This window comes from Salvelinus fontinalis, chromosome 3 (assembly GCF_029448725.1).
Source record: "Salvelinus fontinalis isolate EN_2023a chromosome 3, ASM2944872v1, whole genome shotgun sequence".
In the NCBI taxonomy this organism is placed as follows: domain Eukaryota; kingdom Metazoa; phylum Chordata; class Actinopteri; order Salmoniformes; family Salmonidae; genus Salvelinus; species Salvelinus fontinalis.
Genome location: NC_074667.1, coordinates 43,981,952 through 44,054,040, shown reverse-complemented (window position 1 = coordinate 44,054,040; position 72,089 = coordinate 43,981,952). Strand labels below are relative to the sequence as shown.

General features: G+C 41.4%; 3 protein-coding genes and 1 long non-coding RNA gene across 17 annotated transcripts in view; 1 reads left to right on the top strand and 3 right to left on the bottom strand.

The window, feature by feature from the left end:
* LOC129849912 (chromodomain-helicase-DNA-binding protein 5-like) overlaps window positions 1–6,416 on the bottom strand; it is a 196,710-nt gene extending 190,294 nt beyond the window's left edge. For 3 of the 12 annotated variants that reach the window (XM_055916600.1, XM_055916601.1, XM_055916624.1), the window contains exon 1: window positions 4,313–5,207. In XM_055916600.1, coding sequence (XP_055772575.1) covers window positions 4,313–4,379 — 67 coding nt within the window. In that variant the 5' untranslated portion in view covers window positions 4,380–5,207. Of the gene's footprint in view, window positions 1–3,765; window positions 3,814–4,312; window positions 5,209–6,213 lie in introns of those variants that run through there. The other 9 variants (XM_055916634.1, XM_055916614.1, XM_055916647.1 and 6 more) reach the window with 6 other exon arrangements.
* Window positions 6,417–7,194: 778 nt separating this feature from the next.
* LOC129849895 (60S ribosomal protein L22) lies at window positions 7,195–18,792 on the bottom strand. Its single transcript, XM_055916599.1, has 4 exons — window positions 18,719–18,792; window positions 16,391–16,507; window positions 13,931–14,055; window positions 7,195–7,384 (listed from the first exon to the last, which is right to left on the bottom strand). The coding sequence occupies exons 1-4, from the start codon at window positions 18,728–18,730 to the stop codon at window positions 7,240–7,242; spliced, it is 399 nt and encodes a 132-aa protein (XP_055772574.1). The 5' UTR covers window positions 18,731–18,792; the 3' UTR covers window positions 7,195–7,239.
* Window positions 18,793–36,282: 17,490 nt separating this feature from the next.
* Window positions 36,283–50,980, top strand: LOC129849879 (uncharacterized). Of its 2 annotated transcripts, XR_008758705.1 has the most exons (5): window positions 36,283–41,543; window positions 41,735–41,791; window positions 41,889–41,951; window positions 42,119–42,225; window positions 47,666–50,980. It is a non-coding gene; the product is annotated as an uncharacterized LOC129849879 (long non-coding RNA). The 2 variants fall into 2 exon arrangements; XR_008758704.1 differs by having other exon boundaries at window positions 36,289–41,791.
* A 13,547-nt stretch (window positions 50,981–64,527) lies between these two features.
* agtrap (angiotensin II receptor-associated protein) lies at window positions 64,528–70,682 on the bottom strand. 2 transcript variants are annotated; one of them, XM_055916598.1, is made up of 5 exons: window positions 70,515–70,682; window positions 70,048–70,082; window positions 69,571–69,679; window positions 69,120–69,330; window positions 64,528–66,075 (listed from the first exon to the last, which is right to left on the bottom strand). In XM_055916598.1, the coding sequence occupies exons 1-5, from the start codon at window positions 70,539–70,541 to the stop codon at window positions 65,948–65,950; spliced, it is 510 nt and encodes a 169-aa protein (XP_055772573.1). In that variant the 5' UTR covers window positions 70,542–70,682; the 3' UTR covers window positions 64,528–65,947. The 2 variants fall into 2 exon arrangements, with proteins under 2 accessions (XP_055772573.1, XP_055772572.1); XM_055916597.1 differs by having other exon boundaries at window positions 64,528–66,078; window positions 70,515–70,678.
* Window positions 70,683–72,089: the final 1,407 nt, after the last annotated feature.

Genomic DNA, 72,089 nt, shown 5'->3' with positions numbered 1-72,089 from the left:
ACACACACCAAAGCACGCAACAGGCTGACCAATACAAGGGTTGAAAAATTGGTGGCCATCCGGACAAATTTGAGGCTTTTTGAGCCTAACAACGAGCCATCCTCAACAAGGTTGGAAAGTGACAGTGAAGATGAGGTCTCAGAGTTTGATGTTCAAGAGGTGGACATTAAGGAGGTTCATGGAGAAGACATGGAAGCCTGAGAGGAAGACAACCAAAGCTTTAGTTTGTAGACTATCATTTTACAGATGTATGTTGAAAAGATGCGATGGATCATTGGGGATCATTCCCTTTCTTTTGTTGTTCAGTGAAGTCATCCCATGTGAAGGGTCAACTCATTTAATTAGTTCAATTCATAACTAAAATTGTTTTCTTTTTATTGGAAGGATTTCATAATTTTCAATTATGTCTACTTATGATAAGGTAAAAGGTTTATGTTTCTGTCTCCATATGATATGGTAAATATATCTAATGTAAAAAAACATCTACATTTAAATTGTATTCATATTAATTTGCATATATTTCCATTAATTCCCATATATTCCTGTTAATTCCCACAGAAAGTTTCCACCTCTGAATATTCCCCAAAATGTGCAACCCTAGCCCTGGCTGCTAATCCAGTAGTAAATCATCTGGGGCCTGGAGCTAGCTGGAGGAGAAAAACTATGAATGTAATGATTGTATTGAGTGAACTGACATGGTGGTATAAAAAGGCAGGCTCCTGGTCTGGGCCCTTCCTGTAGGGTACTTCATCACATCACCCCTGGCCTGACACTGGCTCAGCCACTGGCTCCCCAGATATTTAGGACCTGGTTGACTGCCATGGATGGAGATTGATAAACCAGGCTCAGGGGGCACCCTATTTAACTAGCAGTGTAAATAAGAGATGAGTTGATGGTTTTAAAGATGTGATCTACCATGCTCTCACCATTTTAAGGTTTGGAGGGTTCACATGGTGCGCGTTCAGTAGGACGCAACATTTTTGAACGTTCAAATAGAAATTGGCTATGTAGAACAAGCATGCCTCTCTTACATGAAGAATAAGGAATCACATCGGCTTTATTCATGGCATTTCTATCTGCAACATTCTAAAACATTTGGCAACTGAACATGGCCATGGCCTTGAGTGCTTTCAAAAGTGTCGTTTTACAGACCATCCAACCTGACAGAGCTTGAGAGGATCTGCAGAGAAGAATGGGAGAAACTACCCAAATACAGGTGTGCCAAGCTTGTAGCGTCATACCCAAGAAGACTCGAGGCTGTAATCACTGGCAAAGGTGCTTCAACAATGTTCTGAGTAAATGGTCTGAATGCTTAAGTAAATGTGATATTTCAGCTTTTTATTTTGAATAACTTTGCAAAATTGTCATTATGGGGTATTGTGTGAAGATCGATGAGAATATATATTTTTTATCCATTTTAGAATAAGGCTGTAACATAACAAAATGTGGAAAAAGTCAAGGGGTCTGAATGCTTTACAAATGCACTGTATATTTATTATTTTTATATCATTTTCATTCTTGGACATAAGACTGTAAAATCACCAGGAAATGAGCTCATAATGATTTTAATTTAGGAAATCTGTTCAAGTATTCCAACACATTAATAGAGAAGCATCCCAGTGTAATCAAGGTTTGAAATTATTGTTTTTTTTTCAAATACTACAGTGCCTTCAAAAAGTATTCCCACCTCTTGACTTTTTCCCACATTTTTGTTGTATTACAGCTGAATTTAAAATTTATCAAATGGAGTTTGTCACTGGCCTACACACAATACCCCATAATGCCAAAGTGGAATTATGTTTTTTTTCTCTAAATGTTTACAAATTAATAAAAAATGATAAACTGAAATGTCTTGAGTCAATACCTATTCAACCCCGTTATGACAAGCCTAAATAAGTTCTCAAGTAAACATTTGCTTAACAAGTCAAATAATAAGTTGCATGGACTCACATTATTTTTTAAATACCTACATAATTTCTGTAGCCCACACATACAATTATCTGTGAGGTCCCTCAGCAGTGAATTTCAAAGACAGATTCAACCACAAAGACCAGACAGGTTTTCCAATGCCTTACAAAGAAGGGGGCACCTATTGGTGTATGGGTAAAAATAAAAAAGCAGACATTGAATATCCATTTGAGCATGGTGAAGTTATTAATTACACTTTGGATGGTGTATTGGGCTCCCGGGTGGCTCAGTGGTATAAGGCACTGTATCTCAGTGCTTGAGGTGTCACTACAGACACCCTGGTTCGATTCCAGGCTGTATCACAACCAGCCATGATTGGGGGTCCCATTAGGGCGCCACACAATTGGCTAAGCGTCGTCCGGGTTTTGCGGGTATAAGCCGTCATTGTAAATTAGAATTTGTTCTTAACTGACTTGCCTAGTTAAATAAAGGTTACACATCAAAGTCATTAGAAAGATACAGGCTTCCTTCTTAACTCAGTTGCCGAAGAGGAAGGAAATCACTCAGGGATTTCACCATGAGGCCAATGGTGAAGTTAAAACATTTAGAAAATAATGGCTGTCATAGGAGAAAACTGAGGATGGATCAACGACATTATAGTTACTCTACAATACTAACCTAATTGACAGAGTGAAAAGAAGCAAGCCTGTACAGAATAAAAAATATTCCAAAACATGCATCCTGTTTGCAACAAGGCACTAAAGTAATACTGCAAAACAATGTGGCAAAGCATTTAACTTTTTGTCCTGAATACAAAGTGTTAAGTTTGGGGCAAATCAAATATCACACATTCCCGAATAACACTCTCCATATTTTCAAGCATAGTGGTGGCTGCATCATGTTATGGGTATGTTTGTAATCGTTAACGTCTGTGGAGTTTTTCAGAATTGAAAACAAATTGCTGAATTGAGCTAAGCACAGGCAAAATTCTAGAGGAAAACCTGGTTCAGTCTGCTCTCCACCAGACACTGGAAGATGATTTCACCTTTCAGCAGGACAATAACCTTAAACACAAGGCCAAATCTACACTGGAGTTGCACACCAAGAAGACATGAATAATCCTGAGTGGCCGAGTTCCAGTTTTGACATAAATCTACTTGAAAATCTATGGCTGAAAATGGTTGTCTAGCAATGATCAACAACCACTTTGACAGCCCTTGAAGAATTTTGAAAAGAATAATGGGCAAACAATCCAGGTGTGGAAAGCTCAGAGACTTACGCAGAAAGACTCACAACTGTAATCGCTGCAAAAGGTGCTTCTACAAAGTGTTAACTCAGTGGTGTGAATACTTATGTAAATTAGATATTTCTGTATTTAATTTTCAATAAATTAGCAAGCATTTATAAAAACATGTTTTCACTTTGTCATTGTGTGGGGGTATTGTGTGTAGATGGGTTAGAAAAATATATATATATTTAATCCACTTTGAATTCAGCCCTTAAAAACAAAATGTGGAATAAATCATGGGGTATGAATACTTTCTTTCGGCACTGTTTGGGATTATTGCGGTCAATTAGCAGTGTACAAATTATTTACAACTATATTCTGGTCCCCTGACCATCCACTCAAGGAAAAATCTGCCCATGGCTGAATGTAATTGGGGACCCCTGCTCTAAACTATTGTTTTCCTGTTACACGTGTTTTCATAGTCACAGCCCAGCACCTCTGCAGCCACTGCTGACTTTGGACAAGAGCCTCAAAACAATTGGGACACAGCTGCACAATTTAGATAACGGGGCAGTAGCACCTGGGTGAGATGGGACGTTTATTGACATTCATTTATAGATAACGAATACCTTTTATTCAGCTGTCACAGCATGTGATCGATCGGTGCAACTTCTGACCTCAAAAAGAAACAATAAAAAAACATTATATGGTAAGAGCATAAAACGGTGCACCCTCAAAACTGCACCAACAAAATTGTCCATGTGCCTAAATCTAATAACAAAAATCAAGTAGGCTATCTATGCTGATCGCAGTCAAAGTAAAATGGAGTTCGGTGGCCTAACATAGGAGGTTTTCATATTTTTTTTCACACGAACGCACTGATGCCTGCGGCTGTCCTTTTCTCGGACCGGGTCATTTCAGTAGGCTACCACAGATGGCGGCTTTTCATTCGGCCATATCATATTTGAAGATGACACAGTGGCGACACCTGCAAACCTGTGCCCGAGGAAAACGGGTTGTACTAAAATAATAAATTGGAACGCTTACTGCACCCCACCCGTCCTCTTTTCTCCTAGAACGTAGGGCAAGCCCTTTCCCCCACATTCAACTAGGCGTATAGCAGCGCAAAATATATTCAGGGCAGAAACTCCCCCTCCCCTTACTTCATTCCCTCACCTGGTATCTCGTCTTCAAAATCCATGTCGTCTTGTCCCTCGTCTTCATTGCTTAACGACCCAGGCATCTTTATCGCATACAAAAAAAACCTCTCTGAAAGTTAACCCTGAAAATGCCACTGTTCACCTCTTCGTGCCTCCCGGAAAATAATTGTATGATAGTTGTGTAAATACAATTTATTTTCAAGAAAGATGGCTTCCTTCTTTTTGTAGGAAAAAATCTGTTTCCTTTTCCACTCTTCACTATCTAAGTCCTCCAGTCTGAAAATAAGAAAGACAAAAATGGAACACATGCCCAAATTGTGACGTCTGGTCTGTTGCCATGACAATCCATCCCATAATTTTCACCACAACTAGTTAGGCATGCTCCCCTAGTTACCACTTTTACTAGTCGTGAGCAGTGCTGCAAGTAGCAATGCCACTGTGTGCACCACCAGCCTGTCGCTTTGCCCATTTTCCCAAGCAAGTCCAAAGAAATTGAGGTTACACCAGGGTATGGGGGGTGGGGGGATTCAATCCCCTCGCGAGTCCCCACTTTGCATGTCGTTTCAAATGGATTCAATGCAACGTAATCATGTATCCAGTAAGACAATCGATCTAAGTCAAACTGGGTTTGAATAACCGCCAAAATTACGTCGTTTAACGATAATGATATCGATTTTAGGTAGCGGTCATTTTGGCTATATTGTATCTTGATTGATGTAGGCTACGCGTGCCGAAGTGCGAATATTACAAAGTAAACAATCAGCTAGCCTACATTAGTGAGAGGGCATTCGTTCGTGACATTGTAGCCTACAGTAGATTTGGTTGAATTGCAATTTCAAGTATAGTAGTCCATTTCCTTTAGGTTTTAGAAAGTATTTAGCAAAGGCATGCATGCATTCAACTAACTTCCTTTCACTGACAAGAAATCCAGTTTATTGGCAAGTGCGCAGCCTGTGCAGTCGCTTGCTTGAATAGTTGTCAAGGTTACCACCGCGGGAACAAGACGCTCGTGTCATCAGACCAGAGTTTCTAAACCCATAGGTCCAACATCGCGATACTTCCGGGAAAGCTTGTGAAGCAGTCGGCAGAACAGACCGGGGTTTGAGAAGTCAATGAGAAGTGACACATTCTTCCTTAGTTTATTTTCTTGAAATCTAAAAGTCACATTGATTCAAGACAATGTTTTAAGTACCTGAACATGTTATTACTCCAACCTCGTGAAAGTAGGAAGCTCTCTCATCCATTTATATGCAGATAGTCTTATACTCAGCTAGCCCCTCCCAGGAATTTGTGGTTAAACTCTCTACAACAAAGCGTTCTTAGTCTAACAAGCTTTCTCTGCCCGCAACCTTGTTCTGAACACCTCCAAAACAAAGGTCATGCGGTTTGGTAAGAAGAATGCCCCTCTCCCCCCGGTGTGATTAATACTTCTTGAGGGTTTTTAGAGCTTGAGGTAGTCAATTAATACAAGTACTTGGGAGTATGGCTAGACAGTACACTGTCCTTCTCTCAGCACATATCAAAGCTGCAGGCTAAGGTTAAATCTAGACTTGGTTTCCTCTATCGTAATCGCTCCTCTTTCACCCCAGCTGCCAAACTAACCCTGATTCAGATGACCATCCTACCCTTAATAGATGATGGATACGTCATGTATAGATAGGCAGGTAAGGGTGCAGCTAGATGTTCTTTACCATTCGGCCATCAGATTTGCCACCAATGCTCCTTATAGGACACATCACTGCACTCTATAATCCTCTGTAAAGTGGTCTTCTCTGTATATACGTCACAAGACCCACTGGTTGATGCTTATTCATAAAACCCTCTTAGGCCTCACTCTCCCCTTCTTGAGATACCTACTGCAACCCTCATCCTCCACCCTTTCTGCCAGTCACATTCTGGTCCCCAAAGCACACATACCTGGGTCGCTCCTCTTTTCAGTTTGCTGCAGCTAGCGACTGGAACGAGCTGCAAAAAAACCCCAATCAAACTGGAGTTTTATCTCCATCTCTTCATTCAGACTCAATCATTGACACTCTTACTGACAGTTGTGGCTGCTTCACGTGATGTATTGTCTCTACCTTCTTGCCCTTTGTGCTGTTGTCTTTGCCCAATAATGTTTGTACCATGTTTTGTGCTGCCACGCTATGTTACGTCTCTTTTTTATGTAGTGTTTTGTCCTATATTTTTATTTAATACCCCGTCCCCACAGGAAGCCTTTTGCTAGGCCGTCATTGTAAATAAGAATTGGTTCTTAACTGACTTGCCTGGTTAAATAAAATAGACTGATACGTTTTCATTTTCTTCGGAGTGACTGACAGTTCGTTGCGAAAAGACCATTAGACCCAATGACGTGTTTCTGCGCATGTGCTTAGCCAGCCAACGTCACCATGACATCGTCTGCAAGCGTGATCAGCGATTTCTTTTGGAGAAAGAAACTGAGTTTTTGGAGTTTCTACATAACTTCATTTAAACTGTCTTTGCCCATACACTATCGATGGACCACATAAATTGAAGGAAGCGTCATTCTTAGAGTCCGCCATTTATCTAAAAGCAGATTCAAGAAGTAATTTCAGCCAACACACTATTTGAAGCATTAATTGATAAATGGAATCATTATTATTATTTGTATGTACAAACTTATCACACAACTAAATCTGAATGCAATCAACTGTCAGTTTCAAGGTTGAGTGGTCAAAGTAGAAAGCCCTTGGTAACAAATACATTTTCATTGCTTGCAATATTTCCCCAGACAACTCATGTAAGCACAGAGCACAAATATCTTTGCGTTATAAAGAATATGGGTTTTCAAGTCTAACCAGCTCATTGCAAGAGTAGGTACACTTTTTTTCAAACATGCAGGTTTAGTCTCAAATCAGCAAATAAAACCATGTGAGAAGCTTTCGTTCTTTTGAAATTTTATTGACAAAAGACAGTGGCATGGATTTAATCTTCATCCTCCTCCTCCTCCTCGTCCTGGTTGATCTGGAAGTAGCGCAGTTCGTAACTCTCCTTGGTGTTGGCCACCACACGCAGCCAGTCCCTCAGGTTGTTCTTCTTCAGGTACTTCTTGGTCAGATATTTCAAATACCTGTCAGAAAGGAAAGACCAGCAGTGTCAGCAATGTAAATCCCATTGAAAATTACATTGTGACAAAGGTGTACTGTAAATTTGTTAGATTTATATTTTGAGAACATATCAGGCAAGGCCTGGGGTTTATTCAGGAGGGTGCAACATTACAGAAAGTTCCATTAGAACAGACAAAATGACATGCAGAACATTGAATCAACTCCATGTTTAACCTTTCTAACTGCAATTTTCTAAACAATTTGCACCCCCATAACAAATCAGGGCTACCTCGTCACAATTGAAACATCAACGTGAGACCCCCCCCCCCCCCCAATAATTATCAAAGATGGACGTCGGGCACCCCCAGAACACGTCGGTGCTAGCCAATATTCTATGTACACTGCTCAAAAAAATAAAGGGAACACTTAAACAGCACAATGTAACTCCAAGTCAATCACACTTCTGTGAAATCAAACTGTCCACTTAGGAAGCAACACTGATTGACAATAAATTTCACATGCTGTTGTGCAAATGGAATAGACAAAAGGTGGAAATTATAGGCAATTAGCAAGACACCCCCAAAAAAGGAGTGATTCTGCAGATGGTGACCACAGACCACTTCTCAGTTCCTATGCTTCCTGGCTGATGTTTTGGTCACTTTTGAATGCTGGCGGTGCTCTCACTCTAGTGGTAGCATGAGACGGAGTCTACAACCCGCACAAGTGGCTCAGGTAGTGCAGTTCATCCAGGATGGCACATCAATGCGAGCTGTGGCAAAAAGGTTTGCTGTGTCTGTCAGCGTAGTGTCCAGAGCATGGCGGCGCTACCAGGAGACAGGCCAGTACATCAGGAGACGTGGAGGAGGCCGTAGGAGGGCAACAACCCAGCAGCAGGACCGCTACCTCCGCCTTTGTGCCAGGAGGTGCACTGCCAGAGCCCTGCAAAATGACCTCCAACAGGCCACAAATGTGCATGTGTCTGCTCAAACGGTCAGAAACAGACTCCATGAGGGTGGTATGAGGGCCCGACGTCCACAGGTGGGGGTTGTGCTTACAGCCCAACACCGTGCAGGACGTTTGGCATTTGCCAGAGAACACCAAGATTGGCAAATTTGCCACTGGCGCCCTGTGCTCTTCACAGATGAAAGCAGGTTCACAATGAGCACATGTGACAGACGTGACAGAGTCTGGAGACGCCGTGGAGAACGTTCTGCTGCCTGCAACATCCTCCAGCATGACCGGTTTGGCGATGGGTCAGTCATGGTGTGGGGTGGCATTTCTTTGTGGGGCCGCACAGCCCTCCATGTGCTCGCCAGAGGTAGCCTGACTGCCATTAGGTACCGAGATGAGATCCTCAGGCCCCTTGTGAGACCATATGCTGACACATGCACATTTGTGGCCTGCTGGAGGTCATTTTGCAGGGCTCTGGCAGTGCACCTCCTTGCACAAAGGTGGAGGTAGCGGTCCTGCTGCTGGGTTGTTGCCCTCCTACGGCCTCCTCCACGTCTCCTGATGTACTGGCCTGTCTCCTGGTAGCGCCTCCATGCTCTGGACACTACGCTGACAGACACAGCAAACCTTTTTGCCACAGCTCGCATTGATGTGCCATCCTGGATGAACTGCACTACCTGAGCCACTTGTGTGGGTTGTAGACTCCGTCTCATGCTACCACTAGAGTGAGAGCACCGCCAGCATTCAAAAGTGACCAAAACATCAGCCAGGAAGCATAGGAACTGAGAAGTGGTCTGTGGTCACCACCTGCAGAATCACTCCTTTTTTGGGGGTGTCTTGCTAATTGCCTATAATTTCCACCTTTTGTCTATTCCATTTGCACAACAGCATGTGAAATGTATTGTCAATCAGTGTTGCTTCCTAAGTGGACAGTTTGATTTCACAGAAGTGTGATTGACTTGGAGTTACATTGTGTTGTTTAAGTGTTCCCTTTATTTTTTTGAGCAGTGTATAATTTGAACCCTGACCCCCATTAAATTAGGCCCATATGTACCGAGTCACCTTGCATTAATGCTAGCCACAAATGGCATTCACGTCTCACAACTGTAGAAAACCTGGGCCCGAGCTGACAAACAATCTGTTAGTCAAAAGTACTGACCCTATCCATATCAGAGACTGTACAAACACATATCTATATAGAGCAGGGATGGGCCCATGGATCAATTTCCAAAAACAAAAAAATAAATATGTACACACAAAATCTCAATATTTAATTTCCAAAAGCAAGTGCCATGATCCCACAGAGAATATGGGAATTCTTTGGGGTTTTTTATGCTCCGGAGTTGAGAATATTAGTAGCATATTCAAAGACCAAAAGCACTTGGGAAGTGGACTGCGGTGAGAGCATGCAGAGGCTTGCCTCGTATGGGATCTGTATCAGATTATTACCGAGGTGTGGTGGTCTTATTGGCGCTTTTAGAGTTGCCGATGCATCACCTAGGTGGGTGCCTCACTTCAGTAGTGGACGATTGACCCTACCAAAGGAGGAGGAGCTGTGAACGTCGGCGACAACCAGGTCCCCACGCTCAGGATACAGTTGAAGTGGGAAGTTTACATACACCTTAACCAAATACATTTAAACTCATCACAATTCCTGACATTTAATCCTTGTAAAAAATCCCTGTCTCATGTCAGTTAGGATCACCACTTTGTTTTAAGAATGTTTAATGTCTGAATAATAGTAGAGAGAATGATTTATTTCAGCTTGTATTTAGTTCATCACATTCCCAGTGGGTCATTAGTTTACATACACTCAATTAGTATTTGGTAGCATTGTCTTTAAATTGTTTAACTTGGGTCAAACGTTTTAGGTTGCCTTCCACAAGCTTCTCACAATAAGTTGGGTGAATTTTGGCCCATTCCTCCTGACAGAGCTGGTGTAACTGAGTCAGGTTTGCAGGCCTCCTTGCTCACACAAGCTTCTTTCAGTTCTGCCCACAAATGTTCTATAGGATTGAGGTCAGGGCCTCGTGATAGCCACTCCAATACCTTGACTTTGTTGTCCTTAAGCCATTATGCCACAACTTTGGAATTATGCTTGGGGTCATTGTCCATTTGGAAGACCCATTTGCAACCAAGCTTTAACTTCCTAACTAATGTCTTGAGATGTTGCTTCAATATATCAACAATTTTCCTACCTCATGATGCCATCTATTTTGGGAAGTGCACCAGTCCCTCCTACAGCAAAGGACCCGCACAACATGCTGCTGCCACCCCCGTTCTTCACGGTTGGGAAGGTGATCTTCGGCTTGCAAGCCTCCCCCTTTTTCCTCCGAACATAACAATGGTCATTATGGTCAAACAGTTCTATTTTAGTTTCATCAGTCCAGAGGACATTTCTCCAAAAAGTATAATCTTTGTCCCCATGTGTAGTTGCAAACCGTAGTCTGGCTTTTTTATGGCAGTTTTGGAGCAGTGGCTTCTTCCTTGCTGAGCGGCCTTTCAGGTTATGTGGATATAGAACTCGTTTTACTGTGGATATAGATACCTTTGTACTAGAGGTCGACCGATTAATCGGAATGGCCGATTAAATCGGGGCCGATTTCAAGTTTTCATAACAAATCGGAAATCGGTATTTTTGGGAGCTTTTTTTTTTTTACACCTTTATTTAATCTTTATTTAACTAGGCAAGTCAGTTAAGAACACATTCTTGTTTTCAATGACGGCCTAGGAACAGATTTTTAACCTTGTCAGCTCGGGGGATCCAATCTTGCAACCTTACAGTTAACTAGTCCAATGCTCTAACACCTGATTACATTGCACTCCTCGAGGAGCCTGCCTGTTAGCGAATGCAGTAAGCTAAGGTAAGTTGCTAGCTAGCATTAAACTTATCTTATAAAAAACAATCAATCAATGACTGTCATTGCTCCAATGTGTACTTAACCATAAACATCAATGCCTTTCTTAAAATCAATACACAAGTATATATTTTTAAACCTGCATATTTAGCTAAAAGAAATCCAGGTTAGTAGGCAATATTAACCAGGTGAAAATGTGTCATTTCTCTTGCGTTCATTGCACGCAGAGTCAGGGTATATGCAACAGTTTGGGCCGCCTGGCTCTTTGCGAACTAATTTGCCAGAATTTGACGTAATTATGACAACATTGAAGGTTGTGCAATGTAACAGGAATATTTAGACTCATGGATGCCGCCCGTTAGATAAAATACGGAACGGAATAAACGTTTTGTTTTCGAGGTGATAGTTTCCGGATTAGTCAAAGGTATATGGTTTAGAGAAAGTCGACGCGTTATAATTCCTGTAATAACTTGCGGCTGAATTTGAAAGGGGTTCCTTCGTTATTTTACCGTTCATGTCTTCCATAGAGAATGTCTTGATCTACTTCAAATAAGGTCTGTGTTTCGTGCAGGCTTAAACCGCCTCAACGTTTTGATACTCGTGTAAATCTCACTAGGATAAGGTAACGTTTGTCAACATATTTTCATAAATCCACTATACAAAAAAATGTATCTTCGCTTATATTTAGCCAATATTGATCAGAGTTACCTTGTCCTATGGATATCTACATAGTTATAAATTTGGCATGGTGATGTAAGCCTACACGAAACACAGACCTTATTTTAAGTTAATCTAAAAATATCCTATGGAATAAATGAAGGAATCGCTTTTCAGATTTTGCTAAAAGGTGTCATGGGAATTATGACTCGCACTTTGGTTGTCAATTCTTAACATGCCCATTATTAAAATAGGATTTCCTGCATATAGAAATTAAAGTTTTTGTTTTCAACAGTCATCACAGGTAACTTAACTCTATTTTTATTCAAACAGTTGAGACTATTTGTCTCCTAAGCAGACTTCAGTATCATTGTCACTTCAGATCTGTGTGCGTGTGTGTGTATCTATGTATTATATTAAGTTAAAATAAAAGTGTTCATTGTTCATTCAGTATTGTCGCAATTGTCATTATTACAAAAATGTGTGTGTGTGTGTGTGTGTGTATGATATATATATATCTATTTAAAAATGTATTTATTTTTAAATAAATCGGCATCGGCTTTTTTTGTCCTCCAATAATCGGTATCGGTATTGAAAATTCATAAATCGGTCGACCTCTACTTTGTACCCGTTTCCTCCAAGGTCCTTTGCTGTTGTTCTGGGATTTATTTGCACTTTTCGCACCAAAGCACATTCATCTCTAGGAGACAGAAGGTGTCTCCTTCCTGAGCGGTATGACGGCTGCGTGGTCCCATGGTGTTTGTACTTGCATACTATAGTTTGTACCGATGAACGTGGTACCTTCAGGCGTTTGGAAATTGCTCCCAAGGATGAACCAGACTTGTGGAGGTCTACAATTTTTTTTCTGAGGTCTTGGCTGATTTCTTTTGATTTTCCCATGATATCAAGCAAAGAGGCAGTGAGTTTGAAGGTAGGCCTTGAAATACATGCAAAGGTACACCTATTGACTCAAATAATGTCAATTGGCTTTAGAAGCTTCTGATAGGCTATGTCATAATTTTCTGGAATTTTCCAAGCTGTTTAAAGGCACAGTCAACTTAGTGTATGTAAACTTCTGACATACTGGAATTGTGATACAGTGAATTATAAGTGAAATAATCTGTCTGTAAACAATTGTTGGAAAATTGCTTGTGTCATGCACAAAGTAGATGTCCTCACCGACTTACAAAAACTATAGTTTGTTAACAAGACATTTATGGAGTGGTTGAAAAACAAGTTAATGACTCCAACCTAAGTGTATGTAAACTTCTGACTTCAACTGTACCTTTCTGAACTGTCGTTGGAGGATGTGGAAGACAATCACCCAAGAACTACCAGATTCCCAATTTTGTTTTTAAAGCAACTGAGATTGCTTTTCATAACAAGAACACAATATAAAATAAATCCATTATTATAAATGATACATTTCCAATTATTTACCAGGTGGGGGGTGTTGCTAGTGTTCTATAATTTCATGCCATATAGGGCTAAATATAGCTTCAGAAGGAGCTTAAGAATCAAGGAATGTCTGAGGATACATGGTGGCATGGAAACATTTTTTATTATAGAACTGAAAAAAAATCATGTTCACTGCTGGAGTCATTGATCAGATCACAGCATCTCCAATTGTGGAAATAAAACTGACTGAAGTCCAAAAATAACATGCGTTCTATCCATGTCTCTTAATGTTTTCTATTCATGTACATCTCAATCCGCCTAATGATAGTATTTTATGATCCTCAGACCTTATTTCAAACGCTAATCACTTTAAGAGCACTTCAAATAATGAATTATACATGCATTTGCTCCAGACTGTCCATCAGGCAAAACAATAAAACCAATAAAGGCCTAACATCGATTACAAAACAGTGCCATGACCCCATAACAGAAAGCAACATGGAAAACATCACATATAGCAAAAGACAGCTCCAACTTCCTAATTGAAAAGGTGAAAATGCAATAACCCTTACATGCATAACTGTGGAGACAAACCAAGTCCCTCCATCAGACAACACAACATAAAATGGCAAGTGATGTTGCTCGGCACATCACATTGCAAGCAGGGCAATTCAAAAGATAAATCAAGATTTGATTCAAACATACCTTTTGGAGAAGGGCACTTCAGAATTCACAGCGATTTTGCTCTTGCTCCTCTCAATGGACACCACACCACCACCCAGGTTCCCAGCTTTACCGTTGACCTTGATGCGCTCCTGCAGGAATTGCTCCTAACCAACAAGACCAAAGGTGTATTTTAGGACAATCTTTCTCCCAAATATGGATACTAGCTGTAATGACTGCTACATACTGCTGCAAATATTCTGTCAATATAATTTACATGTTAAACATTTAGTAGACGCTCTAATTCAGAGGAATTTACAGTTAACGCATTTAACTTTAGTTAGGTACGACAACCACGTATCACAGTCATACGAACTGAAAGTTCCTCAAAGCAGCTAACAGCAAAATTAGTGCTAGTAAGAGAAGACAAGTACAAGTGTCATTGCAACTATCAGGACACGTCGGGCACCTCCAGAACACTTCGGGGGCTAGCCAAGAGTCAATGTATAATTTGAACACTACCCCCCATTAAATAAAGCCCAGATGTAGAAACCTAAAAACGCGATTATTTGTTTATAATCCAGCCGAAACCAACCTCAAAAACCCCTAATCGCTCCGCACTAATCTGAATCCTAAATGTCTGCGGTGTAACACACCAACTGCAAAATATCATACCCCACTACCCATTACAGTTGTAGCGTTACTACTTTGAAGAGAGGCCAGTATCAGCATAACATGGATAAACCAGGAGTATCTGGATTATGAATAATTTGTGCCATGCAATGTGTACATTGAAATAAGTAATAGGGCTCTTCTCTAGTAACAAAGACATACTTAATAGGATATTGCAGTGCTAAAAAAAAATTAAGAAATACAATCGATAGTTACATTTCGCCGATATTATTCTGGCGTTAGGTTAACGCAACAATGGATTCTACCCCCCAAAATATATTTTTCCCGCCACTAAATGTCAATAATATGGTCGTCAAAATACATAAATAATTTGAAAACATTGTGGCAGTTGTTATCCATGTCTAACAATCCCAATACTGTGCTTTATGATATTGACACGATATGAGCCCAAATGTAAAGCGGGTGCCGTGCTAAGAACATTCAGATCTGTGGGACTGCCCTTTTTGTGAAACTTGCCAAATCTGTTTTCATATTTGCTCTTTGCGATGAGTATTCCTAAACATATCACAGTAAGACCGATGCAACATAGTATTTCCAAGTGTGGGAAAGTCCTGAGGGTGTTTCAGTCATCGGACATCTTTTGACAGAAATATAAAGTAATAAGGTTTTCATCACTACTGTCATTCAAATGTTATCAGAGACAAAACAAACAGAAAGTTACAAAGTAGAGCTTAGTAACTAAGTTTTGATATATGGGTTGTCGGGGATTGGTCCAAATTCATGTTTCACAACCCCCACATCCACGACGAATGCTAGTGCCCCACGCCGTTCGCTGAGGCTACAAGCCGCGTGAGATGCAGTGCTGTGCGGAATTAGCTGTATTGTGCAAGTGGCACATTTTGTGATTAATGTTTTATTCTTTCAAGTAAAAACTACTAGAATTCAGTGGCTAAAGCACTACAAAACGATAAAAACATAGCTAAATACCAGTGAATTGCAAATGTGTCCCATCCATCTTTCTGTGCAGCTGGCTAGCAGGCCTCTGTGCCTAGGCTAATTACTTAATGCAGTTTATCCTCCCATCACCAGAGTAACTCATCAACAACAAAAATAACATTACAATTAGGGCTGTGCCAGTCTTGGAATTTGAGGTCACAGTAATTGGCCAGACCAATGAACACTATCATGACATAACCATTCGGGGGTGTTTCTTCAAAGCGAAGACACCGTAATGAGAGAAATTATGTAGTCTAAGCTACTGAAAATAGGCCTTTCACAAGATTACATCATGACAGGAGTGTTTGATTCTTATTAAAGAGATGGAGTTCAGACAGGCTACTTTAGGAAACTTTCTGAATGGACATATACTCCAATAGAGAGCATCAGCGAACGCACATCCCTTTACAATCACTGTTGATTAGTCTATAAATTAAAAAACATTCCGTATTGTCCACTTAACAATACATTAGCGCATTATAGGCCTCAGAGCCAGAACAACCTTGACTGCTGTTGAATAATTAATGCTTATGAAACATGGGACCAACACATGGGTAGGTAGCATTAGCTAGTGCTAGTCGGCTGTGCCAAAACACTGGTATTTTTCATCTCAAGGCTTGTTCTTCATCCTTTTAAAATAGGGAGCCAACATGTTTACAGAACTTATTTCCATGACTGATCAAAACTAATTTTCTCTCATCTCTTTGCAACAGATATATAGTGAGCAATATGTTTGGAACGTCACTCGCAATAATAGTATCGAATCGCAAGACATAGAATAGTGAGAAACGCAATAATATCATATTGTGAACTTCATGGCAATTCCCAGCCCTAGGATATCGCATGTTATTTTCTCTAACATTGGCTACTTACAAAGTTGGCAGCATCCATGATGCCATCCTCCACTGGGTGAGTGCAGTCCAGGGTGAACTTCAGGACCTGCTTCTTCTTCTTGCCACCTGTTTTGGTCTTTTTGATGACCTGCTTCTTCTGTCAAGACATTGCAGAGGGGCTAACATTATTCCAAATGACTTGATAAAACAGATTACACCAGAGGTGTATTCATTTCGTCATGCAAAGGAAATCGATTACCATTTAAGAACCAAACGGAACCAGAATTTGTCCAATAGAAACTTGTTTTTGTTGCAAAACATTTTGTAACAGAGTTGGTATTATGAATACACCACTGATGGTTTCGTTTAAGTATCTAACGTGATAGCACAGTGTTTTTTTAACATTTATTTTATCTTTATTTAACTAGGCAAATCAGTTAAGAACAAATTCTTATTTACAGAAGCAATTTCTGCCAATCTGCATACTGTACCTGTCTTTGGTTCTTTTTTAAAAACAGTAAAAACGTTTTTTAAAAACAAGAAGAGGCGAAGCGAGAGGGATAACTGGGCTCAAAAACATTCTCCAGCAGGTGTCGGTTTTTTCCCACTCACCAAGCTAGGAGTTTTTGTATGGAAGTCAATGAGACTGTGTTGAATTTGGTCAACTATTTTTAAAAAAATCGTACATTTTGTCATTTATCAGACGTTCTTATCCAGAGCGACTTAACAGTAGTGAGCGGATAATCCTTTTTGTGCTGGTGCCCTGTGCAAATCAAAACCACCCCCTGGTGTTGCAAGCGCCATGCTCTCACAACTGAGCCACATGGGTCTTATTTGATCTAATAGAAGTTTCGTAATGCATAGATTGTTATGAGTGTACTGATATAATTAGGCCAGGTGACATTCTGGAAACTCATAGGGAAAAAACACTTTACATGCCCGTTGAACACATCTACCTGCCCTCTCATGGGCTAGAATGGTCCCACCTGATCTTGCCTCCTAACTGCTTTCTATTTTTGAAAACATTTATTTCCATTGTTATATCAGCCATTTGACTATGATATAATGGATAATCTGTTTTTAAAACTAGCTAACTTGATTGGTGTGTGTTATCAATCTGGCCAGGGACTGGTTTCCAAAATGCTTAAGTATATCGTTAGAACAGTTAAGCTCAATGGTTCTAGTGATGTACTTAAAAGGCGTCCACGCATTATTCCCATCAGTTTGTGCATATATTATGATATTTTGTAAGGTGTCTGTTCACTTTGGTTTTCCCGCAAGTTCTACTCAAGTGGTGCAGCGGTCTAAGGCACTGCATCTCAGTGCTAGAGGTGTCATTACAGACCCTGGTTCGATCCCGGGCTGCATCACAAAAAGACATAAGGAGTCCCATAGAGCGGCGCACAATTGTCTCAGCATTGTCTGGTTTGGCCGCCATTGTAAATAAGAACTCGTTCTTAACTGACTTGCCTAGTTAAATAAAACGTTTTTTCATGTGGTCATGCACAGCCAAAATTTGGCCAGTCAAGTACCCAAGCTAGCTGGATAAAGTTGGCTAGTTACTTCCAGTCACAAATGAGAGAACACCTCACTGACCATTTTACCAGCCCTAGCAGAGCTGGTTTGGCTGTATGTTATCTACAGCTTTGGTGACCAACTGTACTGCTGGCAACAATTTAATCACGTTTTAATTCTACATTTACTGACACCGGTCATATTCAACGGGTGTTGCACGTTCGTAAATTAATCAGTTATTTTGCGCTCTGGCACTCAAACGAGTGCTCTCTGAAATCGGAGTCGATCGCCAGAGTGACTATACGAACGCACCCTTAGATTCATTCATACTATTTTGAGGACGTGTATTACTGACTACGGCGCCCAATATGGACATGGTACGATTGCCGGTTCCTTCTCGTTTTTCAAGCGAAGGTCTTAGATCTTAAACTAAGTATGCGAGCACACACGTCTGGTTCGCCTAACCAAATTCGAACCGACACATGCTGACTGACGCTTTTGGGAAACCGGGCCCAATGTTATTTGTATTCATTTTAAAAGTGCCATTAATCGGATTTAATTTATCACGACAACTTCTATCTGGTGCATTGCCAGCTGGTGTGCTGATGGTTCACGTTTAAGTTACAGTTGCTGACTAGCTAGGTAACGCATGAACTAAATTGCTACAACGTGGTTCATTGGGTGCAGGCCCAACTGGTAAACAAAGCCATTTATTGGTACTCCTTTACTTATTTGGCCTCACGGAAACACAGTTCAATATGGATTTATTACGTGCACATCAAATACAATAAACGACAGACAATAAAAACGTCTTATAGGTAGCTATACAACATATTTCACCGTGAGTACTCACAATCGGAGCCATGTTGGCCAACGATTCTTGTCCAGAAAGGAAGAGGCGGGGTTTATTACAACCCTATATCCGGTCTAGATAAATAGAATAAATCCATGAATCGGGGATAGATTCAGCCAGGAGATATTCTTTGCCCCAGTTTGAGTGAGATGTTTCTGACTTAGTTTTCTTATCATTTTATTTATTTTTACTTATTTTTCTGCTGAAAGTATTATTTGGGCCAAATGGATCAGCTGAAATCATCTAGGAACCCACTTTTGAGAGTAGGAATACTCCACAATTATTAGAGTCAACAGGCATATGTGGGCTACAGCAGAGCCATATGCTTAGAGAGTTCTAAATACATGGTTCCGGGCTACAGGTATTCACTAAATTGTTTTGATTTAGGGTACTCAAAAGGTTCTACAGCTGCACCATCAAGAGCATCCTGATTGGTTGCATCACTGCCTGGTATGGCAACTGCTCTGACTCAGAGGGTAGTGCGTACGGCCCATTATATCACTGGGGCCAAGCTTCCTGCCATCCAGGACCTTTATACCAGGTGTTGTCTCAAAGGAAGGCCCAAAAAATTGTCAAAGACTCCAGCCACCCTAGTCATACTGTTCTCTCTGCTACCGCATGAAAAGCGGTACCGGAGCACCAAGTCTAGGCCAAGAGGCTTCTAAACAGCTTCTACCCCCAAGCCATAGGACTGCTGAACATCTAATCAAATGTCTACCCAGACTACATGCATTGCTCCCCTCTTTTACGCTGCTGCAACTCTCCATTATCTATGCATAAGTCACTTTAAACTCTACCCACATGTATATATTACCTCAATTACCTCAACTAACCGGTGTCCCCGCACATTGACTCTGTGCCGGTACCCCCTGTATATAGCCTCGCTATTGTCATTTTACTGCTGCTCTTTAATTATTTTTTACTTTATTTTTTAGGTATTTTTCTTAAAACTGCATTGTTGGTCAAGGGCTTGTGATTAAGCCTTTCACTGTAAGGTCTACCTACACCTGTTGTATTCGGCGCATGTGACAAATAACATTTTATTTGAGTTGCTCAATCCAGATAGCTTTTCTCTACAATTGAGCCAAAAAGCCTGCCCTCATTTCAACATTACTAAGACTGCAGAATACGGGTTGGTGATGATACCCATTCTATCCCGACTTCCTGGTTAATCATGGGGAGATTATTAAATATTAGAGGTATTTTTCCTGCTGACATGGCAACAATATATTATTTCCCTTTTGTCATCTGTAACAGTATGGTTGCACCTTTGGCAACACCCCCAGTCCCCAACTCTGAGGGCCAATGCAGATAGTCCGGGTAGCCATTTGGGAGTCTTGTTTAGAAGTCTTATGGGCTGGGGGTAGAAGCTGTTCAGGGTCCTGATGGCTTGCCGTGCGGTAGCAGAGAGAACAGTCTACGGCTTGGGTGGCTGGAGTCTGACATTTTATGGGGTCTTCCTCTGACACTGCCTTGTATAAAGAGGACCTGGATGGCAGGGAGCTCGGCCGCAGTGATGTACTGGACTGTACAAAATACCCTCTATAGTGTCTTGCGGTCAGATATGAAGCAGTTGCCATACCAAGCCGTGATGCAGCCAGTCAAGATGCTCTCAATGTTGCAACTGTAGAACATTGAGGATCTGAGGACCCATGCCAAAGCTTTTCAGCCTCCTGTGGGGGAAAAGGTGTTGTTGTGCCTTCTTCACGACAGTGTTGGTGTGTTTGGACAATGATAGATCATTTGTGATGTGGACACCGAGGAACTTGAAGCTCTCTAATCTCCGCTACAGCCCTGTCAAAATTGCAGCAGCCCTGTGCTCAGCCCTTTGTTTCCTGTAGTCCAAGATCAGCTCCTTTGTCTTACTGACATTGAGGGAGAGGTTGTTGTCCTGGCACCACACTGCCAGGTCTCTGACCACCTCCCTATAGGCTTTCTCATCATAGTCAGCAGTCATCGTAGTTACAATCATTTCGCTACACCTGCAATAACATCTGCTAAATATTTGTATGTGATCAATACATTTTCATTTGATTATATCAGGCATATCACTGTTGTGTCATCTGAAAACTTAATGGATGGCGTTGGAGTTGTGCGCGGCCATGCAGTCGTGGGTGAACAGGGAGTAAAGGAGGGGACTAAGCACGCACACCTGAATGGCCCCGTGTTGAGGGTCAGCATGACGGATTTGTCGTTGTCTATCCTCACCACCAGTGTGCGGCCCGTCGGGAAGTCCAAGGTCCAGTTGCAAAGGTAGGTGTTCAGTCCCAGGGACCTTAGCTTAGTGATGAGCTTCAAGGGCACTATGGTGTTGAACGCTGAGCTGTAGTCAATGAACAGCATTCTCAAATAGGTGTTCCTTTTGTCCAGGTGGGAAAGGGCAGTGTCGAGTGCAAAAGAGATTGCATCATCTGTGCATCTGTTGGGGCGGTAAGCAAATTGGAGTGGCTCCAAGGTGTCTGAGATGATGTTGTGAGCAATGAGCCTTTCAAAGCATTTCATGGCTCTAGATGTGAGTGCTACGGGGCGAAAGTCATTTAGACAGGTTACCTTGGTGTTCTTGGGCATAGGGCTCCTTGATAGGTAGGTATTACAGACTGGGTCAGGCAGAGGTTGAAAATATCTATGAATACACTTGTCAGCACATGCCAGCGCATGCGTCCTGATAATCTGTCTGTAAATGATAACCTGTTTAAAGGTCTTACTCACATTGGCTACGGAGAGTGATCACACAGTCGTCTGGAACAGGTGGTGCTCTCACGCATGGTTCAGCGTTGCTTGCCTCAAAGCGAGCGTAGAATGCATTTAGCTGTGGTAGGCTCACGTCACTGGGCGGCTAGTGGCTGGGTTTCCCTTTGTAATCCGTGATAGTTTGCAAGCCCTGCCACATCTGATGTGCATCAGAGGCGGTTTAATAGGATTTGATCTTAGCCCTGTATTGACGCTTTGCCTGTTTGATGGCTCGTTGGAGGGCGTAGCGGGATTTCTTATAAGCGTTAGTGTACTTGAAAGCACAGAATATTCTAGAATGTCATATGCCATAGCGTTAAGATCTCCCTTCACTGGAACTAAGGGGCTTAGTCCAAACCATGAAAAACAGCCCCAGACCATTATTCCTCCACCAAACTTTACAGTTGCCACTACGCATTCGGGCAGGTAGCATTCTCCTGGCAGAAGTTTACTTGCACTCAAACGTCAAACGTTTCAGGTAGCCTTCCACAAGCTCCCCCCAATAAGTTGGGTGAATTCTGGCCCATTCCTCGTGACAGAGCAGGTGTAACTGAGTCAGGTTTGTAGGGCTCCTTGCTCACACACGCTTTTTCAGTTCTGCCCTCAAATTTTCTATAGGATTGAGGTCAGGGTTTTGTGATGGCCACTCCAATACCTTGACTCTGTTGTCCTTAAGCCATTTTTCCACAACTTTGGAAGTATGCTTGGGGTCATTGTCCATTTGGAAGACCCATTTGCGACCAAGCTTTAACTTCCTAACTGATGTCTTGACATGTTGCTTCAATATATACACATAACCTTCCTACCTGATGACATCTATTTTGTGAAGTGCACCAGTCCCTCCTGCAGCAAAGCAACCCCACAACATGATGCTGCCACCCCCATGCTTCACGGTTGGGATGGTGTTCTTCTGCTTGCAAGCTTTTTCCTCCAAACATACGATGGTCATTATGGCCAAACAGTTATATTTTTGTTTCATCAGACCAGAGGACATTTCCCCAAAAAGTAAAATATTTATCCCCATGTGCAGTTGCAAACCGTAGTCTGGCTTTTTTTATGGTGGTTTTGGAGCAGTGGCTTCTTCCTTGCTGAGCGGACTTTCAGCTTATGTCGATATAGGACTCGTTTTACTGTGAATATAGATACTTTTGTACCCGTTTCCTCCAGCATCTTCACAAGGTCCTTTGCTGTTGTTCTGGGATTTATTTGCACTTTTCGCACCGAAGTACGTTCATCTCTAGGAGGATCTCTAGGCTCCTTTCTGAGCGGTACGACGGCTGCAGGGTCCGATGGTGTTTAAACTTGCGTACTATTGTTTGTACAGATGAACGTGTTACCTTCAGGTGTTTGGAAATTCCTCCCAAGGATGAACTAGACTTGTGGAGGTCTGCAAAAAAAATTCTGAGTTCTTGGCTGAATTCTTCAGATTTTCCCATGATGTCAAGCAAAGAGGCACTGAGTTTGAAAATGGGCCTTGAAATACATCCACAGGTACACCTCCAATTGACTCAAATGATGTTAATTTGCCTATCAGAAGCTTCTAAAGCCATGACAGAATTTTCCAGAATTTTCCAAGCTGTTTAAAGGCAGTCAACTTAGTGTATGTAAACTTCTGACCCACTGGAATTGTGATATAGTGAATTATAAGTTAAATAACCTGTCTGTAAACAATTGTTGGAAAAATTACTTGTGTCATGCACAAAGTAGATGTCCTAACCGACTTGCCAAAACTATAGTTTGTTAACAAGAAATTTGTGGAGTCATTGAAAAAATTAGTTTTAATGACTCCAACCTAAGTGTATGTAAACTTCCGACTTCAAATGTATTTTCACACACACCTGTTCCGAACCGCCCCAGAGTCTGCAACACCACTAAGCAAGAGGCACCACCAAGCAAGCGGCACCATGAAGACCAAAGAGCTTTCCAAACAGGTCAGGGACAAAGTTGTGGATAAGTACAGATCAGGCTTGGGTTATAAAAAAATACCTGAAACTTTGAACATCCCACGGAGCACCATTAAATCCATTATTTAAAAAATAGAAAGAATATGTCACCACAACAAACCTGCCAAGAGAGGGCCGCCCACCAAAACTCACAGACCAGGCAAGGAGGACATTAATCAGAGAGACAACAAAGAGACCAAAGATAACCCTGAAGGAGCTGCAAAGCTCCACAGCGAAGATTGGAGTATCTGTCCATAAGACCACTTTAAGCCGTACACTCCAAAGTTGGGCTTTATGGAAGGGTGGCCATAAAAAAAAGTCAGTGCTTAAAGAAATAAATTATCAAACACGTTTGGTGTTCGCCAAAAGGCATGTAGGAGACTCCCCAAACATATGGAAGAAGGTATTCTGGTCAGATAAGACTAAAATTTAGCTTTTTGGCCATCAAGGAAAACGCTATGTCTGGCGCAAATCCAACACCTCTCATCACCCCGAGAACACCATCCCCACAGTGAAGCATGGTGGTGGCAGCATCAGGCTGTGGGGATGTTTTTCCATCGGCAGGGACTGGGAAACTGGTCAGAATTGAAGGAATGATGGATGGTGCTAATAACAGGGAAAATCATGAGGGAAACCTGTTTCACTCTTCCAGAGATTTGAGACTGGGTCGGAGGTTCACCTTCCAGCAGGACAATGACCTTCCGAAGCATACTGCTAAAGCAACACTCGAGTGGTTTAAGGGGAAACATTTAAATATCTTGGAATGGCCTTGTCAAAGCCCAGACCTCAATCCAATTGAGAATCTGTGGTATGACTTAAAGATTGCTGTAGACCAGCGGAACACATCCACCTTGAAGGAGCTGGAGCAGGTTTGCCTTGAAGAATGGGCAAAGGCAAAAATCACTGTGTCTAGATGTGTCTTTATAAGCTTGGCACATCTAGACACAGTGATTTTTGCCTTTGCCCATTCTTCAAGGCAAACCTAGGCTGTAGTAGTACTACCAAAAACTGCCTCAGGCAAAACCAATGAGTTGTGGCCTTCCGCAGGGGAGCGTGCTTGGGCCTCTGCTGTTTTTATAGTATATTAATGATATGGCAGATGCTTGTTCTTGCCGTCTTTTTCTTTATGCGGATGACTCTACACTTTTGGTGTCTCACAAAAGTAACACTATGTTGGAGAGCATACTTAGAACAGAGCTTACTAACATTAGCAAATGGCTTGGAGATAATAAGCTCTCTGCACTTAGGGAAAACTGAAGCAATTATTTTTGGAGCCAAACCTAAATTGTGTAAGTCGTCTGAAATCAGAGTGGAGTTAGGGGGTGAGGCGCTGACTACTAAAACCTCTGTTAGCTACTTGGGATGTATCCTTGATGGAAGCTTGGGAGGTGTGAGCATGGTCAATAAGGTGCTAGGGAAGGTTAATATCAGGACTAAGTTTTTGTCTAGAAAGTCCAAGCTGCTTGATAAGGACTCCATGAAAGTGCTAGCTACAGCCCTCATTCAATGCCATTTTGACTATGCTAGTACTTTCTGGTTTGGTGGCTTATCTAAACTTATGAAGGGGAAGTTCCAGATACCCTGATCAGCTTATTCTGGGCTAGTATTGAAGGTGAGTTCACGTACTCACATAGGCAGGAGCTGCTTTCAGGAACTAAACTGGCTGCCTGTTGAGGCTAGGGTGTCCCAGATTAGACTAGGTTTGGTTGACAGGAGTATTTATGGTCTAGCGCCCAGATATCGAAGTGATTACTTTCCTCGTGTTAGGGATGCACACAATCACAGCACCAGATCAGGTGTTGCTGTGTGTTTATACAGGTTTAGGAGTATCGCTGGGAAAGGTACTTTCTTGTATACTGGAGCCTCAGAATGGAATGAGTTGCCTCTGCCCATAAAAACAACATCTTCTGGGCAGCTTTAAAATAAAGTAAAAATATGTTTGATGTCTTCTGTGCCCATATGAATAACCCCTATAATGTAACTGTAATGATGATAGACCTTCTGTTTTTGTTTTATTATTTCACTGCCATACTGTGTTCGATCTTGTCTAGCCATCTTGTCTCAAGAGGACCACAATGGAATTAAGTCCCAGACTTTGTGTGTTATCCTCGATGATTTTCTTCATGTGCATGTATGGCTTTTTCAAGTTTTATGTGAGTTTTTTTTTTTTAAATGGTCGAATTAATAAACTAAACTACCCCAAGAGACTTGCAGCTTTAATTGCTGCAAAAGGTGGCTCTATAAAGTATTGACTTCGGGTGGGTGAATAGTTATGCACTCAAGTTCTGTTTTTTTGTCTTATTTCTTGTTTGTTTCCCAATAAAACATATTTTGCATCTTCAAAGTGGTAGGCATGTTGTGTAAATCAAATAATATAAAAAATAAAAATCGACTTTAATTCCAGGTTGTAAGGCAACAAAATAGGAAAAATGCCAAGGGGGTGAATACTTTCGCAAGCCACTGTACTACAATGGCTCAGACTATACTTTAGGGTTCATCAATTAGGTTTCGCCTTGGGCCAAATTTTTTCTGAGCTAATAGTCGTTCGGCCAGAACATAATTAGCACAATTAATTGGCCTACACTACAAATTGACCAAAATGTTTAATATCTGATTAGTACATAAAATTCTGTGACAAGAACAATAATTTTGATCTGATTAAGCTCATAAAAATCACCATGTATCTATTCAATTATTATTTGTGTATATTTCTCTGTGCATTGATTGGTGGGGAAAAACAGGGCTACTGTAGTGGCAATTTTAGCCTGTAAATCTTGATGGGGCCAAAAAATTAAATAAATGTGGGATGCATGCCAGCAAAGTCACAACAATAAACAATACATTAATTGCACTATACCACTGCTACACCTGGCTATCAACTGAGCCTTGTCTGTCAGCGAAACAGTTCATTCAGCCTGATTTACTGACTTAAACTGCTGATATGGCTGACTTGTTTAATTAAACAATGTGATTTCTACTGACAATTGAGATGTACAACCTATGGCATAAGGGGACGCCAATTGCATAAGAGGCCATTCGTAATTTCGATTAAGACATTAATGAGCGAGCTAGGAAGGACGTAGTCAATATAACTTTGTTCAGCACTTCTGAAAATGTATAGCGACAGATTTCAGAACATGGACCGTTCTTACAGTGTTCTCCCTGTACACCAAGTCAGAACTGTAGGATAAATAAAGGGGAAATATAAGCAGACAATGAAAACTCTTACTATATTCAATGATTACATTTTTCAAAAACAGGTTATAGGCTACCAAGTCAGAACAGTAGGCTAAATTAAGAGGTGAAAATAGACCAAATTATTAGGGTGGGGCAGGCACATGGGCTACTAACAGCATACAACACAACATACTTAGCATTACTTTCTTCGCTACATTATACATATCTCCCTGGCATATTACATCATTTATGCAGCAGCATACAAGACATATTTGGACTCACCTTGTGCTGTGCTCACTTGAACAGGAAGGTGGGGGCGGGGGGGGGGTGAATCAATATGATGTAAGTGATTTTCAGGTCGTAGCGCTAGAAAGAGGCCCAAGTTCCCGATTTAAAATTCCAAGTTGGATGAAAGTTAAAACAATTTTCCCAGTTGTAGCTCATTTTACCCCCCCCCCGAGTTCCCAGTTGTCTTGAACTCACTAAAGTAACATTTTGCAGTTCTGAGCACAGCACAAATCATGCTTCATTGACAGCAAGACCAATGTTTAATTTCTATAACTTTAAACTAGGAAAATAGACCCTTAATCTTAGACTTGGGACCACACAGCCACGCCACTGAATAGCAGGCTAATGATTGCTTTGCAATGCTTGCAGTTAGCCACCGATTCCTTCCAAACCACTCATTGTTGAATTTGGAATCTGCAATGGCCGACGAGCACTGATACGTTTTATCTATTTTCTCATTATTTCTCTTCATATAAGGATTTGCCAGTAGATTGTCGACTTGATTCATGATGACTGCTAGCTAAGATTTTGAAAGTACAATCAAAGCTACTGTAGATATAACTTCATTTGACATTTGTGGCCATTGACCTCGAGTCTTCTTGGATGGGCACTTCTAATGCAACTCTATGGCAATACAAGGGACTAGAATTTTAGAGCTCTACCCTAGACGTAGTGTCTCCATGAGTGGCAGAACACTGAGCCAATCATGGCGCAATGTTCTGTATTTTCCCACCACAGAAAGCACTGAGCTAGGCTGAAACACCTGCATTTTGGAGCTGCCTTAAGAAATCAAGAGAGACCATGTTTGTACGCAGCTTTATTAACTTAATATTTTTTTTTTTACATTGTTTGCAAACTTTCGTGACATATTAATGCCCCACCTGCCTTGAACGACAGCTTGCCACTGGGCTACACTACTTTTTTTTAAAGTCAACATTCGTTCAGAACAATAGGCTTGATAGCCAGAGAAAATGTAACTCAAAAGTATCAAAAAGGTGGATAATGAAAATCCTAGTTTCAGGGAATGTACAGAGACATATGGGTTCACCTTACCATCTTATTTGCAATGAAAATGTTGCCGTTTTTTTACTGACATTCTGTCACTTAAACGCGTTAAATCTCCAGTTACAAGAAAAGGGTTAAACAGTCATAGACATGGTGGAACAACTTAAGGCCATTCTTAGGAAACTTCGGTTGTTCGATTTGTACTTGTCATCTGGAAGGCTACTGCACTTCAGCACACTGAAGAAACGAGGGACCAGGTCGCAACATGGAGGGGTTCATCAAGCATTTGAGGAACAACTTCGCCAGATTTGAAGACTACAACATGCCCAAGGATATCATTGCGTTTGTACATGATTCTGTACCTGATAGAAACAGCACAAAATTGCACGTTATGCAATGCACGGATCCACCATCCAACTCTGCACCCACGCACTGTACAAAATATACGAAGCCCCCCCCCCCCCACCAGACACAGTAAATTGCTAGCTAGTATTGGCGAGAATTCTCTACAACAAAATGCACAATAAATATTCACCAAAAAACGCTGCATCTTGTGTGATGTTCGAATAACATTTACAAACAAATTGATATAAATTGTACATTTAAATCATCACTTGGGAGTATAAACATAACTTTTGACATACAGTGCTTTGCAACCAACAATTTACCGCTGGTTTGGTGCTTGTTCACTGGGACGAGTCTAACTGAAATATCCTCCCTCGTAAGCAAGTCACGCAAACCAGCCAATAAGATGCCATGTTGAGTAGGTGAAGGCAAGACAAAACTAACACCAAAAACCCATTGGCTTAACAATAAAGTGGCAAGGGGAATCACCAATATAACCCTGTTACACTTCTCTATCCGCCCAGGTGGATAATTCTCATCCCTTGCTAAGAAAACGACACCATTGCTGGATGCGGCCGTAATTCAAACTGAGCTGATTGAAGGCCAGACATCGAGCCAAAATCAGGGATGTGTTTTGGGTGGCATGCTCAGAGGAATACAGCTAATAAAAGACACTTGCATTTTATGTGCTAACAATGTTCGTATCGACTTACACCTGCGAATCCCAATTTTCCTCTATGAATGCAATAAACTGAGGACAGGAAAAGCTTTCACATAAATCAATCGGAGGACTGCCTGCGCATCAAAATCACATCCATCTCACGCGACATCCACAAGATCGTGTCCGAGGGGAAATGCAATCTATTGAGTGAGTAACTTAATGGCCTATATGACGGTATTTAGTACATCCGTGAAAAGGAGAGCCGCACACTCTAGGAGCTCAGATGCAATAATTGAATAACCAACGTTTCGGCAGACAAGCTGTCTTCACCAGGGTATAATGACGAACACTGCGGGTCACTAGTTTATATAGTGTCAAAGGACACACACAGGTGTCTGTAATCATGTCTGGGTGCGGCTTGATATAATTTGTTAATTTACAGATGTAAATTTACGGATAACATATAAAAAAACATAAATGGATAGCACAGGATCATAGATATAATTTGGCTACATAGTCCTACAAACATTTTCAATGAATAGCAAAATCACAAAAATGACTTCAAATCAAGGTCTACGTTGAGACCGAAGGCAGCAAGGGTCTTTAAATGAAATATCCAGGCAGCCTCTCGTTTTAACCATAAATTGTCGAGGTCACCCCTTTCCCAGGGAGGGGGAAGTGTTCGATGCTGATATAACGTAGGGACGAAATCGAGTGGTTCGCTCCCAAAAAGTGGGCCGCCAAGTTTTTGCACCTAATGCTACGATACTCCGAGATTCGTACTTTTAATTTGCGCTTCGTTTTACCCACGTAATTTTTACCACAAGGACAAGTTATAAGATAAATAACTGCCTTAGTGGAGCACGTGATAACACCATTCATTGGGATTTGTTTCTCTGTTTGGGGGTGTTTTGAAGGATCCACATGTGTAAGTGCCATTGCAATGAGCGCAGCCATTACACTTGTAGTTTCTATCCGGTAGAGGCGCAAATAGACGTTGTGCAGGGTATTTTGGAGTGGGAAATCAGAGTTTACCAATTGATCTCTGAGACTTCTGCCCCGCGAGAATACGACCAAGGCAGAGTCCGAAAACACATTACCGATACTGTCATCGGATTTTAGAATGTGCCAATGTTTGAACGATTCCCACAATTTGTTCAGAGCACTTTGAATAGCGGGCAGTATGAACGCAAGAATGCTTCTTTTTGCGGGACTGTCCTTGAAAGAGATCATGTCTCGATTTATTAGGGATTTTCTTAACGGCATTATTAATCTGACCATTTTTGTGCCCCACATTTGTGGCCTGCTGGAGGTCATTTTGCAGGGCTCTGGCAGTGCACCTCCTTGCACTAAGGCGGAGGTACCGGTCCTTCTGCTGGGTTGTTGCCCTCCTACGGCCTCCTCCACGTCTCCTGATGTACTGGCCTGTCTCCTGGTAGCGCCTGCATGCTCTGGACACTACGCTGACAGACACAGCAAACCTTTTTGCCACAGTTCGCATTGATGTGCCATCCTGGATGAACTGCACTACCTGAGCCACTTGTGTGGGTTGTAGACTCTGTCTCATGCTACCACTAGAGTGAGAGCACCGCCAGCATTCTAAAGTGACCAAAACATCAGCCAGGAAGCATAGGAACTGAGAAGTGGTCTGTGGTCACCACCTGCAGAATCACTCCTGTTTTGGAGGGTGTCTTGCTAATTGCCTATAATTTCCATCTTTTGTCTATTCCATTTGCACAACAGCATGTGAAATTTATTGTCAATCAGTGGTGCTTCCTAAGTGGACAGTTTGATTTCACAGAAGTGTGATTGACTTGGAGTTACATTGTGTTGTTTAAGTGTTCCCTTTATTTTTTTGAGCAGTGTATATATTTTTTTTTAATTTGTAATTTACTCAAGCGTAAGGCTATTTTTGTGTATTGCAAACGGTTTAATGCAGACTTTTACTTTTTACAAGAGACTCATGCTTGTTCTTCCGATCTATCTTTTTGGAAAAATCAATGGGGTAACGATATCTGGTCATCATATGGCAACAACCACTCTGCAGGTGTAGCAGTTTTAAAAGGTGCATTTAAAGGGAAGGTCATCAGTAGTAAGACTCACCACTCTGGACATTGGTTAATTTCAACAGTAAATTTCAACAGTGAAATGTTTTAATTAGGTTTCAACTGTTCTGCCTGCGGCTATGGAACCCTGACCTGTCCACCGGACGTGCTACCTGTCCCAGACCTGCTGTTTTCAACTCTCTAGAGACCGCAGGAGCGGTAGAGATACTATTAATGATCGGCTATGAAAAGCCAACTGACATTTACTCCTGAGGTGCTGACTTGTTACACCCTCGATAACTTCTGTGATTATTATTATTTGACCATGCTGGTCATTTATGAACATTTGAACATCTTGGCCATGTTCTGTTATAATCTCCACCCGGCACAGCCAGAAGAGGACTGGCCACCCCTCATAGCCTGGTTCCTCTCTAGGTTTCTTCCTAGGTTTTGGCCTTTCTAGGGAGTTCTTCCTAGCCGCCGTGCTTCTACACTTGCATTGCTTGCTGTTTGGGGTTTTAGGCTGAGTTTCTGTACAGCACTTCGAGATATTAGCGGATGTACGAAGGGCTATATAAAATACATTTGATTGATTGATTGATTAGGGAATATTTATGCATCCAACAACAAACAAAACAACAGGATATTATTTAAAGACTTTGAAGAAGAAATTAATAGAGTTATAGGTGTATTTCAGGATATCAAAATTATCGTAGGTGGAGATTTTAATTCTGTATCTAATGTGATGATTGACAGATATCCCCCTTCTAACATATCCAGCATAGTTAATTCTGAGTTTAATAACCTATGTCTTGGATTAGTCGATATTTGGAGATCTAAATATCCTGATAAAAAGGACTTCACTTGGAGTAACAAGGACATGTTCAGACAGTCAAGAATTGACTTCGGGTTGATTTCAAATTCATTAGATAATTCTGTAGTCAAGGTATCAATTGAACCATCAATTCTTACTGATCATAAAGTTATATTCTTATCTTTAAATATTCATGGATCTGAAGTTAAACCGAATCGGAGTTATTGGAAACTCAATAGTAGACTGTTGGAAGATGATCATTTCAAGATGGATGCCAAAGATATTATACAAGACAATTGGAGGAAAGCCCAACTATTTAAGTCTTATGGGAAATATTGGAAATTAATGAAGTATGAAATAAGACAAACAGCCATGAAGAGAGGTAAAGAAATTGCTGAACTTAAAAGATTGAGGGAAGATAAACTTGTTAAGGAAATACTTTCTCTAATCTCTATGGAAGACCTTGATGAAGAAGGAAAGGGTCAGTTATTCTCTTTACAACTAGAAATGGACCAAATGTATGAAGAGAGAGTGAAAGGGGCATTTGTAAGATCAAGAAGGAGATGGTTGGAGGAAAGTGAAAAAAATACAAAATACTTTTACAATTTAGAAAGAAAAAATTCTGAATTTACATCTATTCATAAGCTCAATATAGATGGCAAAGAAAATGAAAACCCAAAAGATATTTCAAAATATGTTTCAGAATTCTATGGTAACCTTTATACCAGTAATGCCTGTCCTACTAGTGACATATCTGCCTTTCTAGACTCTGTCAAAGACTGTGCAAAATTCATAGATGAAGACTTCCAAAAGTCTTGTGATGAAATGATTTCTATTAATGAAATAAAAAAAAATATCATCAAGTTAAAAGAGAATAAATCTCCAGGGAATGATGGCATTATCAGTGAATTTTAAAAATATTTTCAGGAGGATAATATTGAATTTATATTTAATGTTCTTAAGGAAGCAATTGGTTTAGGGGTCCTGCCTGTTTCTATGACACATGGCTTAATTTCTGTAATACCCAAACCAAACAAAGATTCTATGATGTTAGAAAATTGGAGACCAATGACATTAATGAACAATGATGGAAAGCTACTTGCATCCATCTTTGCAGAAAGACTTAAAAAAGGTCTTGACCAAATCATTGATGATACCCAGTCTGGTTTTATGAAGGGCAGACATATATGTAATAATATTCTACTAGTACTGGACTTGATAGACTACAATGAGCACATTATGGAAGATAGCTTTATTTTATTTGTAGACTTTTACAAGGCATTTGATACAATTGAACAATATTTTATTTTTGAGACTTTGATTTTTTGGTTTTGGTCAATATTTTCAAAGTGTAATTAAGACACTTTACAATAATAGTAACAGCTCTGTTAAATTATCCCATGGAACTTCACAAAGATTCAACATTAGACGTGGAATTAAACAAGGATGCACAATTTCTCCTTTCTTATTTTTATTTGTCACAAGTTATGGCACTTCATATAAATAAGGATAGTTTTAGGGGTATTCAGATTCAAGACAAAGAGATAAAATGTTCACAATTGGCTGATGACACCACCATTTTTTGAAAGATCATAATGAAGCCAGGAAAGCTATTGAGTGTATTAATGCCTTCTCACATGTATCAGCTTTATCTCTGAATATTAGGAAATGTGAATTATTTGCATTGAAAAGATGTGACTTAAACTCAGTATGTAATATCCCTGTAAAAGATGTGATCACATATCTTGGTATTAAAGTTAGCAAAGATCAGAAAGAAAGGGCCAACTTAAATTTCTCTCCTATTGTAGAGAAAATTGGAAAGAGATTTAACTCCTGTTTATTAAGAGATCTTTCTTTATCTGAACGTGTACTTTTATCAAAATCTGAAGGTCTGTCCAGATTAGTTTATACTTCCCTTGCCTTGGATGTTCCTCTGCCAGTAACTAAAATGGTTGATACTAAATTATTTAACTTCATATGGAGGAATAAACCTCATTATTTAAGAAAAGCGGTAATATGTAGCACCCAAGGTGAGGGAGGGTTGAATGCTCTGGATTTTAAAACCTCTAATATAATATTTAAGATTAAATGGATACAAAACTATTTAAGAAATAAGGATTGCATCTGGAATATCATCCCTAATTTAATATTCCTACATATTGGTGGTCTACAATTCTTACTCAAATGCAACGTTGATATCGGTAAAATCCCTATTAAGCTTGCAAACTTTCATTAACAAGTACTTCTAACTTGGAACCTCATGTCCAAACACAATTTTTCTCCTCATAGGTATACAATCTGGAATAATAAAGACATAAAATACAAAAACAAGTCTTTATTTTTCCAGAACTGGTTTGACAACAACTTTATTTGGGTTAACTTCTTATGGCTGCAGGGGCAGTATTGAGTAGCTTGGATGAAAGGTGCACAGAGGTGCCCAGAGTAAACGGCCTGCTCCTCAGTCATAGTTGCTAATATATGCATATTATTAATAATATTGGATAGAAAACACTCTGAAGTTTCTAAAACTGTTTGAATTATGTCTGTGAGTATAACAGAACTCATATGGCAGGCAAAAACCTGAGAAGAAATCCAACCAGGAAGTGAGAAATCTGAGGTTGGTCGATTTTCAACTCATCGCCTATTGAATACACAGTATGATATGGATCTGTTTGCACTTCATACGGCTTCCAATAGATGTCAACAGTCTGTAGAACCTTGAATTAAGCTTCTACTGGGATGTGGAGCCGGATGGGAGCTGTTTAGAGCCAGGTCCTGGTCACGCGCATTCCACATGATATCGACTTGCGTTCCATTACTTCTATAGACACAAAGGAATTCTCCGGTTGGAACGTTATTGAATATTTATGATAACAACATCCTAAAGATTGATTCTATACTTAGTTTGTCAAGTTTCTTGGACCTGTAATATAACTTTTTGAAGTTGTCATCCGACGTTCGGCTGGACCTGCACAAGCATTTGGATTTGTGTACTAAACGCGCTAACAAAAGTAGCTATTTGGACATAAATGATGGACATTACCGAACAAAACAAACATTTCTTGTGGAAGTGGGAGTCCTGGGAGTGCATTCCGACGAAGATCAGCAAAGGTAAGTGAAGATTTATAATGCTTTTTATGAGTTTTGTTGACTGCACAATTTGGCGGGTAACTGTATGGCTTCCTTTTGTGGCTGAACGCTGTTCTCAGATTATTGAATATTGTGCTTTTGCCGTAAAGCATTTTAAAATCTGACACAGCGGTTACATTAAGAACAAGTGTATCTTTAATTCTATGTAAAACATGCATCTTTCATCAAAGTTTATGATGAGTATTTATGTTATTTGATGTGGCTCTCTGCAATTTCTCTGGATATTTTGGAGGCATTTCTGAACATGGCGCCAATGTAAACTGAGTTTTTTGGATATAAATATGAACTTAATCGAACAAAACATATATGTATTGTGTAACATGAAGTCCTATGAGTGTCATCTGATGAAGATCATCAAATGTTAGTGATTCATTTGATCTCTATTTCTGCTTTTTGTGACTCCTGTCTTTGGCTGGAAAAATAGCTGTGTTTTTCTGTGATTTTGCGGTGACCTAACATAATCGTTTGTGGTGCTTTCGCTTGAAAGCGAAATCGGACACTTTGGTGGGATTAACAACAAGATTACCTTTAAAATGGTATAAGATACATGTATGTTTGAGTAATTTGAATTATGAGATTTCTGTTGTTTGAATTTGGCGCCCTGCACTTTCATTGGCTGTTGTCAAATCATCCCGTTAACGGGATTGCAGCCATAAGAAGTTTTAAACAATTATTGAATAGTGATGGACAACTATATGATTATCCAGAATTGATTAGAACACACAATGTTACATTCACTCCCGAGGAGTATCAAATTGTTGTTAGAGCTATCCCTAAAGGTGCTTGTCACGTTCCTGACCTGTTTTCTGTTGGTTTTTATGTGTGTGATGGTCAGGGCGTGAGTTTTGGGTGGGCAGTCTATGTTTTCCGTTTCTATGTTGGTTTTGGGTTGCCTGGTATGGCTCTTGATTAGAGGCAGGTGTTTTGCGTTTTCCTCTAATTGAGAGTCATATTAAGGTAGGGTGTTCTCACTGTTTGTTTGTGGGTGATTGTCACTGTGTCTGTGTTTGTTGCACCACACGGTACTGTCTCGGTCGTTCCTGTTTATGTGTTCCTCGTTTCATGTAAGTTCATAGTTTAGGTCTGTCTAGTTCGTTTTGTTGTTTTGTAATATTATTCAAGTGTTCTTCGTGTGTTTAGTTTCGTCTTGTTAAATAAAGTTCATTATGTATTCACAACCCGCTGCGCCAGATCCGTCAGCCAGCCATGAGCAGCCAGATCCATCAGCCAGCCATGAGCAGCCAGATCCGTCAGCCAGCCATGAGCAGCCAGATCCGTCAGCCAGCCATGAGCAGCCAGATCAGTCAGTCAGCCATGAGCAGCCAGATCCGTCAGCCAGCCATGAGCAGCCAGATCCGTCAGCCAGCCATGAGCAGCCAGATCCGTCAGCCAGCCATGAGCAGCCAGATCCGTCAGCCAGCCATGAGCAGCCAGATCCGTCAGCCAGCCATGAGCAGCCAGATCCGTCAGCCAGCCATGAGCAGCCAGATCCGTCAGTTAGCCATGAGCAGCCAGATCCGTCAGTTAGCCATGAGCAGCCAGATCCGTCAGTTAGCCATGAGCAGCCAGATCCGTCAGCTAGCCATGAGCAGCCAGATCCGTCAGCCAGCCATGAGCAGCCAGATCCGTCAGCCAGCCATGAGCAGCCAGATCCGTCAGCCAGCCATGAGCAGCCAGATCCGTCAGCTAGCCATGAGCAGCCAGATCTGTCAGCCAGCCATGGGCCGTCCCTCAGTCCGGAGCTGCAGTCCCTCAGTCCGAAGCTGCAGTCCCTCAGTCCGGAGCTGCCGTTCCTCAGTCCGGAGCTGCCGTTCCTCAGTCCGGAGCTGCCCCTTATCCTGGTGCTGCCCCTTATCCTGGTGCTGCCCCTTATCCTGGTGCTCTCCCTTATCCTGGTACTGCCCCTTAGTCCGGAGCTGCCCCTTAGTCCGGAGCTGCCCCTTAGTCCGGAGCTGCCCCTTATTCCGGAGCTGCCCCTTAGTCCGGAACTGCCCCTTAATTCAGTGGGGTTAATGTGGAGGGGGGTCATTTGGAGGCAGCTACGGAGGCGGTTAGTGACTGTGGTGGGGTGGGGACCACGACCAGTGCCGGAGCCGCCACCGTGGAAGGAAGCCCACCCAGACCCTCCCCTAGACTGTGTGCTGGTGCGCTCGGAGTTCGCACCTTAAGGGGGGGGTTATGTCACGCCCTGGCCTTAGTATTCTTTGTTTTCTTTATTATTTTAGTTAGGTCAGGGTGTGACATGGGGATTGTTTGTGTTTTGTCGGTTTTGGGTGATTATATGGTAAAGGGGGTGTTGGGTGTAGTGTATGGGTTTGTGTTGAGTGCATGTGTCTAGCTGTGTCTATGTTGGTTTAGTTGTCTAGGAGAGTCTATGGTTGCCTGAATGAGTTCCCAATTAGAGACAGCTGATTTCTGTTGTCTCTGATTGGGAGCCATATTTAGGGTAGCCATAGGCTTTCATTTGATTGTGGGTAATTGTCTATGTTATACGTTTGTAGCCTGTGTATGCACTACGTTTGATTAGCGTCACGATCGTTTATTGTTTTGTTTAGTGTGTAAGTGTTTTTGTTTCGTTTTGCCTTCGTCATCAATAAAAGAGATGGCGTATTTTCCAAATGCTGCGTTTTGGTCCGTCAATCCTCCACACGATCGTGACACTTGCCCTGCAAGTGTATACTCGTCAGACGTCATCAGAAGTGTATATCGACAGAACACACCTTCCACGTTGTGCATTATTTTCCAGGGAAAATCCCTTACATAAGAACAATTAGTTATTTATTGAATATTTAACAAATACTATTCCTTGCGATGAAATATGTATTAAACGAATAGTGATGTGATAGTGATGGTTTAACTTGGTGTTTGTCTCCACAGCTCTCCATAAGGAGCCCTACATTATGTTCTCCACAGAGAATAAGTCTATTATCTGCATGAAGTGTTTCAGAGACATACAAGTGTGAGGGAAGCTCCTACTACAGCAACACAAGATTCACACAGGAGGAACACTGTTAGTAAAGCTCATTTATGTTTCTGCCAAATTATTGCTTCGATTTGAAATTTCACAGGGAGAGCCTGACATACTGCATTAACATTGCAACAGAATGCATACAACCCAGCTAGCACTTTCTGAGAACCATATGTTTCTTAGAGCTTGGTGAGAGCGTGGTTATCCTATGGTTGTTTTGCATACAACCTTCCCATAACATTCTGGGAATGGTGCAAGATAGTTGCTTGGCTTTTGGAACATTCTCAGCACATTTAAGGAACTTGACAAAGAAACATAATTTTCTTGGTATTTCATTACTTTAAACTGAACGTTTCCTAAAAGTTCAAACATGGTTACATTTCTTTTCAAACATTCTCCAAGTGGTTTGGCATTGGGAATGTTCTGAAATAGTTCAGAGAACATTAAGAAACAACGTTCTTCTTTGGGAATTGTAGTACTTCAGCATAACGTTTCCTACAGTTTTCCTCATGGTTCTATTTAAAATAATGTTCTCAAATTGTTCCAAGAATGTTAAGAAACAACATTCTTCTGTGGGAATTTCAGTACTTCGCATAACGTTTTCTACAGGTTTCCTCATGGTTGTATTCAAAGTCTTGTTCTCAAATTGTGCCAAGAACGTTAAATAAACTTTCCAGAAAACCACAAGAAAACTTTAGTAACATTCAGAGAATGTTCTAAGAATGTTATTTAAAAACTTAAACATTCTGTTCTCAGCATCAACAAAACTCTCTATCCTCTATCTTGTTCAGTGTGTTCAGGAGTGTTGGCAACGCCCACTAATTGGCCACACCTGAGGTTAAGGAGTCCTTGTTTCCTTTGAAATGGGGTCTGTTTGAATCGACTAAACTGAACAGCTTTGTATGCGTAAAAACAAACATGGTATGCTAGCTCCATCTTGGTGGTGCAATGGACTAATTCCATGGATAGAGAATAGAAGATTATAGGTTTGAATCTCACTGATGCCGTGTCACAATAAAAAATAAATGTGTTTGCTTGATTAATGCCTAAGGAAATTAATTTCCATGTGTCCTATCTCTGCTTGGAGTAAAAAAAAAAAGTTTCCCAAAATAAGATAGCAGTGTTATTAAAGTCTTATTGAAACATTCAGTGAAAGTTTTAAGGACGTTATTTAAAAAAACCTCAATAACCTATAATTTCCATTCTCAGAGCGTTAATTAAACCTCCCAGAAGGAACCAGAGTAAATAAAAAATCCCAGAAGGAACCCGAGTAAAACGTTCTCAGAATTTCAATGCAACCTAAAAATAGAACAGGCGAAATGTTCACTTCCGTTCTCAGAATGTTTAAAAAACATTCAATTTTACCGGTCTGGAAACTTATGACTTTGTTCCCAGAAACAATGGGAAACATTACATTTAAGTCATTTCGCTGACGCTCTTATCCAGAGCGACTTACATTTTACCTTTTTTTTTAAAAAATTATTTAACTAGGCAAGTCAGTTAAGAACAAACTCTTATTTTCAATGACGGCCTAGGAACAGTGGGTTAACTGCCTTGTTCAGGGGCAGAACGACAGATTTGTACCTTGTCAGCTCGGGGATTTGAACTTGCAACCTTTCGGTTACTAGCCCAACGCTCTAACCACTAGGCTACCCTGCCGCCCCAAACCAAAAATGTATGTTCCCACAACTTCCAAGGAACCAAATGTTCTAGCTGGGAAGGATGTGAGATACTAGAGCAGGCAGTGCTGGTGAGTGGATTTACTTTTATTCTCTTCATACATTGTGTATTATAACATTGATGGTTCGCAGTCACTCCCTCTGAAAATCCATGTTTTATCTGTATAGTCCTCAACTCCATGGCCTATGTAGTAACTCTGAATTGTTTCCATGCTGTATTTTACATGCCATAGTATTGGATCCTTATGTTGTTTTTGAAAAGCAACAGGCTGGGTCTTGGGTTTGAGATAAAGCATATGATCATGTGTGTTTGGTTTAGCTACAGGTTAGTTCCAGGTGAATGAGCATATCTACCATGTCCATGTGTGAGCCTTGCTTCCTCTGTAGGCAGTGAAGGAGCTGCAGACATTGGCCCGTGAAGCTATTATGCTGAGGGTCATGATAGGGGAGGTGTGCTCCAATATCGAGGAAGAGGAGAATGCAATATGTGACCTCTTCAACAGTATACAGGTAAAACTTCACTAAAGGACTCTTTTCAGGTCACCTGAAAGAAAAACAGATGCTATTGATAATGTTGTTATTGAGATACGAATGTATTAAATGAACATTGTGAAATGTAACTATCTAAGTGCAAGACAATAAATATAATTCCAAATTTAAATATGTGATGATGGTGCCTGACCACTGGGTGTCTCTCTTGCTCTCTTTGTGAAAAGATTGAAAGGTCTTCTGCACTCAACAAAAACTTTATCAATGGAGTTAAACCAAACACTTACTGGTACAATTACAAGACAATGTGTACCACAAAATTACTTTTTAGAGAGAACTCACTACAAGTTAAATCCCCAGACAGTTATTTGCTCAAATGGAGGGTTGCAGACAAGGACCACAGTCTTTTTCACGGTAGGCCTACTACTAGCAGACAACGTCATAGCCCACAGCCATTTTACATTTTAGTTATTTAGCAGACACTGTTATCCAGAGCGACTTACAGTAGTGAGTGTATACATTTTCATATTTGTTCCCACTGGTCCCCTTTGGGAATCAAGCCCACACTCTGGCATTGCAAATGCCTGCTCTACCAACTGAGCCACATTTTTCTTGTGGTTAACTGTTTCTCTGCTCTCATCTGTCAGGAAAGAGAGGAAGAAAATTCTGTTGCGAGCGGCTCACAGGTACTGCATTACTTTGCTTTGAAACGGTTGCTTTGATGCCATAAAGACAATGGATAGGCAATCTGTTAGGAATGGATTGAAGTTTGTAATTTCCCCAAGATCAAAGTGTCTTACATTGTACAGGGTTAACAAACCTAATTTACCACTAAGAAAGTACTGCAGCCATTTTATGCCAGAACCCTGGTGTAGGCTAGTTTACATTTGGCCCCATGAGAGAGACTTTACAGTACACAGTTAAAACAAGAATGGCAAGGCAAACAGAGTGAAGACTGCTTCAAACAATACTCATCGTTCCACTGTTGCAGTTCGTGGTTACATGAAAAATGTGTGTAGATAACCTCTGAAGTGTTGATATTCTCTGGGAGCAGTCCATCACAGCTAGTGGAGCAGGAAGCTACAGCCTGGGGCCAATGGACGGCAGCATTACTGTCTCTGGAGTGTGTGAGGGAGAAAGTGTATCAGATTGCATTGTGTAGAGATTTTTAATGAGATTTTTGTGCCCTTGTGTCCTCCATCTTTCTTGCCCCGCTGCCTGGAAGCAGACCAGTGACTGTCTGGATTCCCAGAAGGGAGTTAGAGGCTATTTATGGCAGGCTGTGTGTTTCCGTCTGTGTGTCTGTCTGTGTGTATGTGTTTGTAATGGGAAGCAGACTATAGATAAGGACCTGGATATATAGAGCATGAGTTTCTGTGTTGTTGTGTGGGTATTTCTTAACCCTCTGCATCGAGGGGATAGTTGTGTAGTGGTAATGTTGTGTGTGTGTTTGCAGCCAACATGAAGAAAAGGAAAAGGCGCTAAAGGAGTGCAGATATCACACCTTGCTGTCCTCCTGCCAACCCTGCAGGTTAGGTCATAAGACACCCCTAACTCATATCTCCATATCTCTAACTAATTGCTGAACTCACATGGAACTAAATTATACCCATAAATAAAATTGACAATGGGGATATATTGTTAGTTATTACCTGAACAGTTAATTATTCAGCAGCCCTCCAGTGTGGTTGACCGCTGACCCTCACTGATGCCCTCTCCAAGGTTCATTCAGCCTTCCTCAGCTCAGCCAACAAGTTTGAGTGTCTGGACATGGGATATGTGAGTACTGGCACTTCATATTCTGGGGAGAATCAAAGATAGAATGGGTAAATTCACCAGAGGTTGGCATCACACTTGGTTTCTCTCTCTTCCACAGAAACTGAGGCTGAGGAGGATTGTGAAGCTCCCTCATTGAATGTGACCAGTGCAAAGCAGCAAAGTGAGTGTGACTCATCTACTCTGATCTTACAAAACAATGTGATTTTTCTCAACATGTAGAATTAGTATTGTATACAGTTTACTAGAACTACAGTAAATGTCTTGTCTCTTCCCTCAAAGAAAGGTGCTAGCCAAGCTCTGACCTAGATGATCTCTCTCTCCCCTCAGATTAACACAGACTACAGGGGTGAATTTGCTCGCTGTCTGGAGCCCTTACTGCTGCTGGGACAGCGCCGCCCAGCCTCCATCACCGGGGCAACTAGTATCGCAGCTCTGTGAGTGTTTTTGGGTTTAAAATATAATCGTTGGCTTGAAAGGCTTTGAAATCTCCCTTCATCATCTATCTTTCAGTGTACAATGTTGAATGTAACATTTCAATATCATGATAATATGGTGGGTTTTAAAGAAACTCTGGACCCAAACTTTCACAAATATAAAAGATGAGATATGATTTGAAAATCGCCTAAGATTAAAAGATGAGATATAATATGAAAAATGCTTGGAAGCACAACTAGCAGATGGCGATAACCACAGAGAGAGGGAAGGAGATGCCATGAACCCCACCTAGGTCAGTTATCCTGTCTATCTGTAAGCGCAGGCCACAGACATGTTAGGCTACGTAGCTAAAGGTTAAATAAAAGGCTACGTAACTGACCTTTTTGGTGGCGGTCTTGTTGTTATAGCAGGCACTAGTCTCGTTCTGTCTGTGCCAGAAAGACTGCTGATAATAGCTCGGCCAGCGCAAAGCCAGGGTTCCAGGAAATAGCTTTTTTCCTGCAATGCTCTGTTTTACAGCCGTGTATGTCTGGATATCACAGCACACTCTGGATCCCTAGCCAACCTTGACACACACTATACACACACCTCTATACACACACAAACTGGGTATGAATGTATTTGGCTGAAGTATAAGATCCAGTGAGGACGCCTGGACCCAAATTCAAGCATTGGGCTTAGCTGTTACCAGAGTTTTATCAGAAACAAAATTTCTCCTTCGAGAGCCTTGGTTCTTAGTGTAAGCTATAGTTGTAGGTTTTTGACACAGACAGAGAGGGTCATTGGTTGTCAGAATGGAGCCATTTGTTATCACAAACTCATTCAGATGCAAACTCTCTGTCTCTGGCCATGTGGACACAAGTGACGCATGCTCCCTGACCAATTTTCCACATCAATTACTCCCAACTGTTCACAGGTTCCCAAACCCCCACCATACTGACTGTCCTCCCTCCCAACCAGTGCCACTCCATGTAAGATGCGGAGTGGGCGGGGATGGCACTGAGCAGGCTGGCACTATTTTTACCAGAATTTCACAGAAATCTCCAGGATTCATCTGATAGCTAGGCACACACAGAAGTGGCGGGGCCATTTTGTTCTATGCCACTGATATCACTGACTTTGCCAATTTCTTAAATTGGTATCAGTGATGGGGGCAGCAGGTGGATGCTCACAGGACGAAATGTGTATGGCAGAGTGAGAGAGCGATGCTCACAGCAAACAATCACAACTTACTCTAGGGATAGTTCTACTGCTGTATCAGGGCATTTGCCAGGCAAGAAAATCTGGACTAAAAGCATCCCAGAGCCCAGGTAAGCTGCATGGCTTCTCTAGTCGTGTGCCGATAAACTTTTTCCGTAATTATAGAATAACTGTCTTTACCTACTGGCTAATGATACAGTATTTCCACCTTTCATATATTTCAGTTTATTCTATGTTTTATTTGCAACATACATACAGTAGCCCTCTCTCATTCATGGTTTACAGTACAATGGTAAACTATGGCAAACATTTGGTTACAATTGTGATATTAACGGTAAGGAAGGGCTGTTAGTGGTGTACAATATAATGGAATAGCTACAGTGCCTTCAGAAAGTATTCACACCCCTTGACTTTTTACACATTTTGTTGTTTTACAGCCTGAATTTAAAATGGATTAAATTGAAATGTTGTGTCTCTGGCCTACACACAATACCCCATAATGTCAAAGTGGAATTATGTTTGTAGACATTTTGGCTAATTCATTAAAAATTCAAAGCTGAAATGTCTTGAGTCAATAAGTATTCAAACCCTTTTTTATAGCAAGCCTAAATAATTTCAGGACTAACAATTCTCTTAACAAATCACATAAGTTTCATTGACTCACTCTGTGTGCAATAATAGTCTTTAACATGATTTTTGAATGACTACCTCATCTCTGTACCCCACACATATAATGATCTGTAAGGTCCCTCAGTCGAGCAGGGAATTTCAAACCCAGATTCAACCACAAAGACTAGGGAGGTTTTCCAATGCCTCACAAAGAAGGGCACCTATTGGTAGATGGGTAAAAATTCAAAAACGCAAACACTGAATATCACTTTGAGCATGGTGAAATTATTAATTACAATACACCCAGTCACTACAAAGATACAGGCGTCCTTCCTGACTCAGTTGCTGGAGAGGAAGGAAACCAGTCAGGGATTTCACCATGAGATCAATGGTGACTTTAAAAAAGTTACAGAATTTAATGGCTGTCATAGGAGAAAACTGAGGATGGATCAACAACATTGTAGTTACTCCACAATACTAACCTAAATTACAGAGTGAAAAGAAGGAATCCTGTACAGAATACAAATATTCCAAAACATGCATCCTGTTTGCAATAAGGCACTAAGGAAAACTGCAAAAAAATTGGCAAAGAAATGAACTTTGTGTCCTGAATACAAAGCATTAAGTTTGGGGCAAATTCAACACGACACATCACTGAGTACCACGCTTCATATTTTCAAGCGTGATGGTGGCTGCATCATGTTACGGGTATGCTTCTCATCGGCAAGAACTGAAGTTTTTTTAGGATAAAAGTAAATGGAATAGAGCTAAGCACAGGCAAAGTCCCTGAGGAAAACCTGGTTCAGTCTGCTTTCTAACAGACACTGGGAGACAAATTCACCTTTCAGCAGGACAATAACCTAAACAAGGCCAAAGATACACTGGAGTTGCTTATGAAGACAACATTGAATGTTCCTAGTTAAAGTTTTGACTGAAATCGGCTTGAAAATCTATGGAAAGACTCGAAAATGGCTGTAGCAATGATCAACAACCAACTTGACAGAGCTTGAATAATTTTTAAAAGGATAATGTGCAAATATTGTACAATCCAGGTGTGCAAAGCTCTTAGAGACTTACCCAGAAGGACACAGCTGTAATCGCTGCCAAAGGAGATTCTAACATGCATTGACTCAGGGGTGTACTTATGTAAATTATGTAAATTAATTTTTTTCATTTTCACATTTTAATTTTGTCAATATTGGGTATTTTGAGTAGATGATTCAGAGGAAAAATAATATTAAATAATTTTTTAATTCAGGCTGTAACAACAAAATGTGGAATAAATTAATGTGTATGTGTAACGTTCGTCTTGTGGTGATTGAACGGACCAAGGCGCAGCGGGTGATGAATACATACTGAATTTAACAGACGAAACACTGGCAAAACACAAGAACAAACTACAAAACAATAAACGAAGGCAACAGACCTGAAACAAACGAACTTACATATAGACGAAGAACGCACAAACAGGAACAGACTACCTAAAACGAACGAACAAACGAAACAGTCCCATGTGGTATACACAGACACAGGAACAATCACCCACAAACAAACAGTGAGAACAACCTACCTTAATATGGCTCTCAATCAGAGGAAACGACACACACCTGCCTCTAATTGAGAACCATACCAGGCAAACCATTAACCCAACATAGAAAACACATAACATAGACTACCCACCCCAACTCACGCCCTGACCAATTAAACACATACCAAACAACAGAAAACAGGTCAGGAACGTGACAGTATGAATACTTTCTGAAGGCACTGTAACTATTACTCCAGTGTTGTGGTGTGGTGGCAGTAGTAGTGGTGGTGTTGGTGGCAGTAGTAGTGGTGGTGTTGGTGGCAGGAGTAGTGGTGGTGTTGGTGGCAGTAGTAGTGGTGGTGTTGGTGGCAGTAGTAGTGGTGGTGTTGGTGGCAGTTATAGTGGTGGTGGTGTTGGTGGCAGTAGTAGTGGTGGTGGGGTTGGTTGCAGTAGTAGTGGTGGTGGGGTTGGTGGCAGTAGTAGTGGTGGTGGGGTTGGTTGCAGTAGTAGTGGTGGTGGGGTTGGTTGCAGTAGTAGTGGTGGTGGGGTTGGTTGCAGTAGTAGTGGTGGTGGGGTTGGTTGCAGTAGTAGTAGTGGTGTTGTTGGTGGCAGTAGTAGTGGTGGTGGTGTTGGTGGCAGTTATAGTGGTGGTGGTGTTGGTGGCAGTAGTAGTGGTGGTGGGGTTGGTGGCAGTAGTAGTGGTGGTGGGGTTGGTTGCAGTAGTAGTGGTGGTGGGGTTGGTTGCAGTAGTAGTGGTGGTGGGGTTGGTTGCAGTAGTAGTGGTGGTGGGGTTGGTTGCAGTAGTAGTGGTGGTGGGGTTGGTTGCAGTAGTAGTGGTGGTGGTGTTGGTGGCAGTTATAGTGGTGGTGGTGTTGGTGGCAGTAGTAGTGGTGGTGGGGTTGGTTGCAGTAGTAGTGGTGTTGTTGGTGGCAGTAGTAGTGGTGGTGGGGTTGGTTGCAGTAGTAGTGGTGGTGGTGGGGTTGGTTGCAGTAGTAGTGGTGGTGGTAGTAAGGAGTGAGGAAAGCCAGGTCAGGGCCCTCTGTCTGCATGACCTGGTATCTCTGTCTTAAAGCTCACTGGAGACAGCGAGAATTAGCAGTCTTCAGTTCAGCCAGGCCTCAACAGTGCACTTAAGGGACTCAAGTACTAGAGTCTGATCGTTTCCATTTGTTGCAAATATATGAAGCAAAGTACTGTGGTTCTACTGTACTCCATTTTTATAGTAATTATTTTCTGAACTAGGACTCGACAAGCAAATGTTTTGCAATGTTAGTTGTAAACATGGCATTCTTCAGAGTGTTGAGTTAAGGTTTTAATGTACACTCTTCAATTAGGAATCACTCTCTCTGGAACATTAGCAGTGAGGAGAAGTTGTGAACAAAATGAAATATTGAACATAAGGGATATAAAATGGTATAGATAGGCTGGGTGTAACGGGTGTCGTCGTCGGATGAGGAATAATCGGACCAAAGCGCAACGTGGTAAGTGTTCACGCTTTTTATTTAAACTGAACACTATAACAAAATAACAAAGAGAATAAACGAAACCGAAACAGTCCTGTCAGGTGCAGAAAACACTGAACAGAAAATAACTACCCACAAAGCATCGGTGGGGAAAAGCTACCTAAGTAAGGTTCCCAATCAGAGACAACGATAGTCAGCTGTCTCTGATTGAGAACCATACCCGGCCCATACTCAAAACAAAGAAATACAAACATAGAAAAAAGAACATAGAATGCCCACCCAAATCACACATAAAAAGCTCTCTACGGTCAGGGCGTGACACTGGGAAATATACACAAGTACATAATTAGAGCCTTAAAATGAAACATAGTATCTTTACCTCATCCTCATCTGAAGTATTTGTGTATAACCCTTGAGGGTGTCACTTGATCCTTCAACACCTTAACTATTGCAGCAAGGAAATACCGTAATAAATATGAGACAGAGTGAAGGTACCCTAATGCCCTGTGGTTGGGCCTCCCCTCTCCATGTCCTGCCACTCCCCGTCTCTCAGTGACATGCCCCGGGGCTCAGCCATAAGGTGACAGTGTTGGGGTGTGTGCGTGTGTGCACGCTTGTGCGTTTGTATTATTGTCCCAGATCCTCAAGACTGAGATCTAGAACATGATAGACCAGGTACAGGAGCTACACAGGGACCTGACCAAGCGCCACTCCCTCATCAATACAGACATCATGGGGGAGATACTGGACCGCTCCCTGCACATCGACAGAAAGATCAATCAAATGTAAAAAAAAAAAAAAAGCTTTAAAACCCAGGTTGAAGGGACCACCCTCACCACCCCAACGGCAGCAAAGTGCTTAGGCAAAGACACCTGGATCCACGCATCCCACTGTAAGCAAGTAGCAGAGCCAGAAGAAGATGCTACTCCTGTTACTCCTACAATCCAGTAGGAGCACTCTGCTTACCCTGGGACTCGCAGATATTGTGGCTGTGGGCATCCTCTGGGTGGTAGCAGACTTCGAGCCAGAGGCGGGAGAACGTGCTAGTAACCTCTCCCCGACCTCTTCAGTCCAACGAGACTGTGGAAGCTGTGGAAGAAGTAGATGACCCTGCTGACCTGAACCTGGATCCTGGTGACCCCGCTGAGCTGAAGAGTAGAAAGAGGCCATAAACATTATGGGGTTTCCCCCGGGTCAAACACTTTCTTACAAGTAGCTAATAATGTTTCTGTGCTACAGAATGAATCAGATTGTTGGGTTTGTGGACTGTTGACAGACAGTGCTGAGACTATGCCATTGCTAGCTATACCCCTTAATGCTTATGTAATATTGATGTGGACCAAAGCAGGTAACCTTTCAGACTGAGAGCTTGATTGGTTGGAGGATGAGGTGTTTTTATATGAGAAGATTTGATTTTATTAATCACACCTCTCTGCCCGAGCAACCCATCACCCTGGCATACTCTCCCCCAGGTTATTTGGGTTATATAGAAAATGGAACTGGTCCCCAGTTGGGGGAAAGTCATTGTAAATGTAACCTTTCTGTATACAATAACCTTACCCTACCCTTACTGTTGAGAAATGGAACATTCCACCCTAACATGTCATTGAGAATACATTATAGACTCAAGAATGTCAGTGTGTATGCTAAACCTACTTCGTCAGTAAGTGGAACTATGTATGTGTGTGGGGGAAAGCCTACTCTTATCTGCTTACAAACTGGTCAGGATGATGCAATGCTGCCTATGTTGTTCCTGCTGTGCGTGCTACCCCAGTACCCACAAATCACAATTTCTCCCACTTGTATAAGAGGACCATTGTAGCCGGCCCTACAAAACATTTTTTCTCTGCATTAATTCCCAATTATGGCATGACAACTGTGCTTCATTCAATTAGAGATCTAGCAAATGAAGTTGAAAGAAGAGCTAATGCTACTGCTATTGAATAATTAACTGCTGAGCTTGTGGCTATGCGTACTATGGTCTTACAGAATAGATTGGCTTTGGTTTCGGTACGGTGGTGGGTCAAGAGTGTTATGTCTGTTCTCATGCCTGACGACCTTGGTGAGGAGATTGTGTGAAACAGCAGTATCTCCTCCCCACCAGATGGTCATGACCACAGAAGTTAACTTAACACATATTGCCACTGTTTCACCCTTTCTTGGGGTTCCAGATTGCTCTATTGGAAACGACCCAGATCCCTATGAACCTTCCTTTTCGCCAGATAGTTATTATAAAGTTACCTTTCAGGAGTTCCATTCAGACCACCCCTTTCTGTGTAAAATGACAATTTCCCAGAAACCAGAAGGTTTTAAGTTCTGTTTGACAACAGCTCAGATATATCACATATCCATGGCATCAAAGGGGTAATTGCTGTGGCAGAAGTGGAGAGAGCTGGCGTTATGTCTTTGTTCTCTATTCTGTGTTAGACTGTGATGTTATGCATTTCATAGACTCCTGTTATCACTGCACCCTAACAGAAGGCCATTGTGTTCTGGAACTGTTGCTTGTATAAAATAACTGTTGTGTAAACAATATGATTGTATATATAGCAATGTGATAGATATAAGGGACATGTAACCATTTACTCTTCGAGCTCTCTGACTGCGATCAGAGACGGATCTACCTTACAGCTGCCCGTATATATTAAAGATTCACTAATATAATTATAAATTAGTCTCTGCATAATCTTTGGATTGAGTTTTCTACAACAGCTTCCATCAAGACCATCGACTACCATTGGCCAGGAATGCAGACAGCCAGCCACAATGAGATGCCAGCATATTAGACTGCCCCCTCCTGTGTGGTCCCCAGCTCTGTGCCTAAATAGGCCCCTGGCCCCCACACACAACAGGGCAGAGACAGCATGTGATCTCTTCTTCTGTTCATATAGCCGCTCCTGACATTTAATGGTGACATTTCCTGGCATAGAGGAGTTGTCATCCCTTAGACAAACAGGTCTCAGAGGACTGCAGTAACACTGACACGCACTGGACTCAATGACTCACTAACTAGAGTAAATGGACAAACTGAGAGGGGGGTGAATCCCCTCCGATCTCACTCCTCAACATGAAAAGATCAATCTGAAGGACTCACCTCTCATTATGGACTGAATGGATGAAGGATCTGGAGTTTTATGCTGAGGAAGTGACTGACTACCATTTCTCAATCATCAATGCATGGTTCAGACCTACAATAGCATACAGCGGAAGAGTACTTCCTTAGTCTATATTACTGAAATTGTAATATGCTGTTATGCTGTGAGTTATCCTGAATGGACAAGTCTGTCTGATTGTATGGTTCTAAAACCAATTGTTGTATTTGTATCATATGATCACTAGTTGTCATATACATTACATAAGGGAATGTACCTATCTGGTTATGCTGGTCCTCATTCTCAGGAGGTCATAGATAGTTCTGGTGTGACACCAACAAATAGAACAGTCCAAATGTAAAGTGCAGTCATCTGTATAATGCATTAATGTGCATGTAACCTGTGCATTAATCATGGTGAAATGAGATGAGTATTGACAGGTTTCCTTAATTTACCCAAGAATAAGTGGTAAATTGGTGAAATGTATGTAAGGCACAGGCAGGCATCCCTTCCCCCTTTCTCCTGCCACCTCTTCTCTCCCCCGGTCCCCCCTCTCTCCTTCTCTCTCCATCCCTCCGAGGCACAGGCACAGCCTAGTAAATGTATTCATTCGTGTTCCTCCCTGTCCTCTCCTCCAGCACATTAATAAAGTGTCAGCAGCATGCTCCAGGGTTTTCCACCACCAGGAAATCAGCAGGCTACTCTCTGCATCTTTCTCTCTCTCTCTGTACCACCCTCTTTCCATCCTTCTTTCTTATTCTCCATTCCCCCTGAATCCTCCTTGTCCCTTTTCGTACCAGGTAAACATAGATTGCACACAATTACATTTTGAATTCAATAAAGATTTAACTGTACATTTCTATCTGGTGTATTTTGTTTTTTGTTACTTGTCTTTTGAATATTTATCTGTATAAGGTCCACAACATAGGCTACTAGGTGCAAAATATTCCTTTGAAAGTAATTGCTTCACCAGTAAGTACACTGACCAAAAATATAAATGCAACATGTAAAGTGTTGGTCCCATGTTTCATGAGCTGAAAAAAAGATCCCAGAAATGTTCCATACGCGCTAAAAGCTTATTTCTCTAAAATGTTCTGCACAAAAGTGTTTACACCCCTGTTAGTGAGCATTTCTCCTTTGCCAATATAATCCATCCACCTGACAAGTGTGGCATATCAAGAAGGTGATTGAACAGCATGGTCATTACATAGGTACACCTTGTGTTGGGGGCACAAAAAGGCCACTCTGAAATTAGCAGGTTTGTCACACAAGACATTGCCACAGTCTCAAGTTTTGAGAGAACATGCAATTTGCATACTGACTGCAGGAATGTCCACCAGAGTTGTTGCCAGATAATTTTATGTTAATTTCTCTACAATAAGCCGCCGCCAAAGTCGTTTCATCGAATTTGGCAGTACGTCCAACCGGCCTCACAACCGCAGACCATGTGAATGACGTTGTGTGGACGAGCGGTTTGCTGATGTCAAGGTTGTGAACAGATTGCCCCAACGTGGCGGTGGGGTTATGGTATGTGCAGGCATAAGCTACAGACAACAAACACAATTACATTTGATCGTTGGCAATTTGAATGCACCGAGATATCATGACGAGATCCAGAGGCCCATTGTTGTGCCATTCATCAGCATGATAATGCACGGCCCCATGTCGCAAGGATCTGTGCACAATTCCTGGAAGCTGAAAATGTCCCATTTCTTTTAGGGCCTGCATACTCACCAGCCTTGTCACCCATTGAGCATGTTTAGGATGTTCTGGATCGACGTGTACAACAGCTTGTTCCAGTTCCCGCCAATATCCAGCAACTTCGCACAGCCATTTGTATTTATTTGTATTTGTATTTATTAGGGTCCACTTTAGCTGCTGCCAGGGGGTCCTGGGGTCCAAACACATTAAGGCAAACGCATTAAGGCACTTCCATCACACATAAAACAAGATAAAACAGTACATAATATAACATTATTACACCACTAAATATCCACATTACAAAATGTATAATGTATAATACCACCATACAACAATTTTACAACGTACGTGGGTTTAGAGTGCGTGTGTGTATGTGTGGCTGTACCTGTGTGTGTGTCTCCATTGAAGAGGAGTGGGACCACATCCCACAGGCCATAATTAACAGCCTGATCAACTCTATGCGAAGGAGATGTGTTGTGCTGCATGAGGCACAGATACTAAATGGTTTTCTGATCCACGCACCTAACTTTTTGTTTAAGGTATTTGTGACCAACAGATGCATGTATTCCAAGACATGTGAAATCCATATATTAGGGCCTAATTACTGTATTTCAATTGACTGATATCGTTATATGAACTGTAACTCAGTAAAATATTTGAAATTGTTGCATGTTGTGTTGATATTTTTGTTCAGTATAATATCCCCCTCTTATATTGTGGATAGAAACAGGAATGACCTGAGGGCGGGAAGGAGCGAGGGGGGAATAGCGATTGGTCGCACTTACTAAGAAGGGGGAGGGAGAGGGAAAATGGGACAGACAGGACAAATAATGCTTATAATATTTTTTCTCTATTGTTTTTCTTTTCTTTACACACAGTGCATTCGGAAAGTATTCAGACACCTTTACTTTAAACCACATTTTGTTACGTTACAGCCTTATTCAAACATTGATTAAATCGTTTTTCCCCCTCTTCAATCTACACACAATACCCCATAATGACAAAGCAAAAAACAGTTTTTAGACATTTTTGCAAATGTATAAAAATAAAGAAATGGAAATATCAAATGTACATAAGTATTCAGACCCTTTACTCAGTACTTTGTTGAAGCACCTTTGGCAGCGATTACAGCCTCGAGTCTGCTTAAGTATGACGCTATAAGCTTGGCACACCTGTATTTGGGGAGTTTCTCCCATTCTTCTCTGCAGATCCTCTCAAGGTCTGTCAGGTTGAATGGGGACCGTCGCTGCACAGCAATTTTCACGTCTCCAGAGATTTTCGATCAGGTTCAAGTCCGGGCTCTGGCTGGGCCACTCAAGGAAATTCAGAGACTTGTCTCAAAGCTACTCCTTCGTTCTATTGGCTGTGTGCTTAGGGTCGTTGTCATGTTGGAAGGTGAACCTTCGCCTCAGTTTGAGGTTCTGAGCGCTATGGTTTTCATCAAGGATCTCTCTGTACTTTGCTCCGTTCATCTTTCCCTTGATCCTGACTAGTCTTCCAGTCCCTGTCGCTGAAAAACATCTCCACAGCATGATGCTGCCACCACCATGCTTCACCGTAGGGATGGTCCCAGGTTTCCTCATGACGTGACGCTTGGCATTCAGGCCAAATACTTAAATCTTGGTTTCATCAAACCACAGAATCTTGTTTCTCATGGTTTGAGTCTTTTAGGTACCTTTTGGTAAACTCCAAGTGGGCTGTCATGTGCCTTTTACTAAGGAGTGGCTTCCATCTGGCCACTCTACCATAAAGGCCTGATTGGTAGAGTGCTGCAGAGATGGTTGTCCTTCTGGAAGTTTCTCCCATCTCCACAGAGAAAAACTGGAGCTCTGTCAGAGTGACCATCGGGTTCTTGGTCACCAACCTGACCAAGGCCCTTCTCCCCTGATTGCTCAGTTTGGTCAGGCGGCCAGCTCTAGGAAGAGTCTTGGTGTTTCCAAACTTCTTCCATTTAAGAATGATGGAGGCCACTGTGTTCTTGGGGACCTTCAATGCTGCAGACATTTTTTGTACCTTTCCCCAGATCTGTGCCTCGACACAATACCGTCTCAGAGCTCTACGGACAAAGCTGTCATCAAGACAAAGGGTGGCTACTTTGAAGAATATCTAATAGAAAATATATTTGTAAAACACTTTTTTGGTTACTACATGATTCCATATGTGTTATTTCATAATTTTTTATTCTACAGTGTAGAAAATAGTAAACATAACAAAAAAAACTTGAATGAGTAGGTGTGTGCAAACCTTTGACTGGTACTTTATGTAAATAAGGTATTTCTGGAAAGAATAATAAAAAATAAAAAAACATTTTTGCTTTATCATTGTGGGTATTTTGTGTAGATTGATGAGGAAATAATTGTATTTAATCCATTTTAGAATAAGGCTGTAACAGCACAATTTGGAAAAGTCAAGGGGTCTGAATACTTTCCTAATGGGCTGTATGTACTTTTTGAGAAAAAAAAATCCTATCTGTGATCTGAACCCTTCACGAAAAAAAGTATTCTAATAATGATGCAGTAAAACCAGGACACGGGCAGATGGATGTTTCTACAGAGCAGAGGCTGAAGGTTATTTCCATTACAGTATGTGGGTCTGGGTCTGTTCAGCCCTGCTGCTTCTCAGAAGGTATTAGGGTCAGGCTGGCCCTACAGAAAAGAACAGGGCCTTTCCTGTGCAGAGAAGTCAGGGGCACACACTCATTAAAAATAAATTTGTGACAGCAGAGAAAAAAATGACTGTGCCACTGCTCTGGGCCTCCACTGCCTCCCCGTGGTCGTATATCATCTCCCCTCATTGAACCACTGGCTCCTCTTCCTCTCTCTACACACTTACTGGTGGTTATTGTGCTTCAGATCATTCTTGCAACAGCCTTAAACACAGACTCCTGTAACCTTTACAGTTGTGTACATGCATGACAGATTGATCCTATAATATTGCACAAATCCATTGGAAAGGTCGACAGAGGTTAAAGGACCAAAAGGATCCTCAGAACCCATACATTTCTTCTGGGATATAGGCCACTAAACCAAACCGTATTTCATCCCCTGTCCACTATAGAGGATGTGATGTTGACGAGCCGTGACTGATCCCAGCCTGATGGCCAGTGTTGGACAGTAATTGGAATCAATGTTGATGCCCTCATCACCACAGTGACAGGTGCAGGGGCAGCCATGTAAAAAGGTCAGAGGGAGAGAGAGTAGTCCAATGGGATTGTTGATCTTTAAGGAAAAAACATATCTCACTAGCACCAAACCAACCTCTTCACGTACACACTCACAGACACACATCGCCACTCAACATGCACACACACGCACAGACACGTGCACGCACACACACTCACTGACAATGTCAATGCATGTTAATGCAAGTCAATTTCCTTTACTAGTCCCTGTCTCTTAGCTGTATAATTGAAGGTTGTCTTTCAGCATAGGGTTTCTAATCTGACCCCTGTCTCTGTGAAGGTCATACTGTCCTCTGTCACCAGGGCTCTGACTAGGAGCTGAGATTCTGATGGAACAGAGTGTCAAGAACACAGTGCCCAGCCCACACAATGAATCCCACTGACACCAGGGCAGTAACACACACATCATTTGGGTCACTCACACACAGAGGAGTGATGGAAGGCCTTTCTCCAGCTAGAGTATTGTCACACTCCTGTGGAGAACAGATAAATACATCATAATATAGCAGTGTGTTACAGCTCAAGATAATACACTGGAACCTTGGCCTTCTCTTGATTCCCTTCTATCTGCCTCTGAGTGTCGCAGTATGGAAGGAAGTAGGAGGAGAAAAGAGGGACCTATTGACCCCTCCTAACAATAACCACATGCGTAGTGGTAAATACTGTATGCCTTGTCTGTGAGGCTGACAAGGTGTGCATGGTTAGTTATCTTCTTTAGGGAACAGCCTCATTGTCATTCCTTCTTCTTTTACACAGTATACTTACGAAATTCCAAAGTAATGCTAAAACAAGTATAAATATGGTCGATTCAATACTGATGAGGCATTTTCTACAATGCTGAAAATCCATAGTTTTATGGCTTGAGAATTCACTCACAGAAAGCTTCTCTGGAGGATTATGTCTAATGCAATGAGAGCTCTTTTTAATGCTCAGAACAACAAATCCAGTCGCCGTGTCCTTGACTGGGAGGAATCACAGGTGTGTGTGCCTGAGGATGTGTCAACCCAGCAGGGCGCCATGCAGGACTCAGGAGACACAGCCTAGCAGCCCCTGTATTAATCAACAGCTCGTTGGGGCTGCCAGCCCCCTGCTCTCCTCCTCCTTCTCTTCCCCATTCTCCTTCTCCTCCTCCTCCCGGACATCAGCCTCCGTTCTCGTTAGGAGCTCAGCAGGAATGAATCATTAACAGATCGGTTACTCGTTAATTAAGACCTCTCCCAGATGCTCTCACAGAGGGGAGAGAGAAAAGAAAGAAAGGAAGAGAAAAGGAGGAAGAAGAAGAAAGGCACTCACAACTAGGGTTGCAAAGGGAGGGTATATTACTTTCGAAGTTTATCAATAAACTACCAGAATTTTGGCATCGTTCAAGGATTTTATGTAATCTATCACAATCTAGCACATCTCAAATCAATTCAAATCACATTTTATTTGTCACATGCTCCAAATACAACAGGTGTAGGTAGACCTTACCACAAAATGCTTACTTACAAGCCCTTAACCAACAATGCAATTTTAAGAAAAATAAGAGATAAGAAAATATTTACAAAAAAAAAAAGTAAGAAAGAAAGTAACACAATAAAATAACAATAACGAGGCTATATACAGGGAGTACCGGTACCAACTAAATGTGCAGCGGTACAGGTTAGTCCAGGTAATTGAGGTAATATGTACATGTAGGTAGGGGTAAAGTGACTATGCATAGATAATAAACAAATAGTCCGGGTAGCCATTTGATTAACTGGTCAGCAGTCTTATGGCTTGAGGGTAGAAGCTGTTAAGGAGCCTTTTGGAACTAGACTTGACGCGCCGGTACCGCTTGCTGTGCGGTAGCAGAGAGAACAGTCTATGACTAGGGTGGCTAGAGTCATTGACAATTTTTACGGCCTTCCTCTGACACCACCTGGTATAGAGGTTCTGGATGGCAGGAAGCTTGGCCCCAGTGATATACTAGGCCGACCGCTCTACCCTCTATAGCGCCTTGCGGTCAGATGCCAAGCAGTTGCCATACCAGGCAGTGATGCAACCAGTCAGAATGCTCTCGATGGTGCAGCTGTAGAACTTTTTGAGGATCTGACTGTTGACCTGTTTGAAGGTCTTAAAACTTCTTATGGCTGCAGGGGCAGTATTGAGTAGCTTTGATGAAAGGTGCACAGAGGTGCCCATAGTAAACTGCCTGCTCCTCAGTCCCAGTTGCAAATATATGCATCATATTATTCGTATTGGATAGAAAACACTCTGAAGTTTCTAAAACTGTTTGAATTATGTCTGTGAGTATAACAGAACTCATATGGCAGGCAAAAACCTGAGAATTCCACTTCCTGTTTGAATTTTTTCTCAGGTGGCAGATTTTCAACCAAGCTCTCATTGAAATTACAACGAGATATTTATGAGTTTTCACTTCCTACGGCTTCCACTAGATGTCAACAGTCAATAGAACTTTGTTGGATAACTCTAATGTGAAGGGGGCCCGAAAGAGACAGGAAGGAGTAATCACTGCCACGAGCTGACCATGCTTTCACATGCGCGTTCACATGAGGAGGAACGCCGTTCCACCGCTCATCTGAAGTCAATCTAATTCTCCGGTTGGAACGTTATTCAAGATGTATGTTAACAACAATTTTTTTTTGAAATCTGACACAGCAGTTGCATTAAGGAAAGGTATATCTATAATTCCATGTGTATAACTTGTATTATCATCTACATTTATGATGAGTATTTCTGTTGAAACGATGTGGCTATGCAAAATCACTTGATGTTTTTGGAACTAGTGAATGTAACGCGCCAATGTAAACTCAGATTTTTTGTTAAAAATATGAACTTTATCAAAACATGCATGTATTGTGTAACATGAAGTCCTATGAGTGTCATCTGATGAAGATAATCAAAGGTTAGTGATTCATTTTATCTCTATTTCTGCTTTTTGTGACTGCTATCCTTCACTGGAAAAATGGCTGTGATTATTGTGGTTTGGTGGTGACCTAACATAATCGTTTGTAGTGCTTTCGCTGAAAAGCATATTTGAAATCGGACACTTTGGTGGGGTTAACAACAAGATTACCTTTAAAATGATATAAGACACATGTAGGTTTGAGGAATTTTAATTATGAGATTTCTGTTGTTTGAATTTGGCGCCCTGCACTTTCACTGGCTGTTGTCATATCAATCCCGGTAGCGGGATGCAGCCATAAGAAGTTAACGAGACGTGGTGTGATCATCATAACAACACACAGGAACTCAAGTCATTCTGTTCACCTGATCTAGAACTCCTCACAATCAAATGTCGACCGCATTATCTACCAAGGGAATTCTCTTCGATCATAATCACAGCCGTATATATTCCCCCCCAAGCAGACACATCGATGGCCCTGAACGAACTCTATCTGACTCTTTGTAAACTGGAAACCACACACCCTGAGGCTGCATTCATCGTAGCTGGGGATTTTAACAAGGCTAATCTAAAAACAAAACTCCCTAAATTCTATCAGCATATCGATTGTGCTACCAGGGCTGGTAAAACCCTAGATCATTGTTATACTAACTTCCGCGACGCATATAAGGCCCTCCCCCGCCCTCCTTTCGGAAAAGCTGACCACGACTCCATTTTGTTGATTCCAGCCTACAAACAGAAACTAAAACAACAAGCTCCCGCGCTCAGGTCTGTTCAACGCTGGTCCGACCAATCTGATTCCACGCTTCAAGACTGCTTCGATCACGCGGATTGGAATATGTTCCGCATTGCGTCCAACAACAACATTGAAGAATATGCTGATTCGGTGAGCGAGTTCATTAGGAAGTGCATTGACGATGTCGTACCCACAGCAACGATTAAAACATTCCCAAACCAGAAACCGTGGATTGACGGCAGCATTCGCGTGAAACTGAAAGCGCGAACCACTGCTTTTAACCAGGGCAAGGTGACCGGAAACATGACCGAATACACACAGTGTAGCTATTCTCTCCGCAAGGCTATCAAACAGGCTAAGTCCCAGTACAGAGACAAAATAGAGTCGCAATTCAACAGCTCAGACACAAGAGGTATGTGGCAGGGTCTACAGTCTCTCACGGATTACAAAAAGAAAACCAGCCCCGTCGCGGACCAGGATGTCTTGCTCCCAGACAGGCTAAATAACTTTTTTGCCCGCTTTGAGGACAATACAGTGCCACTGACACGGCCCGCTACCAAAACCTGCGGGCTCTCCTTCACTGCAGCCGAGGTGAGTAAAACATTTAAACGTGTTAACCCTCGCAAGGCTGCAGGCCCAGACGGCATTCCCAGCCGCGTCCTCAGAGCATGCGCAGACCAGCTGGCTGGTGTGTTTACGGACATATTCAATCAATCCTTATCCCAGTCTGCTGTTCCTACATGCTTCAAGAGGGCCACCATTGTTCCTGTTCCCAAGAAAGCTAAGGTAACTGAGCTAAACGACTACCGCCCCGTAGCACTCACTTCCGTCATCATGAAGTGCTTTGAGAGACTAGTCAAGGACCATATCACCTCCACCCTACCGGACACCCTAGACCCACTCCAATTTGCTTACCGACCCAATAGGTCCACAGACGACGCAATCGCAACCACACTGCACACTGCCCTAACCCATCTGGACAAGAGGAATACCTATGTGAGAATGCTGTTCATCGACTACAGCTCAGCATTTAACACCATAGTACCCTCCAAACTCGTCATCAAGCTCGAGACCCTGGGTCTCGACCCCGCCCTGTGCAACTGGGTCCTGGACTTCCTGACGGGCCGCCCCCAGGTGGTGAGGGTAGGTAACAACATCTCCACCCCGCTGATCCTCAACACTGGGGCCCCACAAGGGTGCGTTCTGAGCCCTCTCCTGTACTCCCTGTTCACCCACGACTGCGTGGCCATGCACGCCTCCAACTCAATCATCAAGTTTTCGGATGACACTACAGTGGTAGGCTTGATTACCAACAACGACGAGACGGCCTACAGGGAGGAGGTGAGGGCCCTCGGAGTGTGGTGTCAGGAAAATAACCTCACACTCAACGTCAACAAAACAAAGGAGATGATTGTGGACTTCAGGAAACAGCAGAGGGAGCACCCCCCTATCCACATCGACGGGTCAGTAGTGGAGAAGGTGGAAAGTTTTAAGTTCCTCGGTGTACACATCACGGACAAACTGAATTGGTCCACCCACACAGACAGCGTTGTGAAGAAGGCGCAGCAGCGCCTCTTCAACCTCAGGAGGCTGAAGAAATTCGGCTTGTCACCAAAAGCACTCACAAACTTCTACAGATGCACAATCGAGAGCATCCTGTCGGGCTGTATCACCGCCTGGTACGGCAACTGCTCCGCCCACAACCGTAAGGCTCTCCAGAGGGTAGTGAGGTCTGCAGAACGCATCACCGGGGGCAAACTACCTGCCCTCCAGGACACCTACACCACCCGATGTCACAGGAAGGCCATAAAGATCATCAAGGACAACAACTATCCAAGCCACTGCCTGTTCACCCCGCTATCATCCAGAAGGCGAGGTCAGTACAGGTGCATCAAAGCAGGGACCGAGAGACTGAAAAACAGCTTCTATCTCAAGGCCATCAGACTGTTAAACAGCCACCACTAACATTTAGCGGCCGCTGCCAACATACTGACTCAACTCCAGCCACTTTAAAAATGGGAATTGATGGAAATTATGTAAAAATGTACCACTAGCCACTTTAAACAATGCCACTTAATATAATGTTTACATACCCTACATTACCCATCTCATATGTATATGTATATACTGTACTCTATATCATCTACTGCATCTTGCCATCTTTATGTAATACATGTACCACTAGCCACTTTAAACTATGCCACTTTATGTTTACATACCCTACAGTACTCATCTCATATGTATATACCGTACTCTATACCATCTACTGCATCTTGCCTATGCCGTTCTGTACCATCACTCATTCATATATCTTTATGTACACATTCTTTATCCCTTTACACTTGCGTGTATAAGGTAGTAGTTGTGGAATTGTTAGGTTAGATTACTTGTTGTTATTACTGCATTGTCGGAACTAGAAGCACAAGCATTTCGCTACACTCGCATTAACATCTGCTAACCATGTGTATGTGACTAATAAAATTTATTTTGATTTGATTTGTGTGTTTGTGCCTGTGTGATTGTCTCTAAACAGTCCACGCTGTTCCATAAAGTGTATTTTATCTGATTTTTTAAAAATCTGATTTTAATGCCTGCATGAGTTACTTAATGTGGAATAGAGTTCCATGTAGTCATGGCTCTATGTAGTACTGTGCGCCTCCCATAGTCCGTTCTGGACTTGGGGACTGTGAAGAGACCTCTGGTGGCATGTCTTGTTGGGTATGCGTGTCTGAGCAGTGTGGTAGTAATTTAAACAGACAGCTCTTGCATTCAACATGTCAAGACTTCTCACAAATACAAGTATTGATGAAGTCAATCTCTCTTCTACTTTTAGCTAGGAGAGATTGACATGCATATTGTCCATGTACATTTAAGGGCCAGCAGTGCTGATCCATTCTGGGCCAATTGTTATTTTCCAAAGTCCCTCTTTGTGGCACCTGACCACACGACTGGACAGTAGTCCAGGTGGGACAAAACTGGGGCCTGCATGACCTGCCTTGTTGATCGCGTTGTTAAGAAGGCAGAGCAGCGCTTTATTATGGACAGACCTCTCCCCATCTTAGCTACTGTTGCATCAATATGTTTTGACCATGACAATTTACAATCCAGGGTTACTCCAACTTGTTCAATTTCCACATTATTCATTACACGATTTAGTTGAGGTTTAGTGGAATGATTTGTCCCAAATACAATGCTTTTAGTTTTTTTTAATATTTAGGACTAATTCATTTATTGCCACCCAATCTGAAACTGACTGCAGTTCTTTATTAAGTGATGCAGTGATTTCACTTGCTGTGGTAGCTGACCTGTATAGTGTTGAGTCATCAGCATACATAGACACACAGGCTTTACTCAGAGCCAATGGCAGGTCATTAGTAAAGATTGAAAAAAGTAAGTGGCCTAGACAGCTGCCCTAGACTCTACTTGGATTATGTTGGAGAGGCTTCCATTAACACCCTCCGGATCCAGTTGCAGAGGGAGGGGTTCAGTCCCAGCGTCCCTAGCTTGGTGGTGAGCTTGGAGGGAACTATGGTGTTGAACGCTGAGCTGTAGTCTATGAACAGCATTCCCACATTGTTAATTCCCTTCTTGTACAGGTGGGAGAGGGCAATATGAAGTGCAATTGAAATTGCATCATCTGTCGTTCTGTTGCAGTGGTATGCAAATTGGAGTGGGTCTCAGGTGAGGGTTTCAGCATGAAATATCCTTTTTTTTACACAACTTTATTTATTTTACTATGTCAATAGTTTGAAGAGTTGCAGAGTTAATTGAAAGTAATGCAATTGTTGATTTTAGATGCTTTTTTTCATTAATTAGGCTAATTTATCTTGAACCATAAGGTCTATCTACTAGAAATTTATGGAAAATATGGAGACAGATGTAAAAAATGAATACTATATATGAATAATTCTGAAAAATAAGTTATTCAAGTATAAATTACTAAAGTTACAATAGAGTGCCATAGATTTTCTGTTGATTACCAAAATGACTGAAGATTACAGTAACTTACAGTAACTTTGGTAAACTAACAGTAGCAGAAGAATTGCATACCAGAGTGAAATCTCACCAAAAGCCAATTAATAAATTATTCCTAGATTTTTCAAGTTTAAATCTACTTTGGCAATGTATTAAATATAATACCGACAGAATAAATACAGTTGAGTGTAAAAAGGTCAGGGCTGTAAACCAAGGTAGATCAGTGTCCTGTCCAGTCTACTCTGATAAATCAAAGCAGTGGTGGGGCTGTGGAGTGGCTCCTGGCAGGGAAGAGCAGTGCCAAGGTTATCAGAGACCTGTCTGAGAGGAGAGACAGATTTAAAGAGAGGGAAAAAGGAAGGGACATGGTGGGAACATCATTATGATGCATGACGGAGATGTATGATATGGTAAAGCCTGTTTAGGAGTCACCTTAATAAAAAGTACTGTAAAGGAATTTTAATGTTTGTGCTTTTCTGATAACTAATTCCTGTGTTCTATTCATGTGCTGTTCTAATAGCCAATTTATGTGTTCATACAAGTGACTAATTTAACGAATCCTCACTTATCAGTATCTGCAATTTGGCATGAAAGAAAGATATCTGTTTCAAGGTCTCAGCTTAGAGAGAAGAAGCCTCGTGAGGTGTTGGTCTGTCACATGTTATGAACCAGTATTGGTCGGTCACATTAATGAAAAAAAACTGTAATGATTAATTAATTATGCTAAATCATGCAAATATAAGTTGTCTGTGAATAGCCGTATATAAGACAACTGTTGGGACTGCCCAAGCAGAACTCCTGATTGACATGTGTACTATGGTGCATTGAGTTGGTTGGAACCTCTCCAGCGGCCTGACAAATATAGGATGATTCATTTAAGATTGACTTCGAGTGTCCCTGTGTAAGAATTTCCACGACACTACTTTGAAAATCATACAGCACTATAAATTGTCAATGATATGTTTAAGAAGAGCTCAAGTGGGTTCTATTATAATTCCTGCCAGACAGGCTCTCCTATAAAGAGTCAATGTAAACAACTTAACCAACAATAGCTATGTTGTCTTGTACTGTGCACCTTGTAGAAACAGTGCTCTGTATTGTCTTATATAAAGACAAATGTAAAAGATCTGTTGTTTACACTGAACGAAAATATAAAAACATGTAAAGTGTTGGTGCCATATTTCATGAGCTGAAATAAAAGATTCCATAAACACAAAAAGCATATTGTTCAAAAAATGTGCACAAAATTGTTTACATCCCTGTTAGTGAGCATTTCTCCTTTGCCAAGATAATCCATCCACCTGACAGGTGTGGAATATCAAGAACCTGATTAAACCGCATGATCATTACACAGGTGGACCTTGTGCTGGTGACAATAAAAGGCCACTCTAAAATGTGCAGTTTTGTTACACTACACAATGCCACAGATGTCTCAGGTTGAGGGAGCGTGCAATTGGCAAGCTGACTGTAGGAATGCCCATCAGAGCTGTTGCCAGATAATTGAATGTTAACAGCCTGATCAACTTCACACGAAGATGTGTCGTGCTGAATGAGGCAAATGGTGGTCACACCAGATACTAAATGGTTTTCTGATCCACGTCCCTACCTTTTTGTTTAAGGTCTATGTCACCAACAGATGCATATCTGTATTCCCAGCCATGTTAAATCCATAGATTAGGGCCTAATTTATTTCAATTGACTAAATTCCTTATATGAACTGTAACGCAGTAAAATCTTTGAAATTGTTGCATTAATATTTTTGTTAAGTGTAGAAAACCGTTTAATTGTCTAGTGATTTCATAGACAAGTGCAAGGGTATAGCATTTGGTTGAAAGTGCAAGTACTGCAGAATTTAGTTTTTTTTAAGTACATTATGCATATTTTTCTCAACCCTGGATAATACTTCAATAAAACACTCCATGAAAAATGTAAATTGTCAGAGCTGTAGTTTTTTTATTAACTTGTGGATTGAATTTCAAGGTTGTGAATGTTTGGTATTCACCCATGTTACTCAAATCAATATGGCTTGTAACTCATTCAGATCAATAAAGAGTGTCTGTATTTTCTCAAGAGAACAACTCAACACTGCTGGGACAAACAGAATTGTTCACAAAAATTGCTTCACAGTCAATGTAAAGATAAGAGTAGTGTTCTTTGACGAAGGCTTTAGTGCATTTACACATGAAAGGCAAAGACACAAATCTTACAAAATTGATCAGGTACATTAAAAAAAATTATGCATTTGGAATGATTGAGGACACAAGTGCTAACATCTTACAAGGAATGTGCCCTGTTAAACACTGACAAAACTATGCAAATCACAACCAGGAATATATTTGTTCTTCCTGGTTCATATTTACTAGGCTGTAACAGGCATCTGCTTCTCTCTCAGCTCAGAGGTAAATCCTACCTGTATTGTATAGAAGGCAGAAAGTCTCTCATTCTTAATTCTGATTTTAAAAGTATACTCACAGTGAACTAGTTTCAATAAAGAATGTCTAAGAACCGTTGCAGACCAAATGACTTGCACGCTTTCTACATCTTGACCTTTTCAAAACACTCCTGATCCTGAAACAGGATCTAACATTAGAGGGTTATATTTCACTTTACAACAAAGAGATACAAGTCCTCCCTGAAAGCTGTAATGCTCTGTCACAGTCAGATTGTGAGGTAAAACTGGAAATGTCTGACAGCATTGTGTTAAAATGAATAGTCAAATGGAAGGGTTTACAAACTGCACCACCATTAACCTCTCTATTTGACATTATCTTCAATACGTTTTGATTTGAGTAGATGGTGGTGCTGAGAATAGCTCATGATACACTAACATAAGGCTTGCTAAAAATAACACAAAACCAGAGCACTGGTTATTCCAAACACTGTCAATAATACTGTTGTAAACGCTCATGTCCATCTTCAAGGGTTAGGACAACACAGACCTTTCATCAGGCATCTTTTAAATAAAGTAAGAAATATAGTAGCATTTAGGACAGGGTAGATATTGGTAAGAGGGCAGGCAAACTCCACTGTATAATTCTGTATTATCCCACTGTTACTACACCATAAAATTCAAAAACTTCACTTCTCTCATTTTAGTGTTGGGCTTGTGTCCAAGGTATGTGACATTACCCTGGGCATCAAGCATACAGTAAGCAGATCATATTACTTTACCATGACAGTGAGTATTTAGAACGAGGCATTACTGGTAAAGGATTGAATAAAGCTCAGGACAAAAGGTCTTTTGCAGTTCGCAAATACCCATATGAAAGGAAAAAAAACATCTGGAAAAACATTAGGGATGTCTTCATGACACCATGTAATTCCAAGGGAATAAAGTGAGTGCTGTATCTCAGTAGGAGTGTGGCGGTCCAGGCTTGGTGCCCTCGGCCTGGTTGAAGGGGTTGGCTGAGCTGGTGGACTGGTCCTGCTGGTCAATGGACTGGTAAGCATCTCTGTTTCGTGTTACACTGGGGAAACCTGCTGTGTAGAGACAAGAGAACTTTCAAAATATAGCTGATACACAGAACATTAAACTGTCAAATGTTTTTATCATTGTTTCAACATAAAACACAACATCAACCTCCATGTTAAGGTTGAACGTTCATACAGAAAATGGCAAATTACATTCAATGACACCAAGCTGCAGGACTCACTAACACAGCTATGATTGTGTGTGTGACTACCACAGTCAGGTGACCCACAGTCAAATGATAGAGAATGAAAAGGGAGGAACAGAACACCACCCAGGAGATAAAAGGAATGGATATCTACAAAGCCAAACTCCTTGGGAATTGTTTACACTGAAACCCCTGTATATGAGAGTCCCTTCAAAACACCACATTGCAAACAAACTTGATTTAGAACACACTTTTGAAGAGGAAATATGTGGGGATAATCCTACAGGCTGCAGTATTCACTCATGATGAACCACTAGTGCATACTGAACAGTCGCCCAGTCCTGTATGGTCACTCAGACAGAATACCAATGGCTGCCTAAAACCAAACCTGGGAACATAGAAATTGAGTGCCCAACATGTGATCAATCTTATAAGAGCCAACCTTAGTGTTCAACCACTATGGATAATGAAAATCAGATAACGAAAACACTGACACAAAAATAGTTTGAGCATTTTCACTTAAATAGCGTTTATTAAAAATATTACTTTAAAATGTCTGCATAAATAAATTTTGGAAAGTCTAACACCGTGATATAAGTGCACAAAGTTGTTAAAATCTCAAATCATCCATTTATGACGTTAAATATTCAACCTTATTCTGATAAATAGATGCAGTCAAATATTATTTACTTCGTAAAGTCATAAAAACATTAAATCAAACAAAAGCACAAACATCAAGCAAGAATATGTAAAGATCATTTTCATGGAGTGAAACAGGTGTCACTTTCAGAATTTTAGGAAGGATTGACAAGCAGATGTGTGATTGGCAGAGGAGGATGATAGGACACAAACACAGATACTGGAGTCATGTGGCAAGAGGTAAGACTGGACAGTCAGAAAACAGGACAAGAAGTAGAGGCATGCCTGTAGTTCTTCAGCCCAGCAGTTTCCCTTACTTCCTGTGTGAGGGGAGGATTGATGGAAATAAAGGAATGATGAAAAAGAAGTTGAGGATCAGTAGCGGCGGCCGATAAAGGCACTGTCGGCACTATCCGTGGTGCAGCGACTGTCCACTGAGGTGTCTAAGTCTGAGGGGTCAGAGGCAAGCAGCAGAAGGGGGAAAGGTGGAGACAAAACGCAAACAGGGTCAGAACAGAGATACAACAGACAAGACAGATGATTGTTTCCACTCACAGACAGAAAGCTAAAGACAACATTCAATCACTAGTAGTGCGACAGTGTGAGGTTTAGTGAAATGGTGACAATTGGATGTTTGGTATGGGAAGACGAAAGCTGACTATAACAGGGTTTTGTGCCCTGATTTAAATTTAGACTAAGATATGACGTAGATGCAGAAAGTAAACAGCATAGTTGGTCAATTTCCACAACAACTGAGCGCATTGAAGTGCAAGGTTCAACTTCTCTGTTTTGGTGCCCAGTCTACCATGCTGCGAACAGCGTGAAGCGAACCCATGCACGTTCACAGATACTGTGTGTGTGAGGGCGAAGTCTTGCATCTAGTCTCAATATCTGGAGTGCTGCTGATGGCAATGTAATTTTGCTGAGTTTACCTTTAATATTCTTGATGAAAGTGGAATAAATAAATGGTTTACTTTGTTATCATGTGTAATAATGTAGAAGGGTGATGCACGGCAGCCATTTTGCACTTGAATGCTTATAGAAACGCTGGTACAAGAAATAGACTTCAGCCTAATTTCTTGTAAGTAATGTCAAGGGGCAAAGTAATGTGAGAAGTGTTTTTATGACTGCCAATCAAAATACTAACTTCTGGTACTGTAATTCTACATAATGTCCTGTACTTATCAGCGTTAAATGGTTTTAAAATCGACACACTCCTTGATTGCCTTCTCCTTTGTGTATAGCACTGCAGGACGCCACCTTGATCCCAGAGCCCCCCCCCCCCCCCCCCCCCATGTCAAACAATCAGAGAGCATTTAAAAGAGACCTTGAAAACTTAGAAGAACATTAACTATATTAATCACCTAGTTTCCAATCAAAGTCACATGTCCCTGCTGTGCTTCATTCAACTTTACCACAGCCAAGTCAACTTCATTAATGCTCTATTCTTATTTGAATATACATGGGAGTCAAATTGGGTTGATCAACTTATACAACTTTTGACAAAACATATCTTTGTCTATTCAGGGTAACAAGGCCTGACAGAACCATCAAATGATCTAGTATGGACACACCATTCACATGGATTTAAGGCATGTCCTACTGCTCTACGGGGCAACATAACATGCCATTCCTGTTCCAGTAGGTTGAGAACAGTCACCAAACCTCTGCAAAAACACCCAGGACTTGTGTTGTGCTAACATCTCACTTTGACTTAGATCAAGTTGAGAAGGGAATGGGTTCTGCCACTGCCATTATAGATTCCACTTTCTAATTGTCCTTTACTGTATACTGTATTCTTCCAATTAGCTGGGAAAGACAGAGGAACTCCAATCAGATTATTTTGCTAATCGATGATATGTGACCTGGCTAGGATGGTCCACTAGTTAGTGGGTGTCTCAGGCGCATTTGTCTTGTGACCGTCTCTGTAACTCAATTAGCTTGACTCTGGTTTGATCTGCCTGCAGTACAGTTTTACACAAAGGCTCTGAGCAGCCAGCCTGTGCACTACAATCCTCTCATGGCCAACGACATAAAACAGCCCAGGCAAGATTATAGCCTGGAGAATGTTATTTCCTCTCAACAACTCCTTGGCAATAGAATGATATCACATCACACCATGCTTCAGACTTTGTCCATACCAGTCCAGGGATAGTCCTGAGACTATTTCTACAAACCCCGAAAACGTATTTTTACCATTAGAAGTGACAGTGAGTAACTAGCCCTACTGCAAACTAATGGTTAACGCCTGCTGTCTCTACTCACCAAAGTTGACATTGTAATCTCCTCCGCGCTCTCTGTACATTTGGTAGACGAAGAAGCAAGAGACAGGTTTGAGTAGCAGGCCCAGGATGGCCATGCCCGCACTGAAGCGGAATGTGTCCCTGTTCCTCTCTGCTAGACCCTCGGCCAGCGGATAGTAGATCCCAAAATGGATGATGTCCGTCAATATGGTCACTGCAATCCCAATAAGAAACTGAAAGAGAAATGCAGATGGAGAAACTAGACAAATGAGTATAAGAGCCTGATGAGGTAGGATGATTCTTATTGATAGCTAGCCAACTAAACTCAACGCCATGATTTACTATGGTGTTGAGCAGCGACTAATGTGGGCGGACTGGAGCTCCGATGTCATTTTATGTAATGTGTGTAATTGAGGGTTATTCTTTGGCATTTTCTGTCTGAGATGGTACAGGAGTTTGAGGAAGTGATTCACCATAAGTACAGCATCGATGGAGTCCCTCTGAGCGATGGCCCACACACCCACAGCCAAGACACTGAAGTTCCCCCAGGCATAGGAGGGGGGTAGCCAGGCCATGCAGCCCCTAGGAACCACACACAGTAAAAAAATACCAACAGACACTTCCAAATGTTCAGCATACACTAGCGTCTCTAAAAGAGTAGGCCTAATATAAATCTCCAAATTGACAACTGTATTTGACAAACTCTGGAGGCAAAGCATGTAGCTGAGAAATAGTCCATTATCAGCCTGTGGTTAAAGTCCACTTCTTGTGTGACTGACTGTAACTATGAAGTCTTCAGGTAGAGCATTATGTTTGTGCAGCCATCCATAGAGAAAACGCAACACAAGTGAACCATGTAGACCACTTTCCTCAGTTGGAGTCGGATACAAGCGAAATTCCACAGGTGTATGAAAAACCCTTGAGAGGAGCCAACCCACCCACTTACTCACCAGATGGTCAGTAGCCAGTGCATTAGTACTATGGCCTGTGGGGACAAAGAAAGTCAACATCATACACGTGATTTTCACATTTTTAGTGCCCAATGAGGCAATTTGCGTCAACTCCACTTGAATTGATAACGGATGCCTGATATTTCATTAAACGATCAGTGATTTACAATAAATTAAGAACGTGAATTGATTGGAGAAGTTTAACCAGGAATTCAGCATCTTGTGATAAGCCCTGACTGAGTCATTTCACGCAATAGAAGGGAGAAGATTGTTACACAATTGTTGCTATTTTTAGTCTACAATGACAGAGCGCTTATGTTCCTGTAACTGTAACCGGGTTGATGTGACGCGTTAATAAAATCATGTAAATACTGTCGAAATGCGTATCAAGTAAGAACAGTGTAAATAAAGTTAGCATTGTATGTATGACTTACAACTATTGCAAACATGTTAACAACCGACTTTACCTTGAGGTTTACGGCAGGAATTTCCATATTTTCAGGCCAATGCAATGCAGATGTTGTGGTCCCCTTCAACTTTTGAGGTTTCTGAAGATTTAATACATAACTGTTCAACTTCTCTCATAAAATGTCTCAACCACTCCCACTAACCAGGCAGCAAACACAAACCATGTGACAACAGCCTGACTCCTTCCACCTACCCTTTGCACCCCCGTTATTTCATACTGCAAAAAAAAAAACACGTGAGCATCAGCTGCTTGGTCTTGGTCACCATTCTGTAAATCAATTATCATAAACATTAGACCATGTAGGCAGTCTATGTATTGGAATATGGGCAAATATGTTCATGTTCAAACATACCAAATGTATTACAAGCATTCTGGCTGAACTGGTTAGAGTGGCCACTTTTCATAGGCTACATGCACAAAAGTAAGGTGTTCAAAATAACATAAATCACAAGTTAAATATCTGGTGTTGTTCCCATGAGTCTATAAAGACTGTTCCAGGACAGAAGACAAATAAAATCTTGCTGATGGTTTTATTCTCCACTGTCTCCCACCCAGGTGTCTTCCGTTAGCCTGGTCTCATAGACTAGACTTAACATATTAAACATAAATTCAATATTTAATTGAATCCGGGACACTCAAATTAGTATGAGATGTTATGTTTGTTATGGTTGTGAGTGGATGGGTGGTCATAGAATATAAATGTCTAGCAAAGCAAAGGTTGTGAGTTTGAATCTCTTCATGAAAATATTTTGCTGATTTGCAACTTTTCAACGACTTACTACTTTTTTGCTACGGATGGGTGGGCATATAATGTAAACGTCCAGCAAACCATAGGTTGCAAGTTTGAATCTCTTCACAGACAACTTAAGCATTATAGCTAATTAGCAACTTTTCCACTACTTAATACCTTTGAGCTACTTTGAAACTACTTAGCATGTTAGCTCACCCTAACCCTAAACCTAACCTTAACCCTTTAACCCTTAGCCTTGCTAACATTAGCCAGCTACCTAACGTTAGCCACCTAGCTAGAATTCGTAAGATATAATACATTTGACAAATTCTTAACATATAGTACATTTTGGAAATTCATAACATATTGCACGTTTGCAAATTCATAACATATAATATGAATTGAAATTCCTAACATATCATACGAAATGTGTAATGGACATTGACAAATTAATAAATACCATACGAAATGTAACATATCATACTAAATGGAGTCTCGGATTTACGTACATAATAATAATACGAAATGCTCTAAGACCAGGTTGGTAATATGATTCTATCAGCTCATAACTGCAGAGGGAAGTGCAAACCCACGGTAGACATATGATATGTTACAAATTCTAGCCAGGTGGTTAACGTTAGCCAGCTGGCTAGAATTTGTAACATAGCTGGCTAACGTTAGCTAGGCGAGGAGTTAAAGGGTTAGGGTTAAGGTTAGGGTTAAGTTTAGGAGTTAGATTAAATGGTTAAGGTTAGGGTTAGGGGAAGGGTTAGCTAACATGCTAAGTAGTTGAAAAGTAGCTAAAAAGTAGTAAGTAGTTGAAAATTTGCTAATTAGCTAAAA

What these genes read in the sequence shown, in the direction of transcription:
- agtrap (XM_055916597.1), bottom strand. Translation starts at nt 70,541, where the DNA reads ATGGAAATTCCTGCCGTAAACCTCAAG. An exon ending in CCATCGATGCTGTACTTATG is followed by an intron (nt 69,331 to 69,570) that starts GTGAATCACTTC and finishes TTTCTCTTTCAG; the next exon opens with TTTCTTATTGGGATTGCAGT. An exon ending in AGATTACAATGTCAACTTTG is followed by an intron (nt 66,079 to 69,119) that starts GTGAGTAGAGAC and finishes GTCTCTACACAG; the next exon opens with CAGGTTTCCCCAGTGTAACA.
- LOC129849895 (XM_055916599.1), bottom strand. An exon ending in TCATGGATGCTGCCAACTTT is followed by an intron (nt 14,056 to 16,390) that starts GTAAGTAGCCAA and finishes CTTGTTGGTTAG; the next exon opens with GAGCAATTCCTGCAGGAGCG. An exon ending in GAAGTGCCCTTCTCCAAAAG is followed by an intron (nt 7,385 to 13,930) that starts GTATGTTTGAAT and finishes CCTTTCTGACAG; the next exon opens with GTATTTGAAATATCTGACCA.